General features: G+C 43.2%; 1 protein-coding gene across 1 annotated transcript; it reads right to left on the reverse strand.

Moving 5' to 3' along the window:
• Positions 1-7,338: 7,338 nt before the first annotated feature.
• ptgir (prostaglandin I2 receptor) lies at positions 7,339-55,439 on the reverse strand. Its single transcript, XM_067974822.1, has 2 exons — positions 54,412-55,439; positions 7,339-7,974 (listed from the first exon to the last, which is right to left on the reverse strand). The coding sequence occupies exons 1-2, from the start codon at positions 55,207-55,209 to the stop codon at positions 7,747-7,749; spliced, it is 1,026 nt and encodes a 341-aa protein (XP_067830923.1). The 5' UTR covers positions 55,210-55,439; the 3' UTR covers positions 7,339-7,746.
• Between the last annotated feature and the right edge of the window lie 16,650 nt (positions 55,440-72,089).

Here is a 72,089-nt window from a genome sequence, read left to right on the forward strand (position 1 = left end):
GAGCTGAATATCCAAGGGTATTCGATATTTAGGAAGGACAGGCAAAAAGGGAAAGGAGGTGGGGTGGCATTGTTAGTAAAGGATGAAATCAGAGCAATAGTGAGAAAGGATATTGGCTCAGAAAATCAAGATGTAGAATCAGTCTGGGTGGAGTTAAGAAGAACCAAGGGGCAGAAAACACTGGTGGGAGTTGTCTATAGGCCTCCAAACAGTAGTGGTAATGTCGGGGATGGGATTAAACAGGAAATTAGAGATGCATGTAACAAGGGTACTACAGTAATCATGGGTGACTTTAATCTACATATAGACTGGCCAAACTAAATTAGCAATAATACTGTGGAGGATGAATTCCTGGAGTGTGTACGAGATGGTTTTTAGACCAGTACTTTGAGGAGCCAACTAGGGAACAGGCTATCCTAGATTGGGTATTGTGCAATGAGAAGGGGTTAATTAATAATCTTGTTGTGCGGGGTCCTTTAGGGAAGAGTGACCATAACATGAGAGAATTCTTCATTAAGATGGAAAGTGAAGTAGTCCAATCCGAAACTAGGGTCCTAAATCTAAACAAAGGAAACTACGAAGGTATGAGGAGAGAGTTGGCTATGATAGACTGGGAAGCTTCAATAAAAGGCATGACGGTGCGTAGACAATGGCTAACATTTAAGGAGTGAATGCATGGATTGCAATAGTTATACATTCCTTTCTGGCACAAAAATACAAAAGGAAGAAAAGCAGCCCAACCATGGCTAATAAAAGAAATTAAGGATAGTATTAGATCCAAAGAAGAATCATATAAAGTTGCCAGAAAAAGTAGCAAGCCTGAGGATTGGGAGCAGTTTAGAATTCAACAAAAAAGGAACAAGAGATTGATTAAGAGAGGAAAAATAGAATGTGAGAGTAAACTTGCAAGGAACATAAAAGCTGACTGTAAAAGCTTCTACAAGTATGTAAAAAGAAAAAGATTAGTGAAGACAAATGTAGGTCCCTTACAATCAGAAACGGGAGAATTTATAATGGGAAACAAGGAAATGGCAGAGCAATTAAACAAATACTTTGGTTCTGTCTTCACGGAAGAGGACATAAATAACTTCCCAGAAATGCTAGGGAACCAAGGGACTACTGAGAAGGAGGAATTAAAGGAAATTAGTATTAGTAAAAAAATAGTGCTGGAGAAATTAATGGGACTGAAAGATGATAAATCCCCAGGGTCTGATAATCTTCATCCCAGAGTACTAAAAGAGGTAGCCATGGAAATAGTAGATGCACTGGTTGTCATCTTCCAAAATTCTACAGATTATGGAACAGTTCCTGCAGATTGGAGGGTGGCAAATGTAACCCCTCTATTTAAAATAGGAGGAAGAGAGAAAACAGGAAACTACAGACCAGTTAGCCGAACATCAGTAGTAGGGAAAATGCTAGAGTCGAGTCTATTATAAAGGATGTGATAACAGGACACTTAGAAAATATCAATGGGATTAGACAAAGTCAACATGGATTTATGAAAGGGAAATTGTCTTTGACAAACCTACTGGAGTTTTTGAGGATGTAACTGGTAGAATGGATAAGGGAGAACCAGTGGATGTGGTGTATTTGGATTTTCAGAAGGCCTTTGATAAAGTCCCACATAAGAGGTTAGTGTGCAAAATTAAAGCACATGGGATTGGGGGGGAATATACTGGCATGGATTGAAAATTGGTTAACAGACAGGAAACAGAGAGTAGGAATAAATGGGTCTTTTTTGGGGTGGCAGGCGGTGACTAGTGGGGTACCGCAGGGATCAGTGCTTGGGCCCCAGCTATTCACAATATATATCAATGATTTGGATGAGGAAACCAAATGTAACATTTCCAAGTTTGCTGATGACACAAAACTAGGTGGGATTGTGAGTTGTGAGGAGGATGCAAAGAGGCTTCAAGGTAATTTAGACAAGTTGAGTGAGTGGGCAAATACATGGCAGATGCAGTATAACGTGGATAAATGTGAAGTTATCCACTTCGGAAGGAAAAACAGAAAGGCAGAGTATTATTTAAATGGTGATAGATTGGGAAATGTTGATGTACAAAGGGACCTGGGTGTCCTTGTACACCAGTTACTGAAAGCAAACATGCAGGTGCAGCAAGCAGTTAGGAAGGCAAATGGTATGTTGGCCTTCATTGCAAGAGGATTCGAGTTCAGGAGCAAGGATGCCTTACTGCAGTTATACAGGGCCTTGGTGAGACCACACTTGGAGCACTGTGTGCAGTTTTGGTCTCCTTACCTAAGAAAGAATATACTTGGATGGCAGGACTGTCGTATGAGGAGAGATTGGGTCGACTAGGCCTGTATTCACTCCAGGTTAGAAGAATGAGAGGGGATCTCAATGAAATGTATAAAATTCTGACAGTGCTAGACAGATTGGATGCAGGGTGGATGTTTCCCTGGCTGGAGGGTCTAGAACGAGGGGTCACAGTCTCAGGATACGGGGTAGGATATTTAGGACTGAGATGAGGAGAAATTTCTTCACTCAGAGGCTGGTGAACCTGTGGAATTCTCTACCACAGAAGGCAGTGGAGGCCAAGTCACTGAATTTATTTAAGAAGGAGCTAGATAGATTGCTAGACACAAAAGGCATCAAGGGGTATGGGGAGAGAGCGGGAATATGGTATTGAGATAGAGGATCAGCCATGATCATTTTGAATGGTGCAGCAGGCTCAAAGGGCCGAATGGCCGACTCCTGCTCCTATTTTCTATGTTTCTATATAAATTAGTGACAATAAAATGTAAATTCCAGGTTAGAGAACTTTTTCCCTCCCTTCCTTTCCTGAAAGGACTGACTCCTTGTGAGGCTGTGGTCCCATTGAGGCCCTCCAGTAGCCGTTCTTCATGTGGGAGTCTAGACAGTGTGTGCCAACAGGATAATGCACCATAGTAGGAATCTCAGTTGAGCGTAATTCTGTTCTCACCCAATGTCCACACGTACCTTGTCCAACAGGAGTCATCGGACAGTGATGGCCAAGGCTGCTGAGGTTAATTGTACAATGTAAACAACCACAACTTGAATTTATATAGCACCTTTAACGTAGGAAAACGTCCCAAGGCGCTTCACAGGAGTGTAATCAGAAATGAATTGACACCAAGCCACATAAGGAGATATTAGGACAGGTGACCAAAAGCTTGGTCAAAGAGGTAGGTTTTAAGGAGCATCTTAAAGGAGGAGAGAGAGGTAGAAAGATTTAGGGAGGGAATTCCAGAGCTTAGATAGCTGAAGACACGGCCACCAACGGCGTAGCGATGTAAATCGGGGATGTGCAAGTGGCCAGAATTTCAGGAGTGCAGAGATCTCGGAGGGTTATCGGGCTGGAGGAGGTCACAGAGATAGCGCCTGAAATGTTTTCCGGCCTGCTATCGACTAACGCAGCAGGGACCATGGATTAAACCTTGCAACCTCCTGGTGTGTATCTTGGTTTGCCAACGCTCTGGGAGTCATCCGGAATTGAGGATTGATCTCCCGGGCACTGCTATGAGCACCTGGGTGAAAAGTCAGCAGAGCTCACCTGGTGACTTCCTCTGGTGTGTCTGGAACTTTCAGAGTCGGAATCAGGAACGCTTCCCCTTGTAGTCCCCTCATTCTGTGACGTCACCGCGAGGTGCCAGAGGGTCTTATGGAATGGGGAGTTCTTTTCCCAGAATCCATAGCCGCAGAGAAACTGCTTTATCCCTGGGGTTGAACGCATGCACGGCCTTAAATTCCAGGGATAGGGTGCTTTCTCCTCCGCCAGGGATGCTGGGAAGAGAATTCTCCATCCCATAAAACCCGCTGCCATCTCGCGCTGACCTGTGTGCACCGATGTCACTGAAGAAAGAAAGAACTTGCATTTATATAGCACCTTTCACAACCCTCGGACATCCCAAAATGCTTTTCAGCCAATGAAGTACTTTTGAAGTGTAGTCACTCCTGTAATGTGGGGAAAGGTGGCAGTCAATTTGCGCACAGTAAGGTCCCACAAACAGCCATGTGATAACGACCAGATAATCTGTTTTAGGTTGGTTGAGGGAACTCCCCTAATCATCCACAAAATAATGCCATGGGATCTTTTACATCCATCTGAGAGGACAGGCGGGGCCTTGGATCAATGTCTCAGCTACAGGGGACACAACCTTTATAAGGTAAATGCTTGCAGTTTGCAAATGATATTGCAAGTGTCATGTGATCAGAAATCATGTGATCAGACATCACATGATCGAACCTCCAGGAATATGTTCAACGAGAGTTGGCAACTCTATGTGCTTGGCTCAGTGCCATATGGAACATTTACCCATTAGATAAATAAGCTCATCCAAAACTCACACCAAGTCTTGTTCGTCCAATACCCCTGTGCCCACTGATTTACATTGGTTATCCGAGTGCCTCCATTTTATAGTTCTCATCCTTGTGTTCAAATCCCTCCATGGCCTTGCCCCCTCCCCCCCCATCTCTGTAACATCCTCCAGCCCTGAAACCCTCCGAGATCTCTGCATTCCTTCAACTTTGGCCTCTTTCCGTCCCCAACTTCCTTCACCCTACCATTGGCGGCCGTGCCTTCAGCTGCCTGGGCCTTAAGCTGTGGAATTCCCTCCCTAAACCTCTCCCCCTCTCTCTCCCCCTTTAAGACCCTCTCGAAAACCTACCTCATTAACCAAGCTTTTGGTCACCTGTCCTAATGTCTCCTTCTTTGGCTCGGTGTCAATATTTGTCTGATTACATTGCTGTGAAGTGCCTTGGGACGTTTTATTACATTAAAGGCACTATATAAATGAAAGTTGTTGTTGTAGGGTTTGGAATTTGTGCACAGTTGCTAAGAAATCGATCCCTTCACAGAACTTTGGCAATCAGGTGGCTGCCATGGGATTTTCTTTGAATTTTGATATAGTGTTGTCTTCTCTTATTCAGCTTAAAGTGGACAGTGCAGAACTAAACTGGAACATTCTCAAAACACATCACGTCAAGTACAGGAACAGCAAGGTAATACAATGTACAGATCCTCTGCTACTTAACAATGGGTGGTCCAAAGCCTATAAATTGCTGCATTATTCCTCATCTTGTTGAATTTCTGGAACAAAAAGGTTACATTTCAATGGATATAATTTCTGGTGGGGATGAAGTACTATTCCTGTTCATGCCAGGTCACTTCCTGTTCAAGGTTAAGCATTTCCTGAACAGAAATTTCAATCAAATGAGGGTATAAACAATAACAACAAATATTTTCAAATTAATTTAAATATAAATATTTTAAATTATTTCTTGACTTCTTAACTTTTACTCTGATACAATGCAAGTTAAAGGAAAGAAATCTATGGTATTAACATCATTTCCGTTAAACAAACATTCACTTCCTGTTGGTACAATACTGATGCCCAAACACCACAGTCACTGATAGACAACACACACACCACAGTCACTGATAGACAACACACACCACAGTCACTGATAGACACACACCACAGTCACTGATAGACAACACACACACCACAGTCACTGATAGACACACACACACACCACAGTCACTGATAGACAACACACACCACAGTCACTGATAGACACACACCACAGTCACTGATAGACAACACACACCACAGTCACTGATAGACAACACACACCACAGTCACTGATAGACACACACCACAGTCACTGATAGACAACACACACACCACAGTCACTGATAGACAACACACACCACAGTCACTGATAGACACACACCACAGTCACTGATAGACAACACACACACCACAGTCACTGATAGACACACACCACAGTCACTGATAGACAACACACACACCACAGTCACTGATAGACACACACACACACCACAGTCACTGATAGACACACACACCACAGTCACTGATAGACACACACACCACAGTCACTGATAGACACACACACACCACAGTCACTGATAGACAACACACACACCACAGTCACTGATAGACACACACACACCACAGTCACTGATAGACAACACACACACCACAGTCACTGATAGACACACACCACAGTCACTGATAGACAACACACACCACAGTCACTGATAGACACACACCACAGTCACTGATAGACAACACACACACCACAGTCACTGATAGACACACACACACACCACAGTCACTGATAGACACACACACCACAGTCACTGATAGACACACACCACAGTCACTGATAGACACACACACACCACAGTCACTGATAGACACACACACACCACAGTCACTGATAGACACACACACCACAGTCACTGATAGACACACACACACCACAGTCACTGATAGACACACACACCACAGTCACTGATAGACAACACACACACCACAGTCACTGATAGACACACACACCACAGTCACTGATAGACAACACACACACCACAGTCACTGATAGACACACACACCACAGTCACTGAAAGACACACACACCACAGTCACTGATAGACAACACACACACCACAGTCACTGATAGACAACACACACACCACAGTCACTGATAGACACACACACACCACAGTCACTGATAGACACACACACACCACAGTCACTGATAGACACACACCACAGTCACTGATAGACAACACACACACCACAGTCACTGATAGACACACACCACAGTCACTGATAGACAACACACACACCACAGTCACTGATAGACACACACCACAGTCACTGATAGACACACACACACCACAGTCACTGATAGACACACACACACCACAGTCACTGATAGACACACACACACCACAGTCACTGATAGACACACACCACAGTCACTGATAGACAACACACACACCACAGTCACTGATAGACACACACCACAGTCACTGATAGACAACACACACACCACAGTCACTGATAGACACACACACCACAGTCACTGATAGACACACACCACAGTCACTGATAGACAACACACACACCACAGTCACTGATAGACACACACCACAGTCACTGATAGACAACACACACACCACAGTCACTGATAGACACACACACCACATGCTTCAGGTACTTCATTCGTGCCACAGAAGGGAGCTCTATTTTGCCAGCATGCTGCCGCCCTCTCGTGGCAGGAAGCCGCCTCTGCAGCAGGTGCGTTGTGCTGACCGTAAACAGCACTCGCTGTCACAATCACATAATCTTTTCCAACATCATGTCATTGAAGCTAAGACTTTAGAACATTAAATTCACTGTATCTTACACCTTGATCGGATACAGCAGACCCTTGTAAAATGTCCATGCATCATAATATTTTTCAGCAGCGTGTTCAGGGCATATTTATATATATTATTAACGCCACCCCCTCAGTCCGACTATAAATTAATGCAGTCTGAATGGCACTTAGTTCAATAGTTTAATCCCCAATTTTTAGGTTAAAACAAAGCATCTCTTAACTCAAGTGAGCCTGGGTTCTTACTGATCGATCTGACTTGAAGGGTCAGCATTTTGAGCTGAGGGATTGGGTGAGATGTCCACAGATGCCTCAGAATAAAGCTCCTGCCCCCTGTTTAAGAGGGTCAAAGGTCGCTTGTCAAAGGCAGGAAAAGTAAGGAAGGCAATAGGAGTCAATCATTGCCGGGTGAAGGGCTAGCCTCTTTCCTTAGCTATATATGTTTGATCCCACTGCCCATCTCCCCCATCTCAATGGCCGCCACAGTCTTTCATTCCAAGATACCTCGTAAATCCTGAAGCAGGTGCCCTGGGTGCAGTGTCTCTTTGACAGTCACTTTGCCCCCCTCCCCCCCACAGTCAACACAAGGAAATGCTCTGCTGCTTTAAGGGCTCTTGGAAGGTGCTGCTCTTGAGGGAAGTGGCGAAACGGCAGCAAAGTATCCGCTGAATGCTCCGCAACACGGCCTTCCGAAATATGATGAAAATCCAGGGATCCACGATTGGGTTCAAGGCGTAGAAGCGAAAAGCCAGAAGATCTTCTTTGTCATTGTTGTCAGGACTGATCGCGTTGATGTATCCACGAATCTGGGGGGGGTGTGGGGCAGGGAGAGAGAGAAAGGAGAGGGGGAGAAATTAATGTGCATAAATGATAATCTATTGATAAAATGTCCGAATCTACATAGCATCATTTGTACCACTCGGCTGCAGAGTTTCCACCGCAAAAGAAAAAAGAATCTATGATTCTATAATCACATCGCAAATGACGAATGGCAGATCAAAAAGCAGCTTCACTGAGTTCAAGATCCTCACTGATACTTTCAATCCTCTGCTGATGTACAGTCGGCCGTTTCTAACAGGGAGGGAGTGAGGACCCTGGGATGAGAACTCCTCTGCTCCCTGCGCCTTGGTGACTCTCTTCAGTATTTCTATTGAACTGGTCAATCTAGTTGGACATGGGGAGTAAGTCAAAGAGTGCAGACACAACCCAGCCCGCACCTTAAAGTCATACATTCCGTCCTTATTTCTCTTTAATACTTTGGCAAAACTTGTAGAGGTAGAGCTGGTTGGAGCATATAAGTTTCTCTGCAGTAAGGCTGAGGATCTGGGAGATGCAAAACAGAGGTGCTACAGCACCAGCAATGGCAGGAGGCTGTAATTGTAGCGTGACAAGTTTACATAGGAGGTTTTCATTATAAATATGGACACAGGAATTTATAAAGGCAAAAGTTGGCAGCTTTATAAGATTTAAAAAATATATTACTAACTGATCTCCCGTGGCATTGCACACAAGAGTGTAGTCTTCAGGAGAAGTGGAATTAGAGGATAAATAGACTGGGGCGGGCAGATATAATTCAGGCCCCACTTCAAACTCATACCTTCTGTCCTTATTTTTATATCTCCATTATAAATGTATTAATAATGGAAATGGCCCAGAAAGAAAGATCTTGCATTTATATAGCGCCTTTCATGACCTCAGGACATCCCAAAGCACTTTACAGCCAATGAAGTACTTTTGCAAAGTAGTCACTGTTGTAATGTGGCAGCCAATTTGCACACAGCAAGATCCCACAATGTTGGTCATAATGACCAGATCATCTGTTTTTTAGTGACGTTGGTTGAGGGATAAATATTGTCATACTGTAATTACACCCTCCTGCCATTAGAGGCTCTGCAGCACCACCGCTGGTAGGATGGTGGCATTGCAGTGTGACAAGTTTACATAGATAGTTTCCATCATGAATATGGACACAAGAATTTATCATGCCAAAAATTTGACAGGAAATCCATGCAGATGTAGGATTTTTAATATATTATGTAGATGTGCGCCAAAAGAACAGTTCTTTCTCTCCTCTCTTCAGGTATATATTATATTCGGTAACAGTTACTGATTAGGGATCATATAATATGTGCAGCTCACTCTTAATCTTGTTATCTTGCAGCAAGTACAACAACTTGCATTTATATAGCACCTTTCAGACAGTAAGACATCCCAAAGCACTTCACAGGAGTGTAATCAGACAAAATTTGATACCAAGCCAAAGAAGGAGATAGATATTAGGACCGGTGACCAGAAGCTTGGTGAAAGAGGTGGGTTTTAAGGAGCATCCTGAAGGAGAGAGGGGTGGAGAGGTTTAGGGAGGGAATTCCAGACCCTAGGGCCCAGGCAGTTGAAGGCACGGCCGCCAATGGTGGAGTGAAGGAAGTGGGAGATGGGCAAGAGACCGGAGTTGGAGGAACGCAAAGTAGGGCTGGAAAATAGGTTTTTTAAAAAAGCTAAAAATAGTCCTATAAAAATTTCTCCCAATCTCCTTATAAACTTCACGTTGCATTTTATGTCCGGTTTTCACAGCTCAGCAGTAACTTGAACACTTAATTAGAAGCCCTTAAAGCTCCATTTCCGACAGGTGTTAATTTATTAAATAAGATTGCAAAGGTCAATCGCTTTGATGGCAAGAACGAGGTAAGAGGCTGTTTACTTTTTCCAGCTGAGTAAAAAAAATTAAAAATATTATGGCTCAATTCTCTCTAATAAAAATGGTTCCTTTAGCAGTCATTTCCTTTATAAGTCTCTGTGTACCGAAGATAGCTCACTGTATGTGAGATATTGCAAACAGTTTCTGTCAGATGTGATCAAGTCTTTCCTTCTTTCTATGTTTGTTTTCTGTGAATTCTGTGCACATCAAGTGAGAGTTGTTTGTGCTGAGGAATTGAACACTTCCCTACTTCACATACCAAGTGCCAGCACCAAACACTCCCAGGGCAGGTACAGCACGGGTTAGATACAGAGTAAAGCTCCCTCTACACTGTCCCATCAAACACTCCCAGGACAGGTACAGGGTTAGATACAGAGTAAAGCTCCCTCTACACTGTCCCATCAAACACTCCCAGGACAGGTACAGGGTTAGATACAGAGTAAAGCTCCCTCTACACTGTCCCATCAAACACTCCCAGGACAGGTACAGGGTTAGATACAGAGTAAAGCTCCTTCTACACTGTCCCATCAAACACTCCCAGGGCAGGTGCATCCTGATTGGGTTCAGAGTAAAGCTTTCTCTACATTGCCCGAACTATTTGCCTCAGCCCCAATCTCAGAAGAGTGCGACGTGTTAAATTTTCCTGCACCAGCCATCTTGTGGCCTCTCTGAGTGAGACTGCTGTGCTGTGGCTCGATACAAGGAGATGAGTTGAAATCACCCTGGATTTATTCCACCTGTTAACCTTGTACCAGCAAACAGAGGGGATTTTCATCTCACTGGTCTGGGCTGGATTGGAAGCCAGATCCCCTATTGAGACTATTTCTAAAGAAATGTAAAAAACAAAATCACCCCAGGCTAAAAGCCTGGGCCTATCTCTGCCATTGAGCTATTGGAGCTTAATTCCAGAATTTTAAAGGCCAGGTTTAATGCTGAGGGAAGAATATTACTTTTCACTTTCCTCTGTTAAACTAAACCCACATACCACAGCATTTGATGAATATTATTCCAACCAAATATTTTGGAGCCACTCTCCCAATATTAGAACCATATGGCCCTCAGTACAGTTCTGGAAAACATGTTTGTTGAGGTAATTATGTTGTTACTCAGCAACAAGTGACTTAGACGTTCATTTAAGGTTATTTTCCTCTGGCCTCATATTTTACTAATAAAAGGCACCACCAAGGTTGAAAAAAGTAGGAGAGTAGATCAAGGCGTTGTGATTAAAGTGACACTTCTAGATGGTAGCAGGACAGGACGGCTGAGGGAGGTGAGGAGTACCATGATTTTTAGTTCCTGCGTTAGAGTAGAGACAGTGCGATAACTTTTGATTTCAACACAGGGAGGAAGAAGGGAGAAGGAAGAACTTGTAGGATGGGGAATTTGGAGCAGCGCAGGAATGAGAAGAAAGCTCACGGAGCAATGATCATGGCAATATTAGTTAAATAAAGAAAACCTGGAAAGGCTGCATTGGAGACAAATGTTAGAGGTTAGAGATGAGATCTGCTGTGAGATGACAGACTTTCTTCTTGTATCCTGTACATGAGTGTGAGAGAGAGATTAGAAGGGCCTCTCCCAATATGAAAGTAGGATTCAAGTCTTGGTTAGAATCTAACTTTATAGAGAGCTGAGTCATTGAGGGGAAAGGAAATGTTTGGCCCAAAAGAGGAAAGTGACCTTCTTGCAGATGGCTTTAGCATGTATGTATCGCCAAAACATAAATACTTTGGTGACGTGGTGACACCACGCATTGCTATAGGGCAGCTGGAGGCAGATTATATGGCCTGATTCTGTTGCTCTTAGCCATGCTACCAAATGGAAACATTGAGTAGGCCCAGGTCCTTCCATACTTGGAAGAAGTGAGGGCGACAAATCAACGTTCAGTTTTTTAGTGACCTCTTTGCTCCCTGAGCAGTCTTGCCAGATGGGAGCACCGTGATTTCCAACCTCCCTGCGGGGACAATGGATTGTGTCTCAGCTGGTAAAAGATCCCACGGCCACTATTTCAAAGAAGAGCAGGGGAGTTCTCCCCGGTGTCCTGGCCAATATTTATCCCTCAACCAACATCACTAAAAACAGATGACCTGGTCATATATCTCATTGCTGTTTGTGGGATCTTGCTGTGTGCGAATTGGTTGCCGCATTTCCTACATTGCAACAGTCACTACACTTCAAAAGTACTTCATTGGCTTTAAAGTGTTTTGGGACGTCCTGAGGTTGTGAAAGGTGCAGTAGAAATGCAAGTTCTTTCCTTTTTCTCTTTTCACATGGAGGAAGGAAATTAAAAGGAAAGATTTTTTTTCTAGGACGCTCTCCATTGTGGGCGTATCTTCCAATACTGGATTCCGTACTCTGTTGTAATGTTTCAGCTGGATGTTGGTGGGGCCGAAAGTATGGAGCTCCTTTCAGTTCACAAAAGGTCCCATCGTAGTAGGAGAAGGAAAAAGAGGCAAGGAATTCCTAGTAAACTTTTCCTCCTTGGACATGGCAATGCAGACTGCCATTGGAGGCTGCTAATGAGCAGACCATAACCCAACTCTTCCTGCAACCTTAATGGGAAAAAGAAAGTGTGGAGATTGAGGAGGGGGAAGAGGGAACAAGAAAGAAATAACTTGCATTAATAAAGGATCTTTTGTTTCTTTAGAATGTCCCAAAGCTCCTGAAGTGCAGTCACCGTTGTTATGAATGGAAATGTGGCAGCCAATTTGTGTACAGCAAGATCCCACCAACAGCAGTGAGATAAATGACCAAATAATCTTTTTTGGTGGTGTTGTTTGAGGATGAATGTTGATCAAGAGAACTCCCTGCTCTTTCATAAAAAAAAGTGCCATGGGATCTTTAATGTCCACCTGAACCGGCAGTCTGTTTAATGTCTCATCCAACAGATAGCGCCTTTGACAATCCAGCACTCCCCCAGTACTGCACTAGTGCCAGCCTACATTTGGAGCCCAAGATGGAGATATCAAACCAGTCTTACTCGTATTGCAGGCTAGCTCCAGGGACCTCTAGGCCTTTAATCCCAGCCTGCCTGGCTGTGGGATATTGACCAAGTCGGGATCCAGTGCTGTTCCCACTTCTTCTCTAAGAGAGAGGTATTAGAGGAAGGGTAATCCAAGCTTCCATACAATGAAAGGGCTCCAGTAAAAGAGAATCGTTTGATAGAATGGTTGGTCCTGTAGCTTTTCTCCCCTCTTCCAATCAGGAAGTGACTAATCTCCACTTGGCATGGCACAACCATAAATAGACCTGTGGTAGGCGAGCCAAGCTGTACAAACAAGACCAGATCCCTGACCCCCCGCTCTCCTGTAACTACCAGTAATGCTGACGCTAGCTCCAAGCAAGGTTCTGATGCCCGAATCCGAACATCAGAATCACTTCTAATAAACGCCCTTAGAATCACAGAATGTTCCAGAACAGAATTGAATTCATTCAGCCCACCAACAACAGCAACAACAACAGCCTGCGTTTATACATCTCCGTATGTGTCTCGGTGTCAAATTTTGTTTGATAATCACTCCTGTGAAGTGGCTTTGGACATTTTACTATTAACGTAGTAAAACGTCCAAGGCCGCTTCACAGGAGCGATTATCAAACAAAATTTGACATCGAGACACATAAGGAGATACCAGGACAGGTGATCAAAAGCTTTGACAAAAAGGTAGGTTTTAAGGAGCATCTTAAAGGAGGAGAGAGAGGCGGAGAGATTTAGGGAGGGAATTCCAGAACTTAGGGCCCAGACGGCTGAAGGCACGGCCGCCAATGGTGGAGCGATGAAAATCGGGGACGCGCAAGATGCCAGAATTGGAGGAGCGCAGAGATCTCGGAGAGTTGTAGGGCCGGAGGGCCAAGTCTGTGCCGATGGTGTTTGTCTCCACAAGTCACCCAGTCTAATGCCACTCTCCTGCTCGTTCCCTGTACCCCTTAATATTCTTCTTTCTAAAGCAACTTTCAAAAGAATTTCTGGACTCTGCTTCAGCAACAGTTTGTGGCTGAGAATTCCACATTGTAACCGCCCTCTGTTTCTCTAAACTGCCCTTCAATTCATTTTGGGATTATTTTAAATCAGTGCGCTCTTTGTCACTGACTTGTTGCCTGGTGGAAACAATTTATCATTATTAGCCCTTCATAATCTTGAAGATCTCCATCAGGTTGTCTAAAAGTTGTCCATCAGCTCTTGTCAAAAAATAATTCCTAACTTCTCAAGCCTTTCTTCACCCCTCTTAATATCCCAGTGAATCTGTGCTGCATTATTTTTATATCCTTCTCAAAACTGTACACTGTAGTCTAAGTGAGTCCTAACTAAGGTGTTCCACAAGTTCAACATTACCTCCTCCTTTATCCAGGTGTCGGCCGTGACTCAGTAACACTCTCACCTCTGAGTCAGAAGGTCATGGGTTCAAGTCCCACTCCAGGAACTTGAGCACAAAATCTGGGCTGACACTCCTAGTGTAATACTGAGGGAGTGCTGCACTGTTGGAGGTACCGTCTATCAGATGAGATGTTAAACCAAGGCCCCATCTGCCCTCTCAGGTGAATGCAAAAGATCCCCTGGCATTATTTTGAAGAAGAGCAGGGAATTCTCCCCAGTATCCTGGTACATATTAATCCCTCAATCAACATCTCCAAAAACAGATTATCTGGTCATTTTTACATTGCTGTTTATGGGATCTTGCTGTGTGCAAATTGGCTGCTGCGTTTCCTACATTGACTACACTTCAAAAAAAGTACTACACTTTAGGACGTCCTGAGGTTGTGAAAGGCTCTGTATAAATGCAAATCTTTCTTTTCTTTTGAATTTATGCTACATTTAGATCCTTCTCATGTTGGGGTGCCCAAAATTGTACACTGTAGTCCAACTGGATCCTAACTAAGGTGATGTACAGGTTCAACATTACCTCCTTGTTTACCTCATTATGCAATGCTTCCTGACATTACCCCTGAATGGCCGAGCTCTAATTTTAAGGTTATGCCCCCTTGTCCTGGGCTCCCCCCACCAGAGGAAATAGTTTCTCTCTCTCTACCCTATCAAATCCTTTAATCATCTTAAACACCTCGATTAGATCACCCCTTAATTTTCTTATCTTGAGGGAATACAAGCCCAGTCTATGCAACCTGGCCTCATAATTTAACCCTTTTAGCCCCAGTATCATTCTGGTCAATCTGCACTGCACCCCCTCCAAGGCCAATATATCCTTCCTGAGGTGCGGTGCCCAGAACCGAACACAGTCAAAGTGGCTACATTCAGCTTTAAGTGTCTAGTGCTCCTGTTTATCGAGGAGAGAAACCCAATCCCAATAAAAGGGCGTCGCTGAGTAGCAGTGCTGCTCCCTAGTTCCTATCTCAAGGCAACCACCTTTGAACTCTAAGGTATCAGTCATAAACATAATTGGAAAAGATAGTGTGGCTGATAACTGCCCAATATCAACAAGTCATGGCAGAGTCTGCAGAGAATTTCCCAGCTCCTCCATGATTATTCTGCGCAAAGCAGTTTGTTCAACACCATGACTGGGTACAAAGAAAGAGAGGGATATTCCCACCCCAGCACTGTGTATACAATGCTCCACCCAGAACAGCACAAACATTCATCTTCAAGAATGGTCCAAACGTGAGGCACCTAGTATTCAAACCGTTGTGTATAATCCAGTCTGTGGCGCTTGAGTGCCAGCCAAATCGGATCCCCAATTCCCATCGCCCCACCATTGGCGGCCGTGCCTTCAGCTGCCTAGGCCCTAAGCTCTGGAATTCCCTCCCTAAACCTCTCTACCTCTCTCCTTCTTTAAGACGCTCCTTAAAACCTCCTTCTTTGACCAAGCTTTTGGTCACCTGTCCTAATATCTCCTTCTGTGGCTCGGTGTCAAATTTTGTCTGATACGCCCCTGTGAAGCGCCTTGGGACATTTTACTATGTTAAAGGCGCTATATAAATGCAAGTTGTTGTTGTTGATATCTGTCCAATCAAACTCGACAGAGTCAAGGCAGAATCTGTGGACAATTTCCACAGGTCCTCTGCAATTATTCTGCTCACAGCAGTTCACGGCCAATGTCCAACTGAGGCTGAAGACACTTGTGGGGGGAGGGGGGGAGCGGCTGACCTTTGGCTCTCAGGTTGGCACAGGCCTGGATTGTGCTGCAACAGTTTGATTACTAGGTGTTGCCTCATGTTTGGACCATTCTTGAAATAAAGAAAGACAGATTTTCATTTATATAGAATCATGGAAAGGTTACAGCACGGAAGGAGGCCATTGAGTCCGCGCTGGGCTCTATGCAAGAGCAATCCAGCTAGTCCCACTCCCCCGCCCTATCCCCGTGGCCCGGCACATTTTTTTGTTTCATGTACTTATCCAGTTCCCTTTTGAAGGCCAGGATTGAATCTGCCTCCACCACCCCCTCGGGCAGTGTATTCCAGATCCTAACCACTCATTGCGTAAAAAAAGTTTTTCCTCATGTCACCTTTGGTTCTTTTGCCAATCACCTTAAATCTATGCCCTCTAGTTCTTGACCCTTCCGCCAATGGGAACAGTTTCTCTCTATCTACTCTGTCTAGACCCCTCATGATTTTGAATATCTCTATCAAATCTCCTTGCAACTGTCTCTGTTCCAAGGAGAACAATCCCAGCTTCTCCAGTCTATCCACGTAACTAAAGTCCCTCGTCCCTGGAATCATTCTAGTAAATCTCCTCTGTTTTACAGTCAATTAAGTACTTTTGCAGTGCAGTCACTGTTGTAATGTAGGAAACATGGCAGCAATATGATAACGACCAGATAATTTGTTTTTCGGTGTTGGTTGAAGTATAAATGTTGGCCAGGACACCGGGGAGAACTCCCCTGCTCTTCTTTGAAATAGTGCCATGGGACCTTTTATGTCCACCTGAGAGGGCAGACGGGGCCTCAGTTTAACATCTCATCTGAAGGAGGAGAGGCAGAGAAATTTAGGAAGATAAATCCAGAGCTTGGGGCCTTGACGGCTGAAGGCACGGCCAACAATGGTGGGATGAAGGGAGTGGAGGATGCGCAAGATGAGTGTTATCAGAAAACTGAGATCTCAGAGGATTATAGGGCTGGAGAAAGTTACAGAGATAGAGAGGGGCAAGGCCATGGAGGGATTTGAACACAAGGATGAGGGAACTATTTAAGCCATTGAGGCGGTGAAGAGCCACATAGCTGATCCCGAGTGTCAAAGGATTGAGATATGAGGATAGACCGAAGAAACTCGGGCTCTTTAAGCCTTGAAAGGAAGTGACTGAGAGGGGACCCTATAGAGATCTAGGAGATGTTAGATTGTATGGGTAAGGCTGATCTGGAGCATGACTTTAAGATATGGCAGCAGGACTACAACAACAGAAATTTGTATTTATACGGCACCTTTAACATAGAAAAATGTCTGTAAAGAACTTCACAGAGATCTAATAAAAAAAAGACATTCAGCCAAAGAAAGAAATATTAGGACAGGTGACCAAAAACTTGGTCAAAGAGATAGGTTTCATGGAGAGTCTTAAAGGAGGAGAGGGAAGTGGAGAGGTTTAAAGGGGAAATTCCAGAGGCTAGGCGGCTGAAGACACGAGGATAATGGTCGGGTAAAGAGAGAGGGAGATGCACTGACCAGAGTCAGTGGAATGGAGAGTTTTAGGGGGGTGGTGGAGTGTAGGGCTGGAGGAGGTTGTAGAAACAGGTAGAGAGGAGGAGACCCCCATCCAATCTTGGGTTGTCTGTACCATTTCCAAGTCTGTACGTTATAACGTGAAAATGTTTAATTTAAACTCAGCCTCCAGTCACCCTCCCGCTTTCGCTACCCTCACTGCAAGGGATGGGGAGGGAGGCAGTGAGGTAAGGAGCCAAGTATAAGCATTCTGTATCCACATTTCCACAGACAACCTCAGACACAGCGATAGGTTTGCAGCATTATAAAAGACCTGATAATAAATTCCATGTATGGGAATTGGGCAGATTGAATCTATTTAAGGGCATTCTGATGATCTCATCAGCCACAAGAGCAATGGGGATGTTGCTGCCAACAAGCAAGTTTGCCAGTTCACGTGGGATGAAGGAGTTAGACTGAGAACTTGTGGAACTCTTAATGTCGAGGGGGAGGAATCCTGTTCTTGTGTCTTTGAGACATCCCAAGCTCAGAATCTGACATGCTTCAGCATGGAGGGAGTGAGGGGTTTCAAAACTGAGCCAGACAATCGCAGTCTGCCTCTCAAGTTCAATTGTTTACTGTTTCGCTCGCATACTTAGTAACATTTTAGACAAAGAAGTGCACCTTCAGATGAAACTGCTAGCAACTCCCCACATTACACAGTGAGTAACCTTTCCCCTTGCTGAATAAACGGTGACCGTACAGTTACATTACAAGAGCGAATACACTTCAAAAGAACTTCATTGGCTGTAAAGCGCTTTGGGCCGTCCCGAGGTTGTAAAAGGCGCGATAGAAATATAGATCTCCCTCTCTTTTCTTTCTTTCCGTTGATCTAAAGAAAAACACTGAACCAAAGCAAGGGACCAACGTGAGAGAACAGCTGTCATTTCCTGTTAATCTTTTTAACTAAAACAAGGAAATTGGATGTTTGTTTTATCAGTTACTGGGCATAAATATGAGAATCGTGTCCAGCGACAGATTAACTGCAGTTCATTTCTTTTGAAATGACGGAAGTTCCGTTTTTTTTGATAGGATGTTTTTTAACTAGTACAACTCTTTGATGTAGTCAAGGACTACATTAAGCCCGTGGTAAATGTACCACCCGAGGTGGTCCTGAATCATACAGACCAGTAGGTCCTAACTCCCATCGCTGTCCTGTGGTGAGTTAGCTAATCCCAGCTGGGGCGAGCAAGGGGGCTATAATTGGCCTCAGTGTCCCTGGGTCAGGTATGTGTGGGTATGTGGATGTTGGATACAGGATTTGGCTTGGCTGTGATGCTGCCCATGGTTGAATAGGCTGTTGACACTCCTTATCGAGGCTCGCGCAGGAAGGATAGCCACTTGGCTGAAGTATCAGAGGGCTGAGTTCAGCAAAAACCAGCGAACAAACAGTGGACCTTGCTAGTCTGGATGGTACCACATGGAGGGGAGGGCAATGGAAGGGGAGAAGGTGGGGTACATTAATCCATTAAATCTTTCCACATCAATCTATAACCAAGTCGAGAAACCCTGCCAGACTCCTTCAATTCTGGCCTCTTGCATATCCCCAATTTCTTTCACCCCACCATTGGCGGCCGTGCCTTCAGCTGCCTAGGCCGTAAGCTCTGGAATTCCCTCCCTTAAACCTCTCCGCCTCTCTCTCTCCTCCTTTAAGATGTTCCTTAAAACCTACCTCTTCGACCAAGCTTTTGGTCCCCTGTCCCAATATCTTCTTATGTGGCTCGGTGTTAAATTTAGTCTGATTTATGCTCCTGTGAAGCGTCTTGGGACATTTTACTACGTTAAAGGCGCTATATAAATGCAAAGTGTTGTTAAACATAAAACAAGTGCCTTGAGTAGACTTGGGGATGAATAGTCACTGACGTTGTTGAAGTTATAAATCCGCAATAAAAATTTTACGACATAGTAACAATGAATATTTAACAATTAAAGCACGTTTTGTTTTGACACATGGTCTTAGAGCTTGGTCTGTTCTGCGTTGATAAGAATGTCTAAGATTTGTTGAATATTCCTTTGTGTTCTTGTATGAGGTGCATAAAGCGTTTGTGTAATATCCATTAAATCTTTTACAATCAATTTGAAGCGTCTGATCAAAGCAACACCCAGCTTACAGATGGCCTGTTACTTTCTCCTGCGGGCTTGTTGCTGTTTACATTTGGTCTTATTCCTGCATTCTCCATACAAGCCTGACGCAGGCTGAGGGTTGCCAACTCTGATTGGACACATTCTTGGAGGTTTTGTCACATGACTTCTCACCGCCAACTGCTCCCGCCATTGGTCCCCATCCTTGCGGCGCTCCACCTTCTCCAGCCAATTGGAAAGCAAACAGACTCTTGCTTATTTGTTAGGATGATTCTTGACTATCAGTCAAACATCTTTTTTATTCCAAGCTGTAATATTTTTTTATAAATAATAAACAAAAGTGATCAAAAAAAATGAAAATAACACCCAATTTTTTTTATGCCCCTATGATCTTTCTCCACGGGTGTTTGCTCGCAGCGGGTGTCCAGGAGATTAATCTTTAATCCCTGGAGTCTTCAGGGCAATCCTGGAGGGTTGGCAACCCTACTCTGACTCACCCTATTGGTTGAATGCCCAGACCGGGCCTTAGTCAAATTTGGTTGATACACAAATGGCCAAGATGATCACTTTAGTACTGGGGACACCAGCTTAAAATAAAAACAAGACTAGACTTGTATTCCCTCGAGTATAAAAGATTAAGGGGTCATCTGATTGAAGTGTTTAAGATGGTTAAAGGATTTGATTGGGTAGTTAGAGAGAAACTATTTCCTCTGGTGGGAGAGTCCAGAACGAGGGGACATAACCTTAAAATTAGAGCCAGGCCGTTCAGGGGTGATGTCAGGAATCACTTCTTCACACAAAGGGGAGTGGAAATCTGGAACTCTCTCCCCCAAAAAGCTGTTGAGGCTGGGGGTCAATTGAAAATTTAAAAACTGAGATTGATAAATTTGTGTTGGGTGAGGGGATTAAGGGTTACGGAACCAAGGCGGGTAAATGGAGTCAAGATACAGATCAGTCATGATCTAATTGAATGGCGGAATCGGCTCAAGGGGTGGAAGGGCCTACCACTAATCCTATATTCCTAGGGGTGGGACAAAGCAGGGAAGAAAAATAATTAGGAAATTAAGAGCAAGAAGGAAGAACGGTTTTGCCCAAAGTGTAATAAGGATATTGAATTAGTTCCGAGGGAAGAATATTGAAGTGGACCGGTATAAGTAGGTTCAAGAGACAATTAGATGTTTTCTCGGCGAGAGGATGGATCGATGGACATGGTGAGAAGTTGGTTGGTTGGTTTGGTCCATGAGGAAGCTTTTTGGGTCTAATGGCAGCTCCTTGTTCGTAAAAGTAATCTGTTCTTATGTAAGATTTAACTGTGCCACTAAAATGATTTAATTAAAATGACCCAAAGGTCATCGACCTGAAACATTAACTCTGTTTCTCTCTCCACAGATGCTGCCTGACCTGCTGAGTGTTTCCAACATTTTCAGTTTTAATGAAAATGTTTTCTAGTCCACCCTTTTATGACAAATGAAACTCATCATAAGGTAAAAGGCACAAACTAGAAAATCTTACTCTCCTTTTTCCTAAATTCCAAACACTCCGTCCTTGCTACTCTTCTTCCTCCCTGTATCCTCAATACGTTCAAACCAACGCTCCTCACACCATCTCCTACTCCAACCCATTCTTTTCCAGGACTCAAAATTGGGGAACTCGTCACCTCCCTTCAGTCTTCTCCTCTCCTCTTACAATCCACAGTTTCATAAAACCTAAGCTTAGCATCAATTAATACTTCCTGATTTCCCTGGTCTTCTCTCCTCTGTCTTAAACCTGCACCATGGCCCATGGCTTTTGTACCAGGGTTCTCATTGAAAAGGTCTATTTTAAAATAGGTGTCAGTGCTGGTAGATTGCTCCATTATCCAGAAACATGTACAGGAGCTTCCTAAGGCAATTTTCAACATTCTCTTCCCTTAGCTTCAAGCTACTATTACTCTACTATGTTTTCCTTGGATATTGGTTGGCATAACGACAGCATGAAGTAGCAGACCACTGTCACAAAGGATACGTCTTTTAAATTTGACCCTGTCGATTAGTGAGATCCTGTGTGGATATTTGCGTTGAAGAGCAGCTAAAAAAAAGACTTGTATTTATATAGGACCTTTCACGACCTAAGGGCGTCCCAAAGCACTTTACAGCCAATTAAGTACTTTTTTTTTTGAGAGGCACATTTTATTAGAGGGAAGCGAACAAGGGATGTTGTAAATTTGGAAATGGTTCATTGAGCAGCTGATGGTTATGCTGACTTGAAGACTAGTAGTCAAGATTGACACGCTGGGCAGGATTTCCAACTTGGCACCCGGGAATAAAACAGGTAGTGCCGATCGGCCGCTCTCCAATTCTGGCCTCTTGAACATCCCCGATTTTAATTGCTCCACCATTGGCGGCCGTGCCTTCAGCTGTCTAGGCCCTAAGTTCTGGAATTCCCTCCCTAAACCTCTCTGTCTCTCCACCTCTCTCTCCTCCTTTAAGACACTCCTTAAAACCTACCTCTTTGACTAAGCTTTTGATCACCTGTCCTAATATCTCCTTATGTAGCTCGGTGTCAAATTTTGTTTGCTACTTGCCCCTGTGAAGCCCCTAGGGGCGTTTTACTGCGTTAAAGGCGCTATACAAATGCAAGTTGTTGTTATAGAAACTGCCTGATATTCAGTTGTTTTTATTTTATTTGTGGGATGTGGGTGTCGCTGGCAAGGCCAGCATTTATTGCCGATCTCTAAACTGAGTGGCATGCTAAGACCACTTCAGAGGGCATTGGTGTGGGACTGGAGACACATATAGGAGAGGCGGGGTAAGGACGGCAGGCTTCCTTCCTCCAAATGGCATTAGTGAACCAGTTATTTTTTTTTAACGACAATCCAACAACTTCGCGGTCACTTTTACTAATACCAGCTTTTTAAAAACAGGACCTGTTTCTGGCTGAGAATGGAGATTACTTCATATAAGAGGTATGTTTCCTGTAATTTAAATCAGGGTCAATGTTTCATTTTTGATTGCCTGAGGAACTTTCCAGATTTCCCCCTCCCCCAATTGGCCTGGGTATTTAGCCTTTCCCAGAAGATCACGTGGTCTCCTGGAGGGGTGAGCAGCATCTGTACATGATACATAAGGCCTGTTCGGACCAGTAGGTCTTTTCCTGTTCTGTCATTTTCATATGTTTGAATTCAAATTCTCAAACTACCATGGTGGGCTTTGAACTTACATTCCATGAGATTTTTAGTCCAGGTCTCTAGGTTACTAGTCCAATAACATAACCGCTATACTACCATACCCTTTCCATGCTGGCCTTACAAGACTCATATTTAAATACTTCTTTAATACCGCACATGGTCAGCCAGAGGACTGCATGCTTTATATAAGGACGGGAACATTATACCTTGTAAAGCCCAATGAATTAATCCCTCTGCCAAAATGTTTTGACTACAATGTCTGAACTAAGTGAATTCATACAGATGCCAATAAACAGATATTCTGGCTGTGGTATTTTCTGTTCCTGCACATTGCCTTCATTTCTTTATATAATTGAAGTGCAACAGAGTGCTGGACTCGAAAATAAATGCTAGACATGCCATCTTCATAATATTTTTCTCTATATAAAAGTATATATCTATATTAGCTGACCCCCCTCCCCCGGTGGCATTGCTCGTGGTAAGTCAGAGGTGACACAGGTATGATGGGCTGAATGGCCTCCTTCTGTGCTGTGTGATTCTGTGACACTGTTGTAAGGGATTGCAGTGAAAAAAGATTGAAGGTCGTAAGATCTCCCGAGTCTGTGAATTAAATGTTTTTTGCTCAGCTCCTCGATAAATGGACACCTGTTACATAAATCCCTGCTGGTAAAATTAGGAGCAGCTCTTCACTATCAGTCTGTTCAGGGTTTGGCTTTTTATAGTGAAGACCAAGAAATATGTAAACTTTTAGTTGAACTTTTTTTAATTTGCATCTTTCTGAGCTTACCTCACAGTGAAGATTAGCTTTTATACAGCGCCTTTCACAACCTCACAACATCCCAAAGCGCTTTTTAAAAATTCGTTCATGGGATGTGGGCGTCGCTGGCGAGGCCTGCATTTATTGCCCATCCCTAATTGCCCTTGAGAAGGTGGTGGTGAGCCGCCTTCTTGAACTGCTGCAGTCTGTGTGGTGAAGGTTCTCCCACAGTGCTATTAGGCAGGGAGTTCCAGGATTTTGACCCAGCGACGATGAAGGAACGGCGATATATTTCCAAGTCGGGATGGTGTGTGACTTGGAGGGGAACGTGCAGGTGGTGTTGTTCCCATGCGCCTGCTGCCCTTGTCCTTCTAGGTGGTAGAGGTCACGGGTTTGGGAGGTGCTGTCGAAGAAGCCTTGGCGAGTTGCTGCAGTGCATCCTGTGGATGGTGCACACTGCAGCCACAGTGCGCCGGTGGTGAAGGGAGTGAATGTTTAGGGTGGTGGATGGGGTGCCAATCAACTGGACTGCTTTGTCCTGGATGGTGTCGAGCTTCTTGATTGTTGTTGGAGCTGCACTCATCCAGGCAAGTGGAGAGTATTCCATCACACTCCTGACTTGTGTCTTGTAGATGGTAGAAAGGCTTTGGGGAGTCAGGAGGTGAGTCACTCGCCGCAGAATACCCAGCCTCTGACCTGCTCTTGTAGCCACAGTATTTATATGGCTGGTCCAGTTAAGTTTCTGGTCAGTGGTGACCCCCAGGATGTTGATGGTGGGGGATTTGGCGATGGTAATGCTGTTGAATGTCAAGGGGAGGTGGTTAGACTCTCTCTTGTTGGAGATAGTCATTGCCTGGCACTTGTCTGGCCCAAATGTTACTTGCCATTTATCAGCCCAAGCCTGGGTGTTGTGCAGGTCTTGCTGCATGTGGGCACGGACTGCTTCATTATTTGAGGGGTTGCGAATGGAACTGAACACTGTGCAGTCATCAGCGAACATCCCCATTTCTGACCTTATGATGGAGGGAAGGTCATTGATGAAGCAGCTGAAGATGGTTGGGCCTAGGACACTGCCCTGAGGAACTCCTGCAGCAATTTCCTGGGGCTGAGATGATTGGCCTCCAACAACCACTACCATCTTCCTTTGTGCTAGGTATGACTCCAGCCACTGGAGAGTTTTCCCCCTGATTCCCATGGACTTCAATTTTACTAGGGCTCCTTGGTGCCACACTCAGTCAAATGCTGCCTTGATGTCAAGGGCAGTCACTCTCACCTTACCTCTGGAATTCAGCTCTTTTGTCCATGTTTGGACCAAGGCTGTAATGAGGTCTGGAGCCGAGTGGTCCTGGCGGAACCCAAACTGAACGTCGGTGAGCAAGTTATTGGTGAGTAAGTGCCGCTTGATAGCACTGTCTACGACACCTTCCATCACTTTGCTGATGATTGAGAGTAGACTGATGGGGCGGTAATTGGCCGGATTGGATTTGTCCTGCTTTTTGTGGACAGGACATACCTGGGCAATTTTCCACAATGTCGGGTAGATGCCAGTGTTGTAGCTGTACTGGAACAGCTTGGCTAGAGGCGCAGGTAGTTCTGGAGCACAAGTCTTCAACACTACAGCCGGGATGTTGTCGGGGCCCATAGCCTTTGCTGTATCCAGTGCTTTCAGCCGTTTCTTGATATCACGTGGAGTCTTACAGCCAATGAAGTAGTTTTGAAGTGTAGTCACTGTTATAATGTAGGAAACGCGGCAGCCAATTTACAAACAGCAAGGTCCCACAAACAGCAATGAGATAAATGACCAGATAACCTGTTTTAATAATGTTGGTTGAGAGATAAATATTGGCTAGGACATCGGGAGAACTCTCCTGCTCTTCTTCAAAACGTCCACCTGAGAGAGCAGACGGGGCCTCAATTTAATATTTCATCCAAAAGACAACACCTCTTACGGTGCAGCACTCCCTCAGTACTGCACTGGGAGTATCAGCCTAGATTTTGTACCCAAGTTGCTGGGATGGGACTTAAACCTATAACTATCTGGCTCAGAGGTAAGAGTGCTGCCCACTGCACCATAGGTGACACACATGGAGAAGCTGTTGGGAAAATATTTTGAATTCAAAGGCTTCTATTCAAACTTGCCACTAAATTGGAATAGTGGTACACTCCCTCCACAAGTTGCTACCTGTTTATAGGATATATTTTGGAGTTCTCAGTATAAACAAATAAAGGAATGGCAGCGACTGTAACTAGTTAGAATGCAGAGGTTTCGAAGTAGCTATAACTTGCTGGATTTGCCTACTTAGAGGAGTGTCCTTAAAGGGACAGGCCAGTCTAGTGGCTAAAGATTGACATCTTCCAGATCTCAGATTACCCGTCAGATATGCCAGTACAGGACTTGGAAAAGTTCAGTTTCACTGGACTTTCTATAAAGCGAAGCTTTCGTGTTCTACATCCAAAAAACAATTTTTTTTGGTACAGTGAGTTAGTTTATGGGGATTAGGAGGATTTTATATTGTTCGTTATGAAGGAGCTGGGAATACTCACATCTGACAGCAGATGTGGGCCTGGAATTCCCTCCTGGGTATATCAGAATTTCTCAATTCCCACTGCGTGGTTTAAGACAAACTTTGCTCTATTTCTAGATTAACAAACTTGGTAAGTGGCTCATTAGCTGCTTGAGAAGCTGCAAACTGGAGGAATACCAAGCAGCCTGTTCTTGGAGGCCCACTCAGCCCAAATCAATAGGGTAGACTGAGAGAAGATGTTTCCACTTGTGGGGAGTCCAAAACTAGAGGGTCATAAATATAAGATAGTCACTAATAAATCCAATAAGGAATTCAGGAGCAACTTCTTTACCCAGAGAGTGGTGAGAATGTGGAACTCGCTCCCACAAGGAGTGGTTGAGGCGAATAGCATAGATACATTTAAGGGGAAGCTAAATAAACATATGAGGGAGAAAGGAATAGAAGGATATGTTGATAGAATGAGATGAAGTAAGGTTGGGAGGAGGCTCATGTGGAGCATAAACACCGGCACAGACCAGTTGGGCCGAATGGCCTGTTACTGTGCTGTAAAATTCTTTGTAATTCTAAGTAAAACTTTCTCCCAACCCTCCTCCCCCCACCCAGAACAGCGACCCACCTACTGACAGGGAAGGACAGCAACCCCAGTAGGCAGCCCCCTACCCAATCCCAGACTTAACTGACCCCCCCAAAGGCCAAGAATTAATTGTCCGAACACGCAAAGCTGCATTGCTCTAATTGCAAGCACAGTCATGAAAAGGAACTTGAATTATCAATGCATTTCTCCAGTAAGTAACATTTAATCAAATGTACAATGACTTCATAAAATATATCTATTCCTATGTCCACATTTAGAATCCCTCCATGGCCTCACCCCTCTCTATCTCTGTAACCTCTGCAGCCCTACAACCCGCCAAGATCTCTGCGCTCCTCCAATTCTGGCCTTTTGAGCATCCCCAATTTTCATCCCTCCACCATTGGCGGCCGTGCCTTCAGCTGCCTAGATCCTAAGCTCTGGAATTCCCTCCCTAAACCTCTCCACCTCTCTCTCCTCCATTAAGACCGTCCTTAAAACCCTATCTCTTTGACCAAGCTTTTGGTCACCTGTCCTAATATCTCCTTATGTGGCTCGGTGTCGAATTCTTGTTTGATAATCGCTCCTGTGAAGCGCCTTGGGGCGTTTTGCTACGTTAAAGGTGCTATATGAATGCAAATCGGTGTTGTTGGATACTGCCTATGTAAACATGTCACGCTGCAATTACACCCTCCAGCCAGTGGTTTCGCTGTAGCGCCTCAGTTTTTGCATCTCCCAGCTCCTCAGCCTGCACTATAAAAAGAGACTCCTATAATCCAACGAACTCTACTTCCCTGCTCATCCAAATTGCCGTAAGGTTTGCTTTTTGATTGAATGATATAAGCTCAAAAGTATTAGATAAAAATGTGGACAGAACGTGTGTGACTTTCAAATGGGGACTGAGTTACGTCTGGACGCCCAGGCCCATTTATCCCTCACTTGAAGACTATCTTTGTTCTTGACTCCCCGTGGGAATGCCAAGGGAGATTGGACTCATAGGTGAATATAAATTGTTGAGGAAAGAAAAGATCATCATGACAGGTGTGTCATGATTCGCTGCTCATTCCTTATTCCCGCTCTCTCAATCGCACTCTCAGGAAGTACACGTTTCAAACCCTGTCTTCCTGTTAATGGATCAAAAATAACACGGAAAAGCTGCCTTTTCTCCCAATGTTTCCTGATCAGTTCAACAACAGAAAGCCCAAGTGACCTTTGACCTTATTCACCGATTGAGTGAAGTAGTCTCTCTAAGTCTTGTGCGTCTATATTTGGTACAATTCCTCTTTCGCTTTCTCTCATACTGCTTCTCAGCGGACCTCCTAACCAAAAGGAGATCTGAAAATAGCAGGGGCTCAGCAGCTATTTCGTAAACGGCCGTTCGAACTTTGCTGCATACATTTCTGAAGTTGGGATCCGCTCATTGGATACACCCCTCCCACCATCAATTGGACATTTCTATTGCAGACACCACAATCTCCAGCTGCTGATTGTATTATTTCCAAATTTACAAAGTTCCCTATTTGTTCCGCTTCAATAAAACCTGACTCATCAACTCAACTTGTGCCAAAGGAGTGGGTCTATGGTACAGCACCAAAACTATCACTCCCAAAGGATTGGGTAGGATGCATAGTTACAACAACAACCTTTCACCTTTTGACCACCACTCACTCCCCCAACCCCCCACACATCAAATTCAAATTCAGGAATTAAATTCTCCTCCCTCTGCCTGCTGCAAGGGCTCCATAAGAAATGAACTTGGAGGTTACTAACCTAAGTAGACAGAGGCTGTGGTGATGCAGCTGCTCCATAGGAATTTTGCCTGTTTCTAGTGGACACAAAACACAAATCTTTGAAGGTGGCAGGACAAGTCGATCAGGCTGTTAAATAAGCATACAGGATCCTTGGCTTTACAAATAGAGGCACAGAGTACAGAAGCAAGGAAGTTATGCTAAACCTTTATAAATTACTAGTTAGGCCTCAGCTGGAGTATTGTGTCCAATTCTGGGCACCACACTTTAGGAAGGATGTCAAGGCCTTGGAGAGGGTGCAGAAGAGATTTACTAGAATGGTCCCAGGGATGAGGGACTTCAGTTATGTGGAGAGACTGGAGAAGCTGGGATTGTTCTCCTCAGAGCAGGGAAGGTTAAGGGGAGATGTAATAGAGGTGTTCAAAATCATGAAGGGTTTTGATAGAGAGAAACCATTTCCATTGGCAGAAGGGTCGGTGATCAGAGGACACAGATTTAAGAAAATTGGCAAAAGAACCAGGGAGGAGATGAGGAGCCATTTTTTTTACGCAGTGAGTTGTTATGATCTGGAATGCGCTGCCTGAAAGGGCGGTGGAAACAGATTCAATAATAACTTTCAAAAGGAAAATGGCTAAATATTTGAAAAGGAAAAATTTGCATGGCTATGGGGGAAAGAGCAGGGGGAGTGGGACTAATTGGAGAGCTCTTTCAAAGAGTCGGTACAGACACTACGGGCCGAATAGCCTCCTTCTGTGCTGTATGATTCTATGATTCTATTTGTATCTAATAGGAGAGTAGGAGGTTAAGGGGTGATCTTATAGAAGTCTATAAAATAATGAGGGGCATAGATAAGGTCGATAGTCAAAATCTTTTCCCAAAGGTAGGGGAGTCTATAACGAGGGGGCACAGATTTAAGGTGAGAGGGGAGAGATACAAAAGGATCCAGAGGGGCAATTTTTTCACTCAAAGGGTGGTGAGTGTCTGGAACGAGCTGCCAGAGGCAGTAGTAGAGGCGGGTACAATTTTGTCTTTTAAAAAGCATTTGGACAGTTACATGGGGAAGATGGGTATCGAGGGATATGGGCCAAGTGCAGGCAATTGGGACTAGCTTAGTGGTATAAACTGGGCGACATGGACATGTTGGGCCGAAGGGCCTGTTTCCATGTTGTAACTTCTATAATGATACAGCACAGAAGGAGGCCATTTGGCCCATCATGCCTGTGCTGGCAATCTAGAAATGCTTGACAGGACAATGTAGAGGGAGCTTTACTTTGGATTTAATATTGCTATACCCAATACTCTGGGTACAAAAAGTGGACAAGTACCCTTTGGCACTGACACCCTCTCCTCAATGAGCAGGGGGAGAGGGAAATCACTGAAAATGTCTCAATCCATTAGGAAAGAGGAAACTAGCCACCATCTTTTATCTGATGACTTAACTGGTGGAGCCATGGACTTCAGACCTGAGGGTCCTTCAAGTGCCAGCATTGAGATGACTGCACTTAAGCAGATGAATTATGTTCCGTGATATGCTTGCCTTGTGATGGTCTTGTCTAACAGAATGGAGGGGCAGGAATTTAAAAAGGGGCAATCCCTTTCAACAAAAGGGATTCATTCTGTTGGCGAGTGTAAGTGTAGGTGGTTCATGGAAGGCCTTTTTAGGGGAGATACCAGAGGGCATCCCATAGCCATGGAACCACCTTCAACACTAGGCAGCGCCTTTAAGAGAGAAGTTGACATAATCGGAGGGCAAAAAAAACATGTAGAAGTGATGGGTAAAAGCTAATAATTCTGGTACATTGGTAGTTTGGACATACAAGAGTCAGACAATGATATGAAGCAAATTGACTGAGTTGTGGAAAAACCACAGCAAAGCAGCCAACTTTATAAGCTGCTTAAGAACAGGATGTCTTGTTCATTTGTCTTGTTATCTCCAACGGGTTCACAAGTTAAATAAGTGGCACACGTTTCTTGAACAAATAGCGTTCAGCTCCCAGCTGACATGTGGAAGGCAGTGTTATCTCTTAGTGCATGTGTAAGAGCCTAACCAACTGATTCCAATTGCTGTTAACTGATATCTCCCTTTGCCCTTGCTATCTTTTGCTTTTATCAGTAGAGTTTCTTGACAGTGTGACTGATTTGAGGGATATGCACATGGAGCGGATTCAATAGTAATGTGGATAGGATGGTGTTGTGGGTTAGTCTTTTCACCTCTAGGATCGGGGTCCATACCAAGCCTCATGTTGCCAACCCTCCAGGATTGCCCTGGAGTCTCCAGGAATTAAAGATTAATCTCCAGGACACTGCTGTGAGCAACACACGGGAGAAAAAATGGTGTTTTTCTAATTTTCTTTGAACAGTTCTGTTCATTAATTGTCAAAACTTTGATGGGAATAAAAGGCTGTTTGACTGACAGTCAAGAATCAGCTAAAAGTCTATTCACTTTCCGATTGGCTGTGGGAAGGCAGGGCGCCAATGAAGATGGATGGGTTGGGTGACCAATGGCGGGAGTGTTGGGGCGGGGCGGTTGGTGACAGGAGGTCATGTGATGATACCTCCAGGAGTATGTCCAACCAGAGTTGACGATTCGAGCCGCTGCCTGACGGAATGAAAGTTTCCACTCATTGCCAGATGTGACAGAGTTTGGGGCATGTCTCAATCCAGTTTCTAGTGCGATTCAACGTCAAGGCCAGGAATTTCCTCAGAGCTCCTCTCGCTCCGCTTATGTAACGTTGCCAGGAGTGCAAAGGAAAGCCAGGTCGTGCACAGAAACAGGGCTTCTACCGCACTTCCGCCAAAGCTACATCGTCGAGCAGGAGCAGCTCCAAGAAAATTCTCGGCCAACACTGTGCAACACTTGGCACTAAATTCACTCTTACTCTTAAGGACAATGGATAAACCACAACCTGTGCTGTAGGGGGTTACGTCACATTGGTGGAAAAGGTGTAAAAGGAGTTTTGCTCTGTATCTAACCCGTGCTATACCTGCCCTGGGAATGTTTGATGGGACAGTGTGGAGGGAACTTTACTCTGTATCTAACCCTGTACCTGCCCTGGGAGTGTTTGATGGGACAGTGTAGAGGGAGCTTTACTTTGTATCTAACCCGTGCTGTACCTGCCCTGGGAGTGTTTGATGGGACAGTGTAGAGGGAGCTTTACTCTGTATCTAACCCTGTACCTGCCCTGGGAGTGTTTGATGGGACAGTGTAGAGGGAGCTTTACTCTGTATCTAACCCGTGCTGTACCTGCCCCGGGAGTGTTTGATGGGACAGTGTGGAGGGAACTTTACTCTGTATCTAACCCGTGCTGTACCTGCCCTGGGAGTGTTTGATGGGACAGTGTAGAGGGAGCTTTACTTTGTATCTAACCTGTGCTGTACCTGCCCTGGGAGTGTTTGATGGGACAGTGTGGAGGGAGCTTTACTCTGTGTCTAACCCGTGCTGTACCTGCCCTGGGAGTGTTTGATGGGACAGTGTAGAGGGAGCTTTACTCTGTACCTAACCCGTGCTGTACCTGCCCTGGGAGTGTTTGATGGGACAGTGTAGAGGGAGCTTTACTTTGTATCTAACCTGTGCTGTACCTGCCCTGGGAGTGTTTGATGGGACAGTGTAGAGGGAGCTTTATTCTGTACCTAACCCGTGCTGTACCTGCCCTGGGAGTGTTTGATGGGACAGTGTGGAGGGAGCTTTACTCTGTATCTAACCCGTGCTGTACCTGCCCTGGGAGTGTTTGATGGGACAGTGTGGAGGGAGCTTTACTCTGTATCTAACCCGTGCTGCACCTGCCCTGGGAGTGTTTGATGAGACAGTTTAGAGGGAGCTTTACTCTGTATCCAACCCGTGCTGTACCTGCCCTGGGAGTGTTTGATGGGACAGTGTAGAGGGAGCTTTATTCTGTACCTAACCCGTGCTGTACCTGCCCTGGGAGTGTTTGATGGGACAGTGTAGAGCATGGATTAGTTACAGAGTAAAGCTCCCTCTGCACTTACCCATCAAACACTCTCAGGGCAGGTTTTGCCATAATGGAAGGTAGCGACAGTTTAGAATCCATCATAATGTTTTCAACATTTGAAGGGTTGGAACATCTACCATTTGAAGCTTCGACTATTTAAAGTCTTCAGATCTTGTTCTGTTGAACACATTTATCATCATTTGTCCTCTTAGAATGTGTTAATTTGCTTCGATTCCTGCACTCTGTTCCACTGACTGATTGCAATACACCTTTAAGATCTGGTTCATGTCAGGTCAGTCTAATCTTTTGACAAAATCTGTGAAACATGCCCAGATAAATATACTGAGCACAGGAGCCAAACAATATCGAATAATGCATCAGCCAAATATTAATTCTGGAGGCTGTCAACCTTACTCTACAAATCCTGGCAGTCAGATTGGTCCAATTCATACTATCAAGGACCAAGGTTTATGGGGTCTGTCAACAGCACTTTGAGCTCCAGATGAGGGTGTGCCCTGCTGAATAATCATTCATTTATTTTATTATCAGTATTACAACTTGCAACACAGTGAGGAGAGAAAGGCTGAGGGGGAAGACGCATTGGATGGGCCCCTCCTTTCCGCCTTTCCCACCGTTGGAAAATTGGAAGATGGGTTAGCATGGCAACAATAACAACAACTTGCATTTATATAGCGCCTGTAGTAAATCTAGTAAAAGTCCCATGGCGATTATCAAACAAAATTTGATACCGAGACACAAAAGGAGATATTAGGACAGATGACCAAAAGCTTTGTTGAAGAGGTAGGTTTTAAGGAGTGTCTTTAAAGGAAGAGGGGTGGAGAGGTTTAGGGAGGGAATTCCAGAGCTTAGGGCCCAGGCAGCTGAAGGCACGGCCGCCAATGGTGGAGTGATAAAAATTAGGGTTGCGCAAGAGGCCAGAATTGGAGGAGCGCAGAGATCTCGGAGGGTTGTAGGGCTGGAGGAGGTTACAGAGATAGGGAGGGTCGAGGGCATGGAGGGATTTGAAAACAACGATGAGAATTTTAAAAGCGAGGCTTTGCTGGACCGGGAGCCAATGTTGGTCAGCGAATACCAGGGGTGATGGCAGTGCCATGTGAAGTGGGGTATTGGCATGGGGGGGGGGGGACATACTGATTTCCACCATATGGTGTCCATTTAAAAAAAGTGGAAGCATTTTCCAGATTGTTACTTCAAGAGTGAGACTCTTTCTTTGAAGGCGGATTACAAATGGCTCTCCTGCTTTCAAAGTGGGGTCCAGCAGTGAGGATCCTTCTTTTGGAAGGGCTGTCGTGACAAGGCATCCTCTTTGAGGGGGTTCTGGTGATAAGGCCTTTACTTTGAAGGAAACTTACCAATGCAACTCTACCTTTTAACTCCATCAAGCAGTGAGACCCTCTCTTTGAGGGAGTCCTGGTGGTGATGCTTCCTCATTAAGGAGGATCAGTGCTGTCTCACCTGGGAGTTCTGGGGCTCAGTTCCCACAATGACCTGGAACCACTGGCACCAAACACAGAGCCTGAACTCTGGTATAGCGAATGCCAGGGAGTCAATGCATGGCGGCAGAAGGTCTAATTGCTCAAGCACAAGCTTTTGCCAAACAATGTTTTGCTCTATCCTGTTCTTGAAGGCGAAATTTTATTTTTTTAAAAAAGAGCTTACTCTTTTTTCCTGGTTGCCATGCAACTAAGATGGCAGACACTCATCTTCTAGGTTTCTGCCAGAACCATAGGAAGATGGGGATTCAGCCCCTTGAGCCTGTTCCACCATTCAATTAGATCATGGCTGATCTGTACCTTAACTCCATTACCTGTCTTGGTTCCGTATCCCTTAAAACCCTTACCCAAAAAAATCTATCGATCTCAGTTCTGAAATTGTCATTTGACCCCCAGCCTCAACAGCTTTTTTGGGGGAGAGAGTTCCAGATTTCCACTCCCCTTTGTGTGAAGAAATGCTTCCTGACATCACCCCTGAATGGCCTGGCTCTAATTTTAAGGTTATGCCCCCTTGTTCTGGACTCCCCCCACCAGAGAAAATAGGGTAGATAGAGAGAAACTATCAAATCCTTTGATCATCTTAAACACCTCGATTAGATCACCCCTTAATCTTCTATACTCGAGGGAATACAAGCCCAGTCTGTGCAACCTGTCCTCGTAATTTAACTTGTTCCAAATGAAACCGCCTACTGGAGTTAAATGAGCCCTGTCCCTCACTCTTGGTTTGCCCGCCCTCCCTGTTGGTAAGTGCCCGGGCACAGCTTGGCACCTTCACCACGGCAACACAGCCACAATCAGGAGCTCAACGTGTACGGGATGTAAAACACAAACCGTGCCTCAACCTCATGCAGCACCGAACATCGAGGGTCCAGTGACCTGCATCAGTGCGACACAACATATATTTTTACCAGTGGTGGACAGCATTGACGTGACACTGCCTTTTCAATGCCTCCCTCTCCTCATCGGCTCCTGGCCCATTCAGCGAGCTGGCAAAGGGTTCGGCACGGCCAGTCTCCACGAGGTGCCATACCCAAACAGCTGCCTCGTCAGCAAATCCTGGTAATGCTCCCGGCACAGATTAATTATGGCAAGACAAATAAATTAGGTTTCAGGTAAGAAAAGACCAAAAGGGTTAATACCCATCAATAAACTGGAAAGACCGTACAGCCAAGGACTGGTTGCTGAACTCAGTGTCACCCCCCAAGAATGCGGATTTTTCTGATGCTGCACCACACGCCCTTCTAAACCTGTTTTATTGTTTCGCAATTTTGCTTTCCCTCAGTCTCTTTCTTTCCATCGTTCTTCTGCTTTATCCTTCTTTCTCTTTTTTGTTCAGTCCCTCTCTTCCCTACATAACAGCAGTCACTGCACTATAACAGTAATTCATTGGCTGTGAAGCAGTTTGGGATGTCCGGAGGATGTGATACTGCACTGTATAAATACAAGTTCATTCTTTTCTTCCTTCTTTCTCTCCCCCAAATTTTTCTCTCTGACTGTATCTCTCCTCTCTTTGTGTGTGTCTGTCATTCTCTCTCTCCCTCTCTATGTGCATGTTTGTGTGTGTGTTTCTCACTCATTCTTTGGGCATGTCTGTCTCTCCTTCTTTCTCAGCATGTCTATTTCCTTCCTTCTGTGCATGTCCGTGTGCGCATTTGTCCGTGTGTGTGTCTTTGTCTACAACTGAACTAAGTCTCTCTTTACACGTCACATCAAACACTCCCAGGGCCGGAACCGGCATCCCCACAAGGAGTCGATGCCTTCAGGATGGGAGGGAAGAAAATGGGCCCCCCCCCTCCTAAAAATAGCAAAAAGGTTTGCATGAAAACCGCGAATGAACTGTTCTGCTGTAGAATGCAGCGTTCCAACATGAACAGCTATTGAGAGATTGGAATCCAGCTACCAGCTCTTTCTAGCTCCTGGGCAGCCCGTGGGAGGTGGGGGGGTGGGGGGTGAGGTGCATTAGGAAAACTGCTTTGTTGTTTGCATAACACATTGTACAAAGCTTTTCATTAGGCGGTAAGGGGTCTCTCGACACTGCTCATCTACCAAAATACCAACCAGGGCCAAAGTCTCTCCTTACATCGAACTGAAAGTTCTAAGTGAAGACACTTATGAGTGAGGCTCACTATATGGAGCCTGTTAAATATCAAACGGTTGCTAAGAAGGGTCATTGATGTTAAAATCGCTCTGTTTGCTTTGGCCTCCTCTGTGATTGTTTTTTTTTAATGAGTTTGTTTAAACATCGAGTGCTCCATGTCCTAATTGGGCTGCCTGGCAGTGGGAAGTGACTGAGTCTGACCGTGCAACAGATCTGGTTCTGTAACTTTGGAATGACCCAGTCGATCAAGGCAGTGAGTAGCTGAGTAAGACCAATCATGAGGGGGTCTCGAGTTCAATTCCCTCCAGCCCTCCTGAATCAGCTGATCTCAGTTATAGGAGGGTGTGACAATTTGCCTCTGGGTTAAGGAGAGGGAAATAGCAGTCACGGTTCCAGAGTAATAATCTGGCTGGAAAGTGCAAATGTCAGGTGAGAATTGTGATGCCCCCCACAGTTGAATAGACTGATGACAGTCACTGTGTATGCTTCCACCGGAAGAATGGCCACTTGACCATGCTTCCGATCACCTGCTGTATCTCTCCCACCATGGCGTAGGGTTGCCAATCCTCCAGGATTGCCCTGGAGTCTCCAGGAATTCAAGATTAATCTCCAGGACACTGCTGCGAGCAAGAAAGAAATCATAGGGGGCATTAAAAAAAATGGTGTGGTTTTTATCATTTTCATTGAACACTTTTGTTTATCAGTTATAAAAACATTGGAGATGGGAATAAGGCTGTTTGACTGACAGTCCAGAATCATCCAATCGGGGTAACGAAGAGACTGGTTGCTTTCCAATTGTTCCTGGGGACAGGGCACCGCAGGGATCAATGTGTTGAGCGATCAATGGCGGGAGTGTGGGGGCGTGAGATCATGTGATGAAACCTCCAGGAATACGTCCGACGAGAGTTGGCAACCCTACCACAACTATTTAATCATCTCCCTCTGTGAAGGTCTTGGGATTTTTTTTTACATTTAAAGCTCGATATGAATGCGAGTTTCTGCTGTTTGGTTGAATTACTTTCCTTGGATGTACAGACTCGAGACCTTAAGCGAAGAACTCCTCGTTATCAGGGGAAGTGTCTATGATTGTTCTGTCCCCAGATGGTTCCAACCATTGCCTCTTTGATACGGTGACCTTTGCCCTGCCATGGAAATCGAAGCTTTAGTGTTTACACTTTAAATTCTACCCCCTTCTGACCTCAGCTCCTGACTCCAACTCTCTGAACAGGCAGTGGTAACGAGGAGAGGTTAAAAAGGAGAGACCCTAATGGGTAGGGGTGAAGAATGAATGAGGTAAAAGAAGGTACCGGAAATAACCTGCGACTCAAAGATGGCACCACTCCAGACACAGCCCGGGTATCACGTGTGTAGACATGTTCTGCCCACACTTACAGTGGGGGTGGAGAGTTTCTACCCAACAGATGTCAACCGTGGCTCAGTGGGCAGCACTCTCACCTCAGTCAGAAGACTGGTTCAAGCCCTACTCCAGAGATTTGAGTACGTAATCTAGGCTGGCACTCTAGTACAGTATTGACGGAGTACTACACTGTTGGAGGTGCTGTCTCTTAGATGAGATATTAAACTGAGGCCCTGTCTGCCCTCTCAGGTGAATGTAGAAAATCCCATGCCATTATTTCAAAAAATAGCAGGTGAGTTCTCCCCAATGTCCTGGCTAACATTTATCTCTCAACCAACATTACTACATTGACTACACTTGAAAAATACTTCATTGGCTATGGTATGTGCTGAGGGGGTTGTGAAAGGTGCTATATAAATGCAGTTCTTTATATTTTAACTATCTCAATAGAGAGGTCAGTGTTAATCTGTTGTCAGAGAGAGTTCACCTTTAACACAGCAATTTTAGCAACGCCCAATAGAGGTCTGAGTGAATAGGCATGAGTCAAACAGTGACATGGGGTAAATAAGGAAGAACAAATGCCCATCCCAAGAAAATTAGAGGCACCAGCTGAAAGGACGCAGGAGGCAGGTGGTCACAGGGTGAGTGAGATGTCCTTAACACCCCTGTCAACATTCTGGAGTTCTTTCAGTCTAAACATGTTCTGAACTTGCCCAATTTATAATGCAGGCAGAATCAGAGACTGTGCACTGAAAAGAACTGCAAATACCCAGGGTATGCACCACACGTAGTCATTGCCATTCCGTGGGAATTCCTCGTTCACGTGAGTGGATTATTGCAATCTAAGGCCGTGTCCCAAACCGCTACATGTGTAGGGTGTAGGGAGACGGCAAAAGTGGTCACTTTAGGACAAATCTCAATATCGTTTCTTCTGAAAATATTTTATTTTTCCGCCCCGCGGTTTGGGAAATGCTGCTTTACAGTAAAGACCTGTAGGGTAGGAGCCAGTACCATTAGGAAAACGGTAGGTTTTATTTTTATACTTGTGATTTAATGAACTTTGTTTTATGTTTTATAAATTATCAAGAAATATCTAATGTTTACGTTTATAGGGGGGGGTGGCGTGAGAGTGCTCGCCTTCACTACTGTGAGGCGGGAGCCAAAATAGTTTGGGAAACTCTGGTGTAGAGGACAGCAATGTTGGAGCTGTATCCTAGTGTGGGCTGGATCCCAATGGACCAACTCCCTTTCCCATTCATTCCCACTCTATGGAATCCCAATAAATCACTCCCCTTCCCATTCATTCCCACTGTATGGAATCCCAATGGACTAACTCTCTTCCCATTCATTCCCACTGTGGAATCCCAACAAATCAAACCCTTTCCACAACTAGAAGAAAATGGTTGGCCCTGATGGCAAACATTTGTCCATGCTGGGGTTTTTGCCCTTGGAGGCAGGGAATGGAACCGCCTTGTGAGGTACTCTCTGCCTCTGGAGACATGATTATGTTACCGTGCTGCCTCTGAAAGAGTCTAAAAAGGGATATATTTTTTAAATATACTCTGAAAAGAAAGGTTTGTACTCCTTTAGTACAACCTTACAGCACAGAATTCTGACCCAATAGCTTGTCCCAGGGATGTCCATGTAGAATTGTACATGGGTTGTGGCTCAGTGGGTCGCATGCTCACCTCTGAGTCTTGATAGGTCATAAGTTCAAATCCCACTCCAGAAACTTCAGTACAAAATCCAGGCTAATGCTCTAGTGCAATACTGAGGGAGTGCTGCCCTGGTGGAGGTGCTGTCTTTTGGATGAGATGTTAAACTGAGGCCTTGTCTGCCCTCTCAGACAGATGTAAAAGATGCCATGGCCACAATTTTCAAGTAAGACCAGGGGAGTTCTCCCTGGCATCCTGGCCAATATTTATCCCTCAACCAACATCACTGAATACAGATTATCTAGCCATTCTCACATTACTATATGTTGGACCTTGCTGTGTTCAAATTGGCTGCCGTGTTTCCTGCATTACATCCTGAGGCTGTGAAAGGTGCTATGTAAATGCAAGTTTTTCTTTTAATGATGCATTGCCTGCCTTGGATACAGAGACAGTGAACCAGTTCACCTTCTCTCTGGTTTACCTACTTGGCATTATGTGCTCCTCAAGCATCTGGCCTATCACAGTTCCATTCCAATTCCTACCAATCCTGTCCAATTGCTGTACAAATATCCCTGAAGCACCCCACACTGTGTCTCAGCTCCAACCAGTCTCATTAACGAAACATTCTACATTTGTTAAGCTGGTATGGTTTAAAGCTTTATTTTAAGGATCACCCCTGCTGCTGTCTCTGTCACGCCTGTTTAACCTGTGCAATTACTGAATGTCACAGAATTCAGCTGGAGACCCCGGGCACCAGCAATATAACAGATATTCCAATACACCAGCGCTGCTTATTATTATCACTGGTACTGGGCAGATGTTGTCATCCTGTTTAATAACCTTTCATGTTTTCTACCCCCCCTCACCCCGTCCCCCCTCTGAGCTGCTTGTATATTGTCATGAGGTAAATACCAATTTCAGGACCTGACTGTTCTTCTTGTATTTATGACTTAGAATCTTAGAATGATACAGCACAGGAGGCCGTTCGGCCCATCGTGCCTGTGCCGGCTCTTTGAAAGAGCTATCCAATTAGTCTTACTCCCCTGCCCTTTCCCCATAGCCCTACAAATTTTCCCCCTTCATTTATTCAATTTCCTTTTGAAAGTTACTATTAAATCTACTTCTCCCACCCTTCTGGGCAGTGCATTCCAGATCATAACAACTTGATGCAGAAATTTTTTTTTCCTCATCTCCCCTCTGCTTCTTTTGCCAATTATCGTAAATCTGTGTCCTCTGGTTACCGACCCTCCTGCCACTGGAAACAGTTTCCCTTCATGATTTTGAGCACCTCTATTAAACCTCCTCTTAACCTTCCCTGCTCTAAGGAGAACAATCCCAGCTTCTCCAGTCTCTCCACATAGTGCTGCTCCAGGCCTAGTGTGAGAGTGTGTGGAGGTCAGCTGTGGTACATTAATACGAAGCCAGGAACAGTGGAGGAGCAGAGAGATTTAGGGGACCATGTATAGAAATCACTAAAAGCTAGTGGACTGGTGCAGAAAATAATTAAAAAGGGCTAATGGAATGCTAGCCTTCTTCTCAAGGGGTACAAAGGGGTGCAAGTTATACTACAGCTGCACAGAGCTCTGGTTAGACAGCATCTGGAGACTGCATTCAGTTCTGGGCACCGCATCTCAGGAAAGATATATTGGCCTTGGAGGGGGTGCAGTGTAGATTCACCAGAATGATACCGGGGCTAAAAGGGTTAAATTATGAGGACAGGTTCCATAGACCAGGCTTGTATTCCTTCGAGTATAGGAGATTAAGGGATGATCTAATCGAGGTGTTTAAGATGATTAAAGGATTTGATAGGGTCGATACTGAGAAACTATTTTCTCTGGTGGGAGAGTCCAGAACAAGGGGGAATAATCTTAAAATTAGAGCCAGGCTGTTCAGGGGTGATGTCAGGAAGCATTTCTTCACACAAAGGGCAGTGGGAATCTGGAATTCTCTCCCCCAAAAAGCTGTTGAGGCTGGGGGTCAATTGAAACTTTCAAAACTGAGATCGATAGATTTTTGTTGGGTAAGGGGATTAAGGGATATGGAACCAAGGCAGGTAAATATAGAGTTAAGATACAGATCAGCCATGATTTAATTGAATGGTGGAACAGGCTTGAGGGGTCAGATTGCCTACGCTGTACTTACGTTCCTATGATGTACTTACAACAAACGTTGACATTCTTACGGGAATCTTTCACTGTTTAGAAGAACCATGAATATCTGAAAGGGACAGACTTAGGTGCATTGGGATCCCATATAATGGGAATGAATGGGAAGGGGTTTGTATACAATAGGAGTGACTGAAAAGGTTTTGCCCTATTGGGATTCTATACAATGGGAATGAATGGAAAGAGATTTGGATTCTTGGGATTATGTATAATAGGTGTGGATGGGAAGGAATTTATTCCATTGGCATTTTATACAATGGGAGTGAATGGAAAGGGGTCCATTGGAATTCTGTACAATGAGTGAATGGGAAGGGGTTTGGTCCATTGGATTCTGCTTATATTAACCATTATCAGATTCAGACTTTGTTCAAAGTTATTGGCAGGGGTTCTGGCAGTTTCTGTCCTCTATGTTATACTCAAGTAATTAATTATTCATAAGAACTGTATATATCAAAATATTTTTGTGGATGGGAAATTCAATCTTCTTGGTAACTCAACAGAAGAAAGGAAAATGGAACAGTAAGGCCATAAAAAACCGTCTTGAGTCACATCAAAGCCCGATTTTTCAAAACAATTTCTCGGGGCCAATTTTTCTCCTCTCCTGATGATGTTGCCTTTTGCTGTGACTTGTTCCACATGCACTGGCTGCTCTTTGCTTCCACACCCGACCGGCCATTCTGAGTGTGTGAGTCTGGAATGTGACCATTCCTAGCTATGTGAACTGAAACTTTGTGTCAGCTGTGGCTCAGTGGGTAGAACTCTTACCTCCTGAGTCAGCAAGTTATGGGTTCAAACCACTTCCAGAGACCTGAGCACATTGTCCAGCCGGATACTCCCAGTGCAGTACTGTTGGATGTGACGTTAAACCAAGGCCCTGTCTGCCCTCTCAGTTGGATGTATAGGATCCCATGGCCACTATTTTGTAGAGGAGTTCTCCCTAGTGTCCTGGCCTATCCCTCAACCAACATCAGTTTGTGGGATCTTGCTGTGTGCAATCTGGCTGCTGTGTTTCCTACATTACAACAGTGACCACACTTCAAAATAGTACTTCAATGGCCGTAAAGTGCTTTGGGACCTCGTGAAAGGTGCTATATAAATGCAAGTCTTTCTTTCTTTTAGAAGACATCACAGCCAAGCCTGACCCCTGTTTTGCCCGTCATCCACAGATACGCACCTTCTGACAGTGGTTGCTGGACAGTGACCAGGAGCAGAACCCCTGGCTGATTTCCCCCTACCACTGCTGCCCCCAGCTGATATCAGTGAACTCAACACCAACCGGAGATTGAAACTGGGATCTTCCTGCCCTGTATGACTATTCAACATTGGCCATTTACCCACTGACCTATTGCAGTAGCTTCTCATAACATCCTGTGTGACTTCCTCGATGGCACATAAAAGTTTTAAAAAGAGCAAGGGCTTGCATTTATATAGCGCCTTTCATAACCGTAGGACGTCCCAAAGCACTTTACAGCCAATGAAGTGCTTTTTAAAAGTGCAGTCAATGTTGTAATGTAGGAAACGCGGCATTCAATTTGCGCACAGCAAGATCCCACAAACAGCAGTGAGATAATGACCAGATAGTCTGTTTAAGTGATGTTGGCTGAGTGATAAATATTGGCCAGGTCACCGGGAGAACTTCCCTGCTCTTCTTCGAAAGTGTCCTGGGACTTTTTATGTCCAATTGAGAGGGCAGACAGAGCCTTGGTTTAATGTCTCATCTGAAAGACGGCATCTCTGACAGTGCAACTCTTTAAACTCCAGACTCCCCACAGAAACAGCCACCAACCAACCTGCCGATGGCTAAAACCACAATTTCTGTGGAAACTTGGTCAACTGATAAGCATTGGCGCCACACTGAAAAGAAAATGGAACAACTCCAAATCACCTACCCTATGATAAGTTTTGGTTGGCCAACACCAGACTTTTAAAAAAATTCGTTCATGGGATGTGGGCGTCGCTGGCGAGGCCGGCATTTATTGCCCATCCCTAATTGCCCTCGAGAAGGTGGTGGTGAGCCGCCTTCTTGAACCGCTGCAGTCCGTGTGGTGAAGGTTCTCCCACAGTGCTGTTAGGAAGAGAGTTCCAGGATTTTGACCCAGCAACGATGAAGGAACGGTGATATATTTCCAAGTTGGGATGGTGTGTGACTTGGAGGGGAACGTGCAGGTGGTGTTGTTCCCATGTGCCTGCTGCCCTTGTCCTTCTAGGTGGTAGAGGTCGCGGGTTTGGGAGGTGCTGTCGAAGAAGCCTTGGCGAGTTGCTGCAGTGCATCCTGTGGATGGTACACACTGCAGCCACAGTGCGCCGGTGGTGAAGGGAGTGAATGTTTCGGGTGGTGGATGGGGTGCCAATCAAGTGGGTTGCTTTGTCCTGGATGGTGTTGAGCTTCTTGATTGTTGTTGGAGCTGCACTCATCCAGGCAAGTGGAGAGTATTCCATCCCACTCCTGACTTGTGCCTTGTAGATGGTGGAAAGGCTTTGGGGAGTCAGGAGGTGAGTCACTCGCCTTATGCAGATCTGTAGCAGAATGGCGCTTTTGCAAGTTCAATCCAGGAAGCAAGGTTCCAAATGAAGTCGTATAGACTGCAAGGCCAGGAACTAGTGCAATTCTGGTTGCGATAAAAACTCCGACCCACCAGAGATCAAAATGTTCTTACTGTAACACAGACAACACATGCACAAATATCTGTTGCGGGACTTTGAAGTGGCAAAGGATCTTTTAAAAAAAATAGTTCGGAGGATGTGGCAAACCACATTTAACATCCATCCCTAGTTGCAGTTGTGTTTACAACTCAACAGCTTCTCAGAGGTCCTTTACAGTGAACCACTGTTGTCGGACTGGAGACTCACCTAGGTCAGACTGGGTAGCGGTGGCAGAGGCTGTTTTCCTACTTTTATTTTTATTCGTTCATGGAATGTGGACGTCGCTGGCAAGGCCAGCATTTATTGCCCATCCCTAATTGCCCTTGAGAAGGTGGTGGTGAGCCGCCTTCTTGAACCGCTGCAGTCTGTGTGGTGAAGGTTTTCCCACAGTGCTGTTAGGCAGGGAGTTCCAGGATTTTGACCCAGCGACGATGAAGGAACGGCGATATATTTCCAACCACTCAACAACAAGCACTTGCATTTATATAGCGCCTTTAACGTAGTAAAATGTCCCAAGGCGTTCACAGGAGCAATTATCGAACAAAATTTGACGCCGAGCCACATAAGGAGATATTAGGACAGATGACCAAAAGCTTGATCAAAGAGGCAGGTTTTAAGAAGCATCTTAAAGAGAGGGGTAGAGAGGCGGAGAGGTTTAGGGAGGGAATTCCAGAGCTTAGGGCCCAGGCAGCTGAAGGCACGGCCGCCAATGGTGGAGCGATGGAAATCGCAGATGCGCAAGAGGCCAGAATTGGAGGAGCGCAGAGATCTCGGAGGGTTGTAGGGCTGGAGGAGGTTACAGAGATAGGGAGGGGCGAGGCCATGGAGGGATTTGAAAACAAGGATGAGAATTTTAAAATTGAGGCAATGCTGGATAGGGAGCCAATGTAGGTCAGCGAGCACAGGGGAGTACGGATACAGGCAGTAAGACCTCAGACCACTTTCTTTGCCCCCCCCCCCCCCCCCCGCAAACGCAAGGGTACTGCAACCAATTATAGCACCCCTACCATCAACCCTTCCGAGATCAGCAAACTCTGCACAGACTCAGGACTGAACCTGGCATCTCCTGCGTAGCTCAGTACCACACTTGGCATTGCGCTGAACCAGAGCCAGTGAGCCAGTAGGGTGGGGAACTGTAATGTGTGTTTTATTGTGAAGGACGTTATTAGTTTCTGCTCCAGCATTTTATCTGCACTGGTTCTTTAAGTGACCTTCTCCATCCCAATTGGGCACGCACTCACTGTTGGAGCCCTTCGCTGACCCTCTATGGTGCTTGGATGGTTCCTCACATTCCTGCTTCCTATCGAGAAGCTTAATTCCAGTGTATTGTTCCAAGTTGTTAATAAAAGTTTTCAAAGCATTACATCATGAAATGTTTTACTATGATGCACTCCCATCACAGTTAACCTGAAACCCAGGCCAGTAAACGGAAAACGATGCAGCTGTCCGATGTCTCCTATTAAATCGATAATCGACAAGGACTTCATTTACAGCGATGAAAAAATGAAAACTAATCCTTAACAAGTGTCTGTTCATCTTACAATGCCTCAAGGACCAAATTGCCAAGTGAGGTTGGCTGAATATGACGCTCATCTGAAGGTAATTTTGACTGCCACACACAGGCAATAAAAGCCGTGACATCAGATTGTTGCTGGAGCCTCAACCACTGTGCAAAAATACCAGGAACCCAGGGCTGGGGGAAGGAGGCAGGAGGAGCGACTCTCAGAACAGGGTTTCAAACAAGTCCAGCCTGATGTGAAATGATCTGGGGGCAATCTCAATCCAATTCCTTGGGTCCCCCAGACTGCAAAGTTGCCCCACGTTTTGGCATTACCTTGGCACAGAGAGTGGCACTAAGTTTGCCAATCTGGGCAGACCACACTAGTACATTAGGGAGGGTTGAAGTATAAAGCATGGATAGGGCAGTGTAGAGGGAGCTTTACTCTGGATCTAACCAGTGCTGAACCTACCCTGGGAGTGTTTGATGAGACAGTGTAGAGGGAGCTTTACTCTGGATCTAACCAGTGCTGAACCTACTCTGGGAGTGTTTGATGAGACAGTGTAGAGGGAGCTTTACTCTGGATCTAACCCGCACTGTACCTGCCCTGAGTGTATTTGATGAGAGCTTTACTTTTTCAAAATTTGTTCCGGGGATGGGTGCGACTCTGGCAGGGCTGCATTTAACGCCCTTCCTTTGTTACCCTGAGAAGGCGATGGGCCTTCTCATCAGCAATTGTAAGTATAATTGAGTGGTTTGCTAGTTACTTCAGGGGGCATTAAATATCGATCACAGAAAGTGGGACTAAAGTGACCTGTAGAGCAGACCGAGAGGAGTGGAATGTCCCCTTTTCTGAAAACATTACTGTCCCAGTTGGGTTTTTATGTTAAATCGGGTTATCGAAACTACAGCACAGAAACAGGCCATTTGGCCCAACTGGTCTATGCTGGCATTTATGCTCCACTCGAGCCTCCTCCCTCCCTACTTCATCTCACCCTATCAGGATATCCTTTTATTCCTTTCTCCCTCATGTGTTTATCCAGCTTCCCCTTAAATGTATCTACACTATTCGCCTCAACTACTCCTTGTGGTAGCGAGTTCCACATTCTCACCACTCTCTAGGTAAAGAAGTTTCTCCTGAATTCCCTATTGGATTTATTAACGACTATTTTATATTTATGACTTCTAGTTTTAGACTCCCCCACAAGTGGAAACATTTTCTCTATAACTAAAATCTGTCAGCTTTCATACTTAGTTCTAATTGATGCTAAACCACAAATTGTGTCTGTATCTTGCAGTACCTGACCTGCAAGGACTTTGGTGGTACAGTAATCTACATTCAGCTCATGCTGCCCCCAACCAATAATGCAAATGCTGAGTGAATTATTCACTGTCACTCACAGTTTAATACCGTCTCGGGCAAAACGACGACTGACCTGAGATAAGTCAGCACAAGGACCGTGAAATGGATCAGAATAAACCAGCTCGCCCCACCTTGTACTGTGTGATGAGGTAAGTGGGTGTTGTGAATGTTACAGGAAAGTTAACACATACCAACCGGTTTCCATTTAGCACACACACCCACAATTGATCGAGATCAGTTTCAAAACCAGCATTATACACTGACTGACAGCAATCATCAGCAGCTTTTGTCCCCTATTGATGATGTCACACTCATGATGTAAACAACAGCAACTTGCATTTATATAGCGCCTTTAACATAGTAAAATGTCCCAAGGCGCTTCACAGGAGCGATTATCGAACAAAATTTGACACTGAACCACATAAGGAGATATTAGGGCAGGTGACCAAACGCTTGGTCAAAGAGGTAGGTTTTAAGAAGCGTCTTAAAGGAGAAGGAGAGAGAGGTAGAGAGACAGAGAGGTTTAGGAAGAGAATTCCAGAGCTTAGGGCCTAGACAGCTGAAGGCATGGCCGCCAATGGTGGAGTGAAGAAAATCGAGGATGTGCAAGAGGCCAGAATGGGAGGAGCGCAGAGATCTCGGAGGGTTGTAGGGCTGGAGGAGGTTACAGAGATAGAGAGGGATTGGAAAACAAGGATTAGAATTTTAAAATTGAGGTGTTCCCAGACTGGGAGCCACTGTAGGTCAGCGAGCACAGGGGATGATGGATGAACGAGACTTGGTGCGAGTTTGGATACGGGCAGCAGAGTTTTGGATGAGCTCAAGTTTACGGAGGGTGCAAGGTGGGAGGCCGGCCTGGAGAGCACTGGAATAGTCGAGCCTGGACATAACAAACACATAACAGCTTGTGTTGATATGAGAAAATGTCACAGGGGTGGATCTTGACTTTGTGTAAAATGGGTGATGACTTCAATAGCAATAAAAATGGGGAGAGATGTCAAACGATTTGACTGCTTTACATTGTCGCAGAAAATCAAAAATCTACCCCACAATTGGCGGGGGGGGTTCTGCAGGACTGACAAAAATTTAAAGTACTTAAGGCACTTAACAGATACTCGTCGTTTGCTTTCATTGAAGACATCTCTCAAGGGCCAGGTGCGGTTTGTCTATCCTGGGCTCATTATACAGAAACATAGAAAATTTACAGCACAGAAGGAGGCCATTCGGCCCATCGTGTCTATGCCGGTCGAAATAGAGCTACTCAGTCTAATCTCACTTTCCAGCTCTCGGTCCGTAGCCCTGTGGGTTACGGCTTTTCAGGTGTACATCCAGGTACTTTTTAAATGAGTTGAGGGTTTCGGCCTCTCCCACCCTCTCAGGCAGTGAGTTCCAGACCCCCACCACCCTCTGGGTGAAATTTTTTTTCCTCAGCTCCCCTCTAATCCTTCTACCAATCACTTTAAATCTACACCCCCTGGTCACTGACCCCTCTGCTAAGGGAAATAGGTCCTTCCTATCCACTCTATCAAGTCCCGGCATAATTTTATACACCTCAATTAAATCTCCCCTCAGCCTCCTCTGTTCCAAAGAAAACAATCCCAGCCTATCCAATCTTTCCTCATAGCTAAAATTCTCCAGTCCTGGCAACATCCTCATAAATCTCCTCTGTACCCTCTCTAGTGCAATCACATCCTTCCTGTAATGTGGTGACCAGAACTGTACCCAGTACTCAAGCTGTGGCCTAACCAATGTTTTATACAGTTCTAGCATAACCTCCCTGCTCTTATATTCTATGCCTTGGCTAATAAAGGAAAGTATTCCATATGCCTTCTTAACCACCTTATCTACCTGTCCTGCTCCCTTCAGGGATCTGTGGACATGCACTCCAAGGTCCCTCACTTCCTCTACACCTCTCAGTATCCTCCCATTTATTGTGTATTCCCTTGCCTTGTTTGCCCTCCCCAAATGCATTACCTCACACTTCTCCGGACTGGATTCCATTTGCCACTTCTCTGCCCACCTGACCAGTCCATTGATATCTTCCTGCAGTCTACAGCTTTCCTCCTCACTATCAACCACACGGCCAATTTTTGTATCATCTACAAACTTCTTAATCATGCCCCCTACATTTAAGTCCAAATCATTAATATATACCACAAAAAGCAAGGGACCTCGTACTGAGCCCTGCAGAACCCCACTGGAAACAGCCTCCCAGTCGCAAAATCAACCGTTGACCATTACCCTTTGCTTCCTGCCACTGAGACAATTTTGGAGCCAATTTGCACTCTTGAGCGAGAAGGTCGCGGGTTCAAGTCCCACTCCAGAGGCTTGAGCACAAAATCCAGGCTGACGCTCCAGTGCAGTGCTGAGGGAGTGCCGGAGGGTCGGTACTGAGGGAGCGCCGCACTGTCGGAGGGTCGGTGCTGAGGGAGCGCCGCACTGTCAGAGGTTTCGTCTTTCAGATGAGATGTTAAACTGAGGCCCTGTCCGTCCTCTCAGGTGGACATAAAAGATCCAACGGCACTATTTCAAAGAGCAGGGGAGTTCTCCCCAGTGTCCTGGTCAACATTTATCCCTCAACCAACGCCTAAAACAAATGGTTTGGACATTTATTTCATTTCTGTTTGTGGGATCTTGCTGTGTGCAAATTGGCTGCCTCATTTCGCACATTACAACAGTGACTACACTTCAAAAGTACTTTATTGGTTGTAAAGTGCTTTGGGACGTCCTGAGGTGTGGAAGGCGCTATATAAATGCAAGTCTAATACCGATTCTAGAGCATTCGATTAGAATGGTGTGTCCCCAAGATCTGAGCGTTTCCCTGGAAACAGAAGATTCTCGTTCAGAATGCACATTTTGAGAAACTCTTCTCATTTGGTGTGTCAAACATGGTTCCCAACTGGTCAGACGCTGGGGCAATTTCTGTGGGATAATAATGTTTCTATGCCATGCTAATCCTGCTCAGTGTCCAGTGTGGAATTGGGCAAAAAAAATCAGTTACAAACATTCACACAAAGACTTTGCAGTTTTTAGGGGGGAAAAGGGGCAATCGAGAGTCAACTTCATGAGCCGATAAATGGCTGTGGCAGATTCTAGTGGATGGACAGATAGCACATGCACATGACATTCCTCTCTCCGTTATTTCTGTGACATCGATCGATTGAAACGGGTTAATACCCGCGTCAAAACAGTTAGCAAAGGGTTGGCATGTGAATGTGTTAAGTGTTCGTCCACCGATATCAGGGACAGTGACGTCTAGTTTCCGTTTGCTCTTAATCTCCCCTAAAATGTCACAGGGCGATTTTTTATTTTGATCTTCAAAGGAAGCTGTAGCTTTGCTGCGAGGTTTCCACTCAGCTGCAGAGGGAGGGGGCTACTGCGGGGAAAATCTCGGAGCTGTGGGACTTCATGCCTCTAATATGTAAGCTATCTGACCCCAGCTTCCCTCGGCTGAAGTACCCGGACTCATTTTCAATATCTTAGGTTTAACTACTCTCCCACTTGATGAGCAAGGGCCTTGGGTACATCAGCAGACACAAGCACATGACGCACAGTTTTATTTTGCAACTTGGTAGGATAGCTGCTATCTCACGGCTTGTTAAAATGCCAAGTGACTTGCAGAGAAGGGAAATATAGAATTACAAAGAATGTACAGCACAGAAACAGGCCATTCGGCCCAACTGGTCTGTGCCAGTGTTTATGCTCCACATGAGCCTCCTCCCTCCCTACTTCATCTCACCCTATCAACATATCCTTCTATTCCTTTCTCCCTCATGTGTTTATCCAGCTTCCTCTTAAATGTATCTATGTTATTCACCTCAACTACTCCATGTGGTAGTGAGTTCCACATTCTCACCACTTTCTAGGTAAAGAAGTTTCTCCTGAATTCCTTATTGGATTTATGAGCGACTATCTTATATTTATGACCTCTAGTTTTGGTCTCCCCCACAAGTGGAAATATTTTATCTACGTCTACCCTATCAAACTCTTTTATTATCTAAAAGACCTCAATCAGGTCACCCTTCAGCCTTCTCTTTTCTAGAGAGAAAAGCCCCAGTCTGTTCAGCCTTTCCTGATAGTTACAACCTCTCAGTTCTGGTATCATCCTTGTGAATCTTTTTTGCACCTTCTCCAATGCCTCCATATCCTTTCTATCATATGGAGACCAGAACTGTGCACAATTCTCCAAGTGTGGTCTAACCAAGATTCTGTACCAGTTCAACATAACTTCTCTGCTTTTCAATTCTATCCCTCTAAAAAATGAAACCCAGTGCTTGATTTTTTTTTCTTTTTTATGGCCTTATTAACCTGCATCACTACTTTTAGTGATTTGTGTGTCTGTACCCCTAGATCCCTCTGCTCCTCTATCCCATTTAGACTCTTATTATCCAAGTAGTATGTGGCCTCCTTATTCTTCCCACCAAAATGCACCACCTCACAGTTATCTATATTGAAATTCATTTGCCAATCACACGCCCATTCTGCAAGTTTATTAATGTCCTCCTGCATTTTGACACATTCTTCCTTTGTATTAACTACACCCCACAATTTGGTGTCATCCGCAAATTTTGAAATTGTACTTCCGATTCCTGAATCCAAATAGTGACTGTCTTACAGAACAGACCATCTGAATGTAGGAGTATGGAATCACAGTACTTTAAAGTGGCTCAGTGGGTCGCACTCTGCCTCTGAGTTAGAAGGTCGTGGGATTAAGCCCCACTCCAGAGACTTGAGCATGTAATCTAGACTGACATTTCCAGTGCAGTGCTGAGGGAGTGCTGCACTGTCAGAGGTGCCGTCTTTCAGATGAGACATTAAATCGAGGCCTTGTCTACCCTCTCAGATGGACGTAAAAGATCCCACGGCCACTATTATGAAGGAGAGCAGGGGAGTTCTCCCCCATATCCTGGGCCAATATTTATCCCTCAACCAACACCTAAAACAGATTATCTGGTCATTATCACATTGCTGCTTGTGGAGGATATCTGATGTCACGACCGAGCCCAATCCTGGTGGACCCACACATTGAACTCTCAAGCAGGAGTCACTGGATACATATACATACACATATCCTTGTGCTGTGCGCAATTTGGCTTCTGTGTTTCCTACGTTACAACAGTGATTACACTTCAAAAGTACTTCATTGGCTGTGAAGCACTTTGGGAGGTCCTGAGATCGTGAAAGGCCCTATATATATATATTCGAGTTCTTTCTTAGAGAACACCTCCTGGAGCTTTTCTTGTTGCCTCAGTGAGTTGGAGTGGAATTTCCCAGAGCTTTTCCCGAATTGGTTGCATGTTTCTTTCCCCTGATTCCATGGTTAGGAGGATGGTCAATGGTGTCCATGGGTGCACCATGAATGGACGAGGAGAGGACTGGATGGGGCTGATGGTCTTTCTCAACCACTTTGTATGTTTGTTCTTGGAGTATAAAGGGCTAAGAGGAGATTCAATATTGGCTTTTAAAATTATGAACTGTTTTTATAGACTGTCCCTAGTCACCCTATTTCCTGTGGTTGGGAAGCCAGTGACGAGGGGTCATTAATTTAAAATTGTGAGGAGAGAGGTTAGGAGAAATTTCTTCACGCAGAAGGTTGTTGGAAAATGGAATGTTTTACCACAGGGAGTGGCTGAGACAAAGACCATTGTTTCGGTTAAGGGAAAAAATATATAAATATTGGAAGCAGAGAAAGATACAGGGCTAGAGGGAGAGAGTAGGACAGTGGGATTAGTTTGGGATTGATCCACAGATGTAGGGAGACTGTGGGGCAGTGGGATTAGTTTTGATTGCTTTAGCAAAGTGCTAGTACTGATATGATGGGCTGAATGCCCTCCTTCTGTGCTGTGAACTTGTACAGCTCTATGTTATCATCAGCATTAATCCTGCTTCCCACAATAGTCAGGTAATGTGAAGCAGCAGCTCATTACTGGGTGATACACACAGCTGGACTGAAAGCTGGACCAAGTGGAGAGAAGGGAAGTCAGCTAGATCACACACGACAGCAAAAGAAATTCCGTATTATCTAATCACAATTGTTTGTAAAAATCTAATCAACTTATAAGCAGGCTATGAGGAGCATTCATCAATGTAACTGAGCCTGGTTATTTAGTTCAACAGCTCCCTCAGTCTGGTACGAGTCCAATGATTGGAAGGTGTTTTTTTGATACCTTAATCAGTTGAATAATTCCTTCTGTGCAATAGGTTGACGCAGATTACTTTAGAAAGTGTGTGAACAGATTCTAATTGACCTACACAGACCAGGAGTATCCCGCTTTCCATCCCTGGTTTGTACCGAGTTAGCTGGTCTCAGCTGAGCAGCTTAAAGGGGGCGACAATTGGCTCCGGTGACCCCATGGGTTAGGGAAAGGGATTGGGGAAATATCAGTCAGGGTTCCCCCATTCCTTTATCCAGTGAGAGTTCAATGTGTGGGTCCACCAGGATTAGGCTCGGTCGTGATGTCAGATATCCTCCACTAACTATTGGTTCACAAGTGAAGACTGGCCCACCTGGCAGAGAGAGGTGACCAGAGACCTCGTTCCCCAGAGACCCCCAGCACCCTTGGGAGGGGAGGGAGAAAATCGGCACAGGATCGAGGCAATCCCGGGCCGGAATTTCCTCCATCTGACTTACACCGAAATTCATGCCGGTTTCTACTCCGATCAGGCAATTTACACCAAAATGTTGGTTGAGGAATAAATATTGGCGAGGACACTGGGGAGAACTCCCCTGCTCTTCTTCGAATAGTGCCATGGGATCTTTTACATCCACCTGAGAGGGCAGACGGGGCCTCGGTTTAACGTCTCATCCAAAAGACGGCACCTCCGACAGCGCAGCACTCCCTCAGTTATGTATTTGGAGTATGGGCCTAGATTTTGTGCTCAAGTCTCTGGAGTGGGACTTGAACCTATGACCTCTGCACTGTGTGCTATAGCACTGGTTGTCTGACCCCGTTGGGAGCATGAGATCGGTGAACTTACCTTAATCTCCTCAAGCACTGAGCTGAGTTTTACAGGGTAAAAGATTTCAAAAATAATAGGAAATAACTTTTAAAGTTAAAACTTTTTGAAGGTATGTTATGAAATTATCTCCTCATTGTTTTGCAAATTGAAAAGGTGTTATAGAATGTCAGAGATGCTGTGTTTTAAAGAGACACCGACTTTATTTTGGGATCAGAGGTCAGCATGACATTGCAGTTTGATGCAGAGATATGACATGATTTAACAGGCAGAAAATTTACAGAGTGCCCAATCACATCGCACAAATGCCCTAAACAGCCTCACATTCATTGAATCATACTGCTCAATACAGACTTTAACTAACAGTCATTGACTGCTAAGTTCTGGTCTAACTTTAGAGAAAGTAAGCCTTAGAAAAGCCAATTGCTGATATGGTGGACTAAAACTTCTTTTATATTCATTCTTGGGATGTGGGTGTCACTGATAAAGCCAACATTTATTGCACATCCCTAACTGCCACAACTGAACGACTTGCTAGGTCACCAGAGGGCAGTTAAGAGTCACATATCGGCGCAGACTAGGTCAGGACAGCAGGCTTCCTTCCCTAACGGAGATCAGTGAATCAGTTGGGTTTTTACAAACATCCATGGTCACTTTTACTGAGATCAGATTTTTTAAAAACGGAATCTAAATTCTCGAACTATCATGGCAGGATTTGATCTGACGATCTCTGGATTACTAGTCCCGTAACATGCACTTGTATGAAATCCTTTGCCCACTGTTTCAGTTGGAGCATGGACCCGTTTAAAATGTGTGGCTTAAATGACAGACCAGACATTGCCATAATTCTAGAATCTCGCTTACCGTGAGAGGAAGGGAACAGATGGCGAATATAGTGGTCATCAAGGCGAGGAGGATGAGATGGTCCACCTCCTCTTCTCGCTGCCCAAACAAGCTCTTTCTCCTCCTCTGGGAGGAGAGCACGGAACCTCTCCTAGTTCTCTGGTTCTTGTGCATTTTGCAGAGGCTGATTATGACGGAGCCGTTGCACAGCAGAATGGCCACGATTAGGAAGGCGATGAGAGTGGCGTAGAGTAAGGAGAAGCCCGCCACAGCTGGATCCTCAGACTCCATCTTCACGAAGCACCAAGTTCCCGGGCAATACTGCTTGTGCTCCCCGAATCCCGCGAAGGGCATCACGCAGAACAAGGCGCAGAAACCGTAGATAACTGGGAGAGCAGTCTTGGCGAAACTTCTTCCAATGTGCTGGGAGTAGTAGTAAGGGTGGCTGATGGCCATACATCGTTCTACCGCCATTGCGAATAATATTAGGGTGGACGCAACGCCGAAAAAAGTCATGCCAAAGGCAAAGAAGTCACAAAGAGTGTGGTCGCCCACCAGACCGATCAAGGACTTTTTCCTGGCGTAGGAGACGAACACGACAGGACTGAGGAAACAAGTGCCCATCAGATCTGTGACAGCCAAGCCCGTCACCAAGATGCAGAACACCGAGGATTTCGTCCTTAGTTCCTTCCTGTGTACTCCCAAGATGACCAAGGCTAGAACATTGCCCATCAGGCCAGCTGAGAACATAAGGATGCTCACCATGGGCTTGCTGTCTTCAAGGATCTCGCTTGTGCTCTCGCATGTGCTGTTATTCATCTCTCTTCAAACAAGAGGCTCGAGTAGCAAGAGTCACACATACACAATAAAAATGTTTCTCAATAGTTGCCAAGGACCTGCTGCCCTGCCCTGTGCCCTCTGCCCACCTTGACTATCATGCTAATCTCGTCTACTTCTCAGGGTTGGTAGATGCTGGGCACCGAGAGGTTCCACTCGCTCTCGCTGAAAGTACCGCAACCAGAAGCGCTTCTCGCCCATTTGTATCTGAGGATAGGAGGCGGGACCTCGGTGATTGACAACCGACTCTAGAGGCAAGTTCCCAAACTCTTAAAGCTGCAGCGTCCTCGAAAATAGGTCAAATTCCCCACATAGAAAGTGGAAACTAGAACCGAACTTTCTCCCCGCAGTTACAAAAAGCTCCAAATCCCAACGAGGAATCTTCTAACAATCTATTTTGATGGGGAAATATAGACATTTCCGAGATTGCAATACCTTTGCTGGTGGGAGGATTCCACACTGGCAAAGTATTGTTGAGGATAGAAAGTGTTCGAAGCTGAAGGAATGATCATGAAATCTATGGAAAAGGTAAAAAGAAATGTGCATCCATTGTGTTAAGATAAACGTGGTACATCATTTCCTTCTAGTTGTTGGTAATGTCTTGTGACCTAGGAGAAGTCTCTCTCCCTCATTGCAAACATCAGGTTCGATTCCGCGCTCGGGTGTCTGTTGGACATAAAGGGAAGAGGGTGAGTGTATGAACTTAACATACAGGCCAAGTACACACTGCCTTGTCCTCTACAGATATGTAGAGTAACTGATAGCGAGGATTGTGATATTAAATGAATATATACTTGAAAAGGAAAAAATTGCAGGGCTATGGAGAAAGAGCAGGGGAGTGGGATTAATTGGATAGCTCTTTCAAATAGCTAGCACAGACATAATGGGCCAAATGGCCTTCTTCAGTGCTATATGATTCAATGGTATTCATCTTGAGAAGAAATGAGAATGGAAAAGTAAATCTGGAAAATTGCTTCAAACTAAACTGCAAGGATAGGGCAAAGGATAGGGGTTCAAGCAAATTTAGGACTGACATCAGGAAGTCCTTCTTCACGTGAAGATTGATCGACTCCTGGGTAGAGGAATGGAAGCATAAACTCCAGAATCATTTAAGACACAGTTGAATGTTGCAGCTGGATTAGCGTCATTCTGGAAGGCTGATGATTACGATGGGCCAAATGGCTGTTATGATGACTGCTTATGGGTGGGATTGTGCATTGTAAGGAATGCTTAACAATCCATCTACATTACAATATAGGATATGGAGATAACATAGTGGCAGGACACAAGGCACATACCTCCGCAGGCAGGGAATCCCATCTCGCAAAGTGGCTTCCTACCTTTATCTCTGAGGGGAGGGGGTTGGGGGGGGGCGAGAAATTACACCAGCACAATAAGGCTGTCCATTCTGGATCATCTTTCTGTCCTCGCTGTCAGTTGGTTGAGCTGTCCACCTTACTCCAACAAAGAGGTAGGTTTACAACAAAATCCTCCACCAACACAGTAGTTCCACTGTTGCTTTTGGTTTCCGAATACACCATATAACTGGAGTAAAGTCAGAACACAGGCAATCGGATCACATTGCTGAACCGTTCTGCGGTATTTGAGGATCTATTTGTGTGCAGAACAGGATGATAATAGTCGTGATCTAATGACAGAATGCAATCTGTGGAATGTTGATTGAATGACAGTAAAGTGAGATTCTAAAGTTTCTTGTTTCACTATCTCCAGACTGAGGAAAATTCCCCTGAGTTCTCTCTTCTTTGACCAGGCTAACAAGGTTAAAAAAATGCAAATAAAGCACTGGGGTTCTTCTCTACAGGAAAAGAATTGAAAAGCAGAGAAGTCTTGTTAAACTTGCATAGCACCTTGGTTAGACCACACTTGGAGTACTGTGCTCGGTTCTGGTCTCCATATCATAAAAAGGATACAGAGGCACCAGAGAAAGTGCAAAACTAGGGACCTTAAATACAAGATAGTCACGAATAAATCCAATCAGGAATTCAGGAGAAACATCTTTACCCGGAGAGTGGGTAGAATGTGGAACTCGCTCCCACATGAATCAGTTGCACAAATAGCAGAGATACATTTAAGGGGAAGCTGGATAAACACATGAGGGAGAAAGGAACAGAAGACACCAAACATCACAATTCAAACATCACACTCCAAACATAACACACCAAATATCACATTCCAAATATCACACTCCAAACATCACACTCCAAATATCACACTCCAAATATCACACTCCAAATATCACACTCCAAACATCACACTCCAAATATCACACTCCAAATATCACACACCAAATATCACACTACAAATATCACACACCAAATATCACACTCCAAATATCACACACCAAATATCACACACCAAACATCACACTCCAAATATCACATTCCAAATATCACACTCCAAATATCACACTCCAAATATCTCACACCAAATATCACACTCCAAATATCACACACCAAATATCACATTCCAAACATCACACTCCAAATATCACACTCCAAATATCACACTCCAAATATCACACACCAAACATCACACTCCAAATATCACATTCCAAATATCACACACCAAATATCACACACCAAACATCACACACCAAATATCACACTCCAAATATCACACACCAAATATCACACTACAAATATCACACACCAAATATCACACACCAAACATCACACTCCAAATATCACATTCCAAATATCACACACCAAATATCACACTCCAAATATCACACTACAAATATCACACACCAAATATCACACTCCAAATATCACACTCCAAACATCACACTCCAAATATCACACACCAAACATCACACTCCAAATATCACATTCCAAATATCACACACCAAATATCACACTCCAAACATCACACTCCAAATATCACACTCCAAATATCACACTCCAAATATCACACACCAAATATCACACTCCAAATATCACACACCAAATATCACACACCAAACATCACACTCCAAATATCACATTCCAAATATCACACACCAAATATCACACACCAAACATCACACACCAAATATCACACTCCAAATATCACACACCAAATATCACACTACAAATATCACACACCAAATATCACACTACAAATATCACACACCAAATATCACACTCCAAATATCACACACCAAATATCACACACCAAACATCACACTCCAAATATCACATTCCCAATATCACACTCCAAATATCACACTCCAAATATCACACTCCAAATATCACACACCAAACATCACACTCCAAATATCACATTCCAAATATCACACACCAAATATCACACACCAAACATCACACTCCAAACATCACACTCCAAATATCACACTCCAAATATCACACACCAAATATCACACTACAAATATCACACACCAAATATCACACACCAAACATCACACTCCAAATATCACATTCCAAATATCACACACCAAATATCACACTCCAAATATCACACTCCAAACATCACACACCAAATATCACACTCCAAATATCACACTCCAAATATCACACTCCAAACATCACACTCCAAACATCACATTCCAAATATCACACACCAAATATCACACTCCAAACATCACATTCCAAATATCACACACCAAATATCACACTCCAAATATCACACTCCAAATATCACATTCCAAACATCACACACCAAATATCACACTCCAAATATCACACTCCAAACATCACACTCCAAACATCACATTCCAAATATCACACACCAAATATCACACTCCAAACATCACATTCCAAATATCACACACCAAATATCACACACCAAATATCACACACCAAATATCACACTCCAAATATCACATTCCAAATATCACACTCCAAATATCACATTCCAAATATCACACTCCAAATATCACATTCCAAATATCACACTCCAAATATCACACACCAAATATCACACTCCAAATATCACACACCAAATATCACACTCCAAATATCACACACCAAATATCACACTCCAAATATCACACACCAAATATCACACTCCAAATATCACACACCAAATATCACACTCCAAATATCACACACCAAATATCACATTCCAAACATCACACTCCAAATATCACACTCCAAATATCACACTCCAAATATCACACTCCAAATATCACATTCCAAACATCACACACCAAATATCACACTCCAAATATCACATTCCAAACATCACACACCAAATATCACACTCCAAATATCACACACCAAACATCACACTCCAAACATCACACACCAAATATCAAATTCCAAATATCACACTCCAAACATCACACTCCAAACATCACACACCAAATATCAAATTCCAAATATCACACTCCAAATATCACACTCCAAATATCACACTCCAAATATCACACTCCAAATATCACACACCAAATATCACACTCCAAATATCACACTCCAAATATCACACTCCAAATATCACACTCCAAATATCACACTCCAAATATCACACTCCAAATATCACACACCAAACATCACACACCAAACATCACACTCCAAACATCACACACCAAATATCAAATTCCAAATATCACACTCCAAACATCACACTCCAAACATCACACACCAAATATCAAATTCCAAATATCACACTCCAAATATCACACTCCAAATATCACACTCCAAATATCACACTCCAAATATCACACTCCAAATATCACGCTCCAAATTTCACACTCCAAACATCACACTCCAAACATCACACACCAAATATCAAATTCCAAATATCACACTCCAAATATCACACTCCAAATATCACACTCCAAATATCACACTCCAAATATCACACACCAAATATCACACTCCAAATATCACACTCCAAATATCACACACCAAATATCACACTCCAAATGTCACACTCCAAATATCACACACCAAATATCACAATCCAAATATCACACACCAAATATCACACTCCAAATATCACACTCCAAATATCACACACCAAATATCACACTCCAAACATCACACTCCAAACATCACACTGCAAATATCACACACCAAATATCAAATTCCAAATATCACACTCCAAAATATCACGCTCCAAACATCACACGACAAATATCACACTCCAAACATCACACACCAAATATCACACACCAAATATCACACACCAAATATCACACACTAAACATCACACTCCAAATATCACACTCCAAAATATCACACTCCAAATATCACACTCCAAATATCACACTGCAAACATCACACTCCAAAATATCACACTCCAAACATCACACTCCAAATATCACACTCCAGATATCACACTCCAAACATCAGACTCCAAAATATCACACTCCAAACATCAGACTCCAAAATATCACACTCCAACATCACACTCCAAATATCACACTCCAAAATATCACACTCCAAATATCACACTCCAAACATCACACACCAAACATCACACTCCAAATATCACACTCCAAACCTCACACTCCAAATATCACACTCCAAATATCACACTCCAAATATCATCCAAATATCACACTCCAAATATCACACTCCAGATATCACACTCCAAACCTCACACACCAAATATCACACTCCAAACATCACACTCCAAATATCACACTCCAAATATCACACTCCAAATATCACACACCAAACATCACACTCCAAATATCACATTCCAAATATCACACACTAAATATCACACACCAAATATCACACTCCAAATATCACACACCAAATATCACACTACAAATATCACACACCAAATATCACACACCAAACATCACACTCCAAATATCACATTCCAAATATCACACACCAAATATCACACTCCAAATATCACACTACAAATATCACACACCAAATATCACACTCCAAATATCACACTCCAAACATCACACTCCAAATATCACACACCAAACATCACACTCCAAATATCACATTCCAAATATCACACACCAAATATCACACTCCAAACATCACACTCCAAATATCACACTCCAAATATCACACTCCAAATATCACACACCAAATATCACACTCCAAATATCACACACCAAATATCACATTCCAAATATCACACACCAAATATCACACTCCAAATATCACACACCAAATATCACATTCCAAATATCACACACCAAATATCACACTCCAAATATCACACACCAAATATCACACTCCAAATATCACACACCAAACATCACATTCCAAATATCACACACCAAATATCACACTCCAAATATCACACACCAAATATCACACACCAAATATCACATTCCAAATATCACACTCCAAACATCACACACCAAATATCACACTCCAAATATCACATTCCAAATATCACACTCCAAATATCACACACCAAATATCACATTCCAAATATCACATTCCAAACATCACACACCAAATATCACACTCCAAACATCACACACCAAATATCACACTCCAAATATCACACTCCAAATATCACACACCAAATATCACACTCCAAATATCACATTCCAAATATCACACTCCAAATATCACACACCAGATATCACATTCCAAATATCACATTCCAAACATCACACACCAAATATCACACTCCAAATATCACACTCCAAATATCACACTCCAAATATCACACTCCAAATATCACACACCAAATATCACACTCCAAATATCACACTCCAAATATCACACACCAAATATCACACTCCAAATGTCACACTCCAAATATCACACACCAAATATCACAATCCAAATATCACACACCAAATATCACACTCCAAATATCACACTCCAAATATCACACACCAAATATCACACTCCAAACATCACACTCCAAACATCACACTGCAAATATCACACACCAAATATCAAATTCCAAATATCACACTCCAAAATATCACGCTCCAAACATCACACGACAAATATCACACTCCAAACATCACACACCAAATATCACACACCAAATATCACACACCAAATATCACACACTAAACATCACACTCCAAATATCACACTCCAAAATATCACACTCCAAATATCACACTCCAAATATCACACTGCAAACATCACACTCCAAAATATCACACTCCAAACATCACACTCCAAATATCACACTCCAGATATCACACTCCAAACATCAGACTCCAAAATATCACACTCCAAACATCAGACTCCAAAATATCACACTCCAACATCACACTCCAAATATCACACTCCAAAATATCACACTCCAAATATCACACTCCAAACATCACACACCAAACATCACACTCCAAATATCACACTCCAAACCTCACACTCCAAATATCACACTCCAAATATCACACTCCAAATATCATCCAAATATCACACTCCAAATATCACACTCCAGTTATCACACTCCAAACCTCACACACCAAATATCACACTCCAAACATCACACTCCAAATATCACACTCCAAATATCACACTCCAAATATCACACACCAAACATCACACTCCAAATATCACATTCCAAATATCACACACTAAATATCACACACCAAATATCACACTCCAAATATCACACACCAAATATCACACTACAAATATCACACACCAAATATCACACACCAAACATCACACTCCAAATATCACATTCCAAATATCACACACCAAATATCACACTCCAAATATCACACTACAAATATCACACACCAAATATCACACTCCAAATATCACACTCCAAACATCACACTCCAAATATCACACACCAAACATCACACTCCAAATATCACATTCCAAATATCACACACCAAATATCACACTCCAAACATCACACTCCAAATATCACACTCCAAATATCACACTCCAAATATCACACACCAAATATCACACTCCAAATATCACACACCAAATATCACATTCCAAATATCACACACCAAATATCACACTCCAAATATCACACACCAAATATCACATTCCAAATATCACACACCAAATATCACACTCCAAATATCACACACCAAATATCACACTCCAAATATCACACACCAAACATCACATTCCAAATATCACACACCAAATATCACACTCCAAATATCACACACCAAATATCACACACCAAATATCACATTCCAAATATCACACTCCAAACATCACACACCAAATATCACACTCCAAATATCACATTCCAAATATCACACTCCAAATATCACACACCAAATATCACATTCCAAATATCACATTCCAAACATCACACACCAAATATCACACTCCAAACATCACACACCAAATATCACACTCCAAATATCACACTCCAAATATCACACACCAAATATCACACTCCAAATATCACATTCCAAATATCACACTCCAAATATCACACACCAGATATCACATTCCAAATATCACATTCCAAACATCACACACCAAATATCACACTCCAAATATCACACTCCAAATATCACACTCCAAATATCACACTCCAAATATCACACTCCAAACATCACACTCCAAATATCACACACCAAATATCACACTCCAAACATCACATTCCAAATATCACACACCAAATATCACATTCCAAATATCACACTCCAAATATCACACACCAAATATCACATTCCAAATATCACACTCCAAATATCACACTCCAAATATCACACACCAAATATCACACTCCAAATATCACACACCAAATATCACACTCCAAATATCACACTCCAAACATCACACTCCAAATATCACACTCCAAATATCACATTCCAAACATCACACACCAAATATCACACTCCAAATATCACAGTCCAAATATCACATTCCAAACATCACACACCAAATATCACACACCAAATATCACACTCCAAACATCACACTCCAAATATCACACTCCAAATATCACATTCCAAATATCACATTCCAAACATCACACACCAAATATCACACTCCAAATATCACACTCCAAATATCACACACCAAATATCACACTCCAAATATCACACTCCAAATATCACACTCCAAACATCACACTCCAAATATCACACACCAAATATCACACTCCAAACATCACATTCCAAATATCACACACCAAATATCACATTCCAAATATTACACTCCAAATATCACACACCAAATATCACATTCCAAATATCACACTCCAAATATCACACTCCAAATATCACATTCCAAACATCACACACCAAATATCACACTCCAAATATCACACTCCAAATATCACATTCCAAACATCACACACCAAATATCACACTCCAAATATCACACTCCAAATATCACACTCCAAATATCACACTCCAAATATCACACACCAAATATCACACTCCAAACATCACATTCCAAATATCACACACCAAATATCACATTCCAAATATCACACTCCAAATATCACACACCAAATATCACACTCCAAACATCACACTCCAAATATCACACTCCAAACATCACACTCCAAACATCACATTCCAAATATCACACACCAAATATCACATTCCAAACATCACACTCCAAATATCACACACCAAATATCACACTCCAAACATCACATTCCAAATATCACACACCAAATATCACACTCCAAATATCACACTCCAAATATCACATTCCAAACATCACATACCAAATATCACACTCCAAATATCACACTCCAAACATCACACTCCAAACATCACATTCCAAATATCACACACCAAATATCACACTCCAAACATCACATTCCAAATATCACACACCAAATATCACACACCAAATATCACACACCAAATATCACACTCCAAATATTACATTCCAAATATCACACTCCAAATATCACATTCCAAATATCACACTCCAAATATCACATTCCAAATATCACACTCCAAATATCACACACCAAATATCACACTCCAAATATCACACACCAAATATCACACTCCAAATATCACACACCAAATATCACATTCCAAATATCACACTCCAAACATCACACTCCAAATATCACACTCCAAATATCACACTCCAAATATCACACTCCAAACATCACACTCCAAATATCACATTCCAAATATCACACTCCAAATATCACACACCAAATATCACATTCCAAATATCACATTCCAAACATCACACACCAAATATCACACTCCAAACATCACACTCCAAATATCACATTCCAAACATCACACACCAAATATCACACTCCAAATATCACACTCCAAATATCACACACCAAATATCACATTCCAAACATCACACTCCAAATATCACACACCAAATATCACACTCCAAACATCACACTCCAAATATCACACACCAAATATCACACTCCAAACATCACACTCCAAATATCACACTCCAAATATCACATTCCAAACATCACACACCAAATATCACACTCCAAATATCACATTCCAAATATCACATTCCAAACATCACACACCAAATATCACACTCCAAATATCACACTCCAAATATCACACACCAAATATCACACTCCAAATATCACACTCCAAATATCACACTCCAAACATCACACTCCAAATATCACACACCAAATATCACACTCCAAACATCACATTCCAAATATCACACACCAAATATCACATTCCAAATATCACACTCCAAATATCACACACCAAATATCACATTCCAAATATCACACTCCAAATATCACACTCCAAATATCACATTCCAAACATCACACACCAAATATCACACTCCAAATATCACACTCCAAATATCACACTCCAAACATCACACTCCAAACATCACATTCCAAATATCACACACCAAATATCACATTCCAAACATCACACTCCAAATATCACACACCAAATATCACACTCCAACCATCACATTCCAAATATCACACACCAAATATCACACTCCAAATATCACACTCCAAATATCACATTCCAAACATCACACACCAAATATCACACTCCAAATATCACACTCCAAACATCACACTCCAAACATCACATTCCAAATATCACACACCAAATATCACACTCCAAACATCACATTCCAAATATCACACACCAAATATCACACACCAAATATCACACACCAAATATCACACTCCAAATATCACATTCCAAATATCACACTCCAAATATCACATTCCAAATATCACACTCCAAATATCACATTCCAAATATCACACTCCAAATATCACACACCAAATATCACACTCCAAATATCACACACCAAATATCACACTCCAAATATCACACACCAAATATCACATTCCAAATATCTCACTCCAAATATCACATTCCAAACATCACACACCAAATATCACACTCCAAATATCACATTCCAAATATCTCACTCCAAACATTACACTCCAAATATCACACTCCAAATATCACACTCCAAATATCACATTCCAAACATCACACACCAAATATCTCACTCCAAATATCACATTCCAAACATCACACACCAAATATCACACTCCAAATATCACACACCAAACATCACACTCCAAACATCACACACCAAATATCAAATTCCAAATATCACACTCCAAACATCACACTCCAAACATCACACACCAAATATCAAATTCCAAATATCACACTCCAAATATCACACTCCAAATATCACACTCCAAATATCACACTCCAAATATCACACTCCAAATATCACACTCCAAATATCACACTCCAAATATCACACACCAAACATCACACACCAAACATCACACACCAAATATCAAATACCAAATATCACACTCCAAACATCACACTCCAAACATCACACACCAAATATCAAATTCCAAATATCACACTCCAAATATCACACTCCAAATATCACACTCCAAATATCACACTCCAAATATCACACTCCAAATTTCACACTCCAAACATCACACTCCAAACATCACACACCAAATATCAAATTCCAAATATCACACTCCAAATATCACACTCCAAATATCACACTCCAAATATCACACACCAAATATCACACTCCAAATATCACACTCCAAATATCACACACCAAATATCACACTCCAAATCTCACACTCCAAATATCACACACCAAATATCACAATCCAAATATCACACACCAAATATCACACTCCAAATATCACACTCCAAATATCACACACCAAATATCACACTCCAAACATCACACTCCAAACATCACACTGCAAATATCACACACCAAATATCAAATTCCAAATATCACACTCCAAAATATCACGCTCCAAACATCACACGACAAATATCACACTCCAAACATCACACACCAAATATCACACACCAAATATCACACACCAAACATCACACTCCAAATATCACACTCCAAAATATCACACTCCAAATATCACACTCCAAATATCACACTGCAAACATCACACTCCAAAATATCACACTCCAAACATCACACTCCAAATATCACACTCCAGATATCACACTCCAAACATCAGACTCCAAAATATCACACTCCAAACATCACACTCCAAATATCACACTCCAAAATATCACACTCCAAATATCACACTCCAAACATCACACACCAAACATCACACTCCAAATATCACACTCCAAACCTCACACTCCAAATATCACACTCCAAATATCACACACCAAATATCACACTCCAAATATCATCCAAATATCACACTCCAAATATCACACTCCAGATATCACACTCCAAACCTCACACACCAAATATCACACTCCAAACATCACACTCCAAATATCATCCAAATATCACACTCCAAACATCACACTCCAAATATCATCCAAATATCAGACTCCAAATATCACACTCCAAATATCACATTCCAAATATCACATTCCAAACATCACACACCAAATATCACACTCCAAATATCACACTCCAAATATCACACTCCAAATATCACACTCCAAATATCACACTCCAAACATCACACTCCAAATATCACACACCAAATATCACACTCCAAACATCACATTCCAAATATCACACTCCAAATATCACACACCAAATATCACATTCCAAATATCACATTCCAAACATCACACACCAAATATCACACTCCAAATATCACACTCCCAATATCACACTCCAAACATCACACTCCAAACATCACATTCCAAATATCACACACCAAATATCACACTCCAAATATCACACTCCAAACATCACATTCCAAATATCACACACCAAATATCACACTCCCAATATCACACTCCAAATATCACACTCCAAATATCACATTCCAAACATCACACACCAAATATCACACTCCAAATATCACACTCCCAATATCACACTCCAAACATCACACTCCAAATATCACATTCCAAATATCACACACCAAATATCACATTCCAAATATCACACTCCAAATATCACACACCAAATATCACACTCCAAACATCACATTCCAAATATCACACACCAAATATCACACTCCAAATATCACACTCCAAATATCACATTCCAAACATCACACTCCAAACATCACATTCCAAATATCACACACCAAATATCACATTCCAAATATCACACTCCAAATATCACACACCAAATATCACACTCCAAACATCACATTCCAAATATCACACACCAAATATCACATTCCAAATATCACACTCCAAATATCACACACCAAATATCACACTCCAAACATCACATTCCAAATATCACACACCAAATATCACACTCCAAATATCACACTCCAAATATCACATTCCAAACATCACACACCAAATATCACACTCCAAATATCACACTCCCAATATCACACTCCAAACATCACACTCCAAATATCACACACCAAATATCACATTCCAAATATCACACTCCAAATATCACACACCAAATATCACGCTCCAAACATCACATTCCAAATATCACACACCAAATATCACACTCCAAATATCACACTCCAAATATCACATTCCAAACATCACACACCAAATATCACACTCCAAATATCACACTCCAAATATCACACTCCAAACATCACACTCCAAATATCACACACCAAATATCACACTCCAAATATCACATTCCAAATATCACATTCCAAATATCACACTCCAAACATCACACTCCAAATATCACACTCCAAATATCACACTCCAAATATCACATTCCAAACATCACACACCAAATATCACACTCCAAATATCACATTCCAAACATCACACACCAAATATCACACTCCAAATATCACACACCAAACATCACACTCCAAACATCACACACCAAATATCAAATTCCAAATATCACACTCCAAACATCACACTCCAAACATCACACACCAAATATCAAATTCCAAATATCACACTCCAAATATCACACTCCAAATATCACACTCCAAATATCACACTCCAAATATCACACTCCAAATATCACACACCAAATATCACACTCCAAATATCACATACTAAACATCACACACCAAACATCACACTCCAAACATCACACTCCAAACATCACACACCAAATATCAAATTCCAAATATCACACTCCAAACATCACACTCCAAACATCACACACCAAATATCAAATTCCAAATATCACACTCCAAATATCACACTCCAAATATCACACTCCAAATATCACACTCCAAATATCACACACCAAATATCACACTCCAAACATCACACTCCAAACATCACACACCAAATATCAAATTCCAAATATCACACTCCAAATATCACACTCCAAATATCACACTCCAAATATCACACACCAAATATCACACTCCAAATATCACACTCCAAATATCACACTCCAAATATCACACACCAAATATCACACTCCAAATATCACACACCAAATATCACACTCCAAATATCACACTCCAAATATCACACACCAAACATCACACTCCAAACATCACACTGCAAATATCACACACCAAATAATCAAATTCCAAATAGCACACTCCAAAATATCACGCTCCAAACGTCACACGACAAATATCACACTCCAAACATCACACACCAAATATCACACACCAAATATCACACACCAAATATCACACACCAAACATCACACTCCAAATATCACACTCCAAAATATCACACTCCAAATATCACACTCCAAATATCACACTCCAAACATCACACTCCAAAATATCACACTCCAAACATCACACTCCAAATATCACACTCCAGATATCACACTCCAAACATCAGACTCCAAAATATCACACTCCAAACATCACACTCCAAATATCACTCTCCAAAATATCACACTCCAAATATCACACTCCAAACATCACACACCAAATATCATACACCAAATATCACACACCAAACATCACACTCCAAATATCACACTCCAAACCTCACACTCCAAATATCACACTCCAAATATCATCCAAATATCACACTCCAAATATCACACTCCAGATATCGCACTCCAAACCTCACACACCAAATATCACACTCCAAACATCACACTCCAAATATCATCCAAATATCACACTCCAAACATCACACTCCAAATATCATCCAAATATCAGACTCCAAATATCACACACTAAATATCACACACCAAACATCACACTCCAAACATCACACTCCAAACATCACACACCAAATATCAAATTCCAAATATCACACTCCAAACATCACACTCCAAACATCACACACCAAATATCAAATTCCAAATATCACACTCCAAATATCACACTCCAAATATCACACTCCAAATATCACACTCCAAATATCACACTCCAAATATCACACTCCAAATATCACACTCCAAATATCACACTCCAAACATCACACACCAAATATCACACTCCAAATATCACACTCCAAATATCACACACCAAATATCACACTCCAAATATCACACACTAAATATCACACACCAAACATCACACTCCAAATATCACACTCCAAACATCTCACACCAAATATCAAATTCCAAATATCACACTCCAAACATCACACTCCAAACATCACACACCAAATATCAAATTCCAAATATCACACTCCAAATATCACACTCCAAATATCACACTCCAAATATCACACTCCAAATATCACACTCCAAACATCACACTCCAAACATCACACACCAAATATCAAATTCCAAATATCACACTCCAAACATCACACTCCAAACATCACACACCAAATATCAAATTCCAAATATCACACTCCAAATATCACACTCCAAATATCACACTCCAAATATCACACTCCAAATATCACACTCCAAATATCACACTCCAAATATCACACACCAAATATCACACTCCAAATATCACACTCCAAATATCACACTCCAAATATCACACTCCAAATATCACACACCAAATATCACACTCCAAATATCACACACCAAATATCACACTCCAAATATCACACTCCAAATATCACACACCAAATATCACACTCCAAACATCACACTCCAAACATCACACTGCAAATATCACACACCAAATAATCAAATTCCAAATATCACACTCCAAAATATCACGCTCCAAACGTCACACGACAAATATCACACTCCAAACATCACACACCAAATATCACACACCAAATATCACACACCAAATATCACACACCAAACATCACACTCCAAATATCACACTCCAAAATATCACACTCCAAATATCACACTCCAAATATCACACTCCAAACATCACACTCCAAAATATCACACTCCAAACATCACACTCCAAATATCACACTCCAGATATCACACTCCAAACATCAGACTCCAAAATATCACACTTGAAACATCACACTCCAAACATCACACTCCAAATATCACTCTCCAAAATATCACACTCCAAATATCACACTCCAAACATCACACACCAAATATCATACACCAAATATCACATACCAAACATCACACTCCAAATATCACACTCCAAACCTCACACTCCAAATATCACACTCCAAATATCATCCAAATATCACACTCCAAATATCACACTCCAGATATCGC

This window comes from Heptranchias perlo, chromosome 41, assembly GCF_035084215.1.
Source record: "Heptranchias perlo isolate sHepPer1 chromosome 41, sHepPer1.hap1, whole genome shotgun sequence".
In the NCBI taxonomy this organism is placed as follows: Eukaryota; Metazoa; Chordata; class Chondrichthyes; order Hexanchiformes; family Hexanchidae; genus Heptranchias; species Heptranchias perlo.

What these genes read in the sequence shown, in the direction of transcription:
- ptgir (XM_067974822.1), bottom strand. Translation starts at nt 55,209, where the DNA reads ATGAATAACAGCACATGCGAGAGCACAAGCGAGATCCTTGAAGACAGC. An exon ending in TCTGTTCCCTTCCTCTCACG is followed by an intron (nt 7,975 to 54,411) that starts GTAAGCGAGATT and finishes CACCCCCCCCAG; the next exon opens with ATTCGTGGATACATCAACGC.